This window comes from Lactuca saligna, chromosome 5 (assembly GCF_052625555.1).
Source record: "Lactuca saligna cultivar CGN05327 chromosome 5, ASM5262555v1, whole genome shotgun sequence".
NCBI lineage: Eukaryota > Viridiplantae > Streptophyta > Magnoliopsida > Asterales > Asteraceae > Lactuca > Lactuca saligna.
This window is the reverse complement of record NC_136421.1, coordinates 69,156,817-69,228,905: the sequence shown is the minus strand read 5'-3', so window position 1 is coordinate 69,228,905 and position 72,089 is coordinate 69,156,817. Positions and strand designations below refer to the sequence as shown.

Genomic DNA, 72,089 nt, shown 5'->3' with positions numbered 1-72,089 from the left:
TTCGAAAGAAATTCAGAACGGAAACTACATAAGAATACTTATGAATTATTAGGAATAATCACTCTCAAATGAGATTTCGTGATCCGGTTTACTGATGTTATTCGCGACGGAAGAAGGCAATAAGCCTAACACATAGTGCGGGTAGTGTAACCACTAACCCACTAAGTTGTAATAATTTATTAGTTAATAAGGTGATGCATTAGGATCGAAAACATTTATCATGTTTCGTTACCTGCTTCTCTCTGTTTTCTGCTTCTGATATGGGCTGTAATGATTTTGGCTCCCTCTGGGTATCTATATGGGGTTCTTCTCCTTTGCAGGTATATTGAATTTTCGTGTTGTCTCACTTATGATTACTTCATAATGGAGAATTTGAATCTTGGAAGTTTAGGCGAACTTCTTACCGATGTCCTTAAAAGTTATAGGCACATGGTGATTTCTATAGTTTCATTACTGTTCACTGATTGCTGAAGAGGATACAACTTTCTAAAGGGGTTTATATGAGAATGGGAATGTCTAAAGAATCTTAAGAGGTTAATAAAACATTTTTACTATGCGATGCTTACCGGGTCCTTCTAGAATTACATAGTGTATACAAATTATATATAGCTCAGATCTAATAGACATTTGATGTCACACCCCAAACCAAGGATGGCGGAAACGTCCGGGGGTGGAGGACTTCATGTAGAACATCACAACAACGAGTATAATAGTGTTCAAAGTAAATACAACCATCACAAATATAATTGAAAAAGTTACATCAAAGTACGTGTTTACATGATTCACATCAATTACATTATGATACAAAATGAACTGTTTGACGATTTATCGTCCCATCCTCAAAATGTTGTTGATTTCCTGTTTTCATTGAATTCCTGAGAATGCAAGTAGTTTTGAAAAAGTGTCAACACAAAGGTTGGTGAGTTCATAAGAGATTTCGTTAGAAAAGTAAACCATTTTCCTTGTAAAAGCGTTAGAATATGTATCCAGAAAATCCGATATTTTCTTTAAAATCTGTGTAATGTAGTCTTATGACCGAAGACCAAAATGTATAAGTAACCTTTCTTACTAATAGAAAATGTTATGTGTTTAAATGAACATGGACGCGTTTGAATTAAATGAAATTTCCATATGTTCTTATGTTTGTTAATACTTTATGTATATGTAGTCCTAAATCCGAGGACCGAGAAATAACAAGTATTGGCCATACTTAAAGGTATAAATGTGGTTTCAAATGATGTGTAGTCATAATTACCAAAACCGAAAGGGTACAGTAATATCTGTACTCATTGAGATAAAAAGTGATTTTAAATCGACATAAAACCCATTTAGGTTTTATAAATAAAATCCCGTAAACTTTATGGATTGTTATATCCCTATGTGAGTCGCTATAATCATACTATGACTATGTGAACCTGCCACGACGTTTCTCAGGCGTTGCGAAACTGAAATGACATTTGTCACCCGTAGACCTGCAGGTCCCACTGTAGCTAGCAGTAAGGTGTGGGGTGTCAAACCCAATATAGATATATATACAAGTATCACATTCTCCCTCCAGGAGATTCTGATTATAACTACCAGGAATTATATCCCGCACTCGGACGTACGGGAAGAGAATGTCTCACAATTTAGGTTAACAAGTTTACGTGTAATGTGTGTGAATGTAAATATTTTCTGTATGGATATACCCTTTTTGTACGCGTGTGTTATGTGATGTATCATAAACTATACCTATTATAGTTTATCTAAAACATTTGTAATATGTAAGAACTCTTTTATGGAAATGCATTAATGTTATGACTCCTTTAAACTATGCTTTTTATAGTTTAATATACGTGTTCTAAATGAATGAATAATCTTATCATGAATGACTTAGTTTCAGTTTATGATGATAAACTAACAAGGAAACACATTCAATAATTAGAACTTATGATTATACACTTTGCTCAACATAATACAAAGTGTTATGATATTTATATGTTGTTAACTAACTTTAACCTTTCTGCACTGTTTTGGAAAAATCATAGAAAAATCATATGACGTCGAAAATTAGATCCGTAAATTCTGAGAGTTCCGAAAATGAGTCTAGTTTACTCATAATTTTTATCATGATTTTTGGAAGCCTTTAACTTGTATTAATATACTCATATTCACATAATGGTCCGGATTTGTGTTTGAAAAGACAGGCTGTTTTGTAAAAATCACCATAAATTGTAGAAAAATCGTGTGGAGATGTGCAAGTAGTCATTTTAAATATAAGAAATGGAACTACTTGCACCTAAAACAGGTTTGAAAAATAAAATGTTTAAGTTGTCCAAAACAGTCTGTGAATAGAGTTGAACTTTTCTGATGAAGGCTGTTAGAAAAGTTTAGTTATATTCTTGGTGTTTTAACTTGTATTCCCCCCTTAAAAACTTGATAAAACATTAAAATGTAGGGGTATGAACTCACCTTAAGTGATTTTAAGTAGATGATTTTTGAAGAATGGAAGTGTTTAACTCAAGAACACTTGGAGATGCCTTGAAGATTTTCGAGAATCTAACATCATAGTTATGGAGTTTGTGTAAGCAATCAATGATTTGAGTAGAATGAAGTGTAATAATCACAAGGAGGATGAATTATACTTACCAAGAGTGGAAGAACACTTGATAATCAGCCTTGGAGACTTGAAATGGAGAGAAGAAGTTTGAGAGAAAAGTGGTGCTTGATTCTTGGTGAAATGAGAGCAAATGAGAGAAGTGAGGAGAGAGGATAAATATTCAGCTCTCAAAAACGTGGGAATGGGTGGAATTGAGTGTAAGGGACATTGATGTGACCTAGGTAAGATGGGGAGGTGTGGCTGGTCATAGATTGGGTGTGGGAGTGGTTGCTTGTGTCATAAGGTAAAGCAAAGTCAACACTCCACCTCTTTGTACTTTACCCACTTGCTTTTATTATTTAAATAAAGATTTTTATGAAAATATGATTAAATTGTGAATATTTAGGGTTTATTATGTTAAAATATGATTTTGGGTGAAAATCCCGCGTTAAAATAATTAAAAACGGGCCTTAAACGCAAAACTACGTGAAAACCGGGAAGAAAAGCATTCCCAGCGAGACCTCTCGGTCCTAGGCCGAGGTTCGGTCCTTGCTGATGCTGAGCCGAAAACGAAGGGAGGCGAGGAAGCGAAGGATGGCGAGGAAGCGAAATAGCCCAAATGAACAGTACCTTCGGGTTCAGTGCCAGGAGCCTTCGGGTCGGGTGTATGTGCGAGGTTCGGGCCTGCAAGGACCTTTCGGGTTCGGTTCTTCCTGGGCGAGGTTCGGCCCTGAGAGGACCTTCGGGTTCGGGTCTCCTAGATTCGGTCCTCTTGGATTCGGTTCTTAGCAGGTTCGGTCCCTATAGGGACCTTCGGTTCTAAGAGGTTTCGCCTCTTATAAGAGGGTTTCGGGTCCTTAAGCCTATTTTACTCGTTTTTACCCCGTTTTAAGCCGTTTTTGACCCGGTTAAGGGTCGGAATGACCCAAATGACTTCAAAAAGTTACGGAAACTTTTGAGAGAGATTTGGGAGAGATTTCACATACTTGGAGAGATTTCTCATACAAAGAGATATTTGGCAGAGATTTCACATACTTGGAGAGATTTCTCACACAAAGAGATATTTGGGAGATATTTCACATACTTGGAGAGATTTGACATTCTTAGAGAGATTTGGGAGAGATTTGACATTCTTAGAGAGATTTGGGAGAGATTCTTGATAAGAAGAGATAGAGTGAAAACGATTGAGAGAGGTTTCATGTGTGGCATTTGCGAGTGCCCGGCTTCGCAATGCAAGGTTCGTAACCCTGTTAAGCCTTGTTTAAGGATCTTACACACTCCTGATGAGTATGCAACATTGTTTTATCGATTTGGCTCGTCTCGTACCACAGTTTTAGGTTAAGGAGATCTAGATGTTCGCACTTTTTGATTTATGATCTCTCATTAGAATAGAGAGTTGTGTAGAAATTTCATAATGTAAATTCTAGTACCCACGGGCAAATTGAGTCAAACGGTTTGACTTGTTGACTTTGACTTGACCGAAAATTGACGGTTGTCACATTCGAATATGTGATACTACTATATATCCACATCCAAACAAGGAAAAGGAAGTAAAGAGAAACCACACATTCTGAGTGTATAAGATCTTTATTATATATAATCTGAGGAGCATACACCCTGCAATTATAGACTTACCAATAAGGGTCTTTTTAGTTTATCACGCAAGATTATTTGTGGTACCTAAAATACTTCTATATTATTTTAATTACATGTTTGGTTTTAGAATTTCTTGACATGTTTTTAGGTTTGTTGTCATTATATAGTATCATAAAATAATCCTATAGTATTTTAAATTTTATGTTTGGTTCTAGCATTCCTTTATGTATATGGTTGGTAAGTTTCCGACTTGTTGCTACACCATCATCACTCCCGAACACAAGTTGCTCGTATCTCGAATAAATATAGTTGATCAGCTATATTAATTTCAGATACGATTACATAACTGCCCAGGTTTGACGGTAATGTCTAACATCCAAAAACTTTTATCTTGTTCTTCTTGTGATACTTGTTCTAGTGTGTGTGTGTGTGTGTGTATATATATATATATATATATATATTCTGGGTGTGCTTATACTTTTATAAAATGTTGTTATATTTTTAAGTATAACTCTGGGTTAGAGTGTTTTTATCTCAATGTATTTATAGTTGTATATCTTTTATGATTTGATATACTAATTTCAATATAAACAATGCTCTGATACCAATCTCTCACACCCTTAAACGGAATTGGCGGAAACATTCGAGGGCATAGGACGTCATGTCAAGTATCACAACACATGCAATATAGTAAGAAAAGTACAACAACAATTTTGCATTAATAATGTATAAGTTTTTACACGAGTTCAAACATTAAGTATTCAACATCAAAAGTAAATAAAGAAAGAGACAAAGGATGCAGTTCGGTACTAGGCTGTCTTCGCAAAAGCTCCTAGAGTGTACCTCTCTACTAGATTCCTGAGAATACAAGTTATTTTGAAAGAGAGTATCAACATTTTAATGCTGGTGAGTTCATAAGTATTTAGGTATGGTTGTTTAGTTTTAACAAAATGATTGTGTTTACTCTAGAAAGTCCTATACTTCCTGCTTTACAAATGAAAGTAGTTTTACTCCATAAAACCATTTCTATTAAGTGTTATTGTGGTTATAACCTATTTAAACATAACTTTAACCTTTCATAAAATTATAGGGTGAACGATCCCCATTTAGTTTTAAAAGTAGTTTTAATTCTCCATAAAACTGTTCCTTTTGTTTTGTAGTTTTAAATCCCCATAAAACCGTTCCTTTTGTTTGTAGTTTTAAATCCCGATAAAACCGTTCATTTTGTTTGTGGAAAATGAATAATGCAGTAGTATTTATTAAGCTTGCACTACCGATGCTATCACGCTCCTGATATTAAGGTTATTAATTTGGGTTACCACTTGATGAATTTATAAACCATAAATCTACACTACTAGTGAAATGACAACCCTGTAATTAAGATTATTAATTAGGGTTAAATGTGATAAGGTTGTAACCATGTTGATTGACGGATGTAAACACGACGACCTTCTGGCATCGAAAATAGTGAGGTGACATTTTGTCACCCCTGGGCATGCCGGTTCGGACTGTAGCTAACAGTCGGGATGTGGGATGGTCTGTCCCATATAGATCTATACACACAATACTCACTCTCCCTCCAGGAGACTCTGGTTACAAAACGTGATACAACAATTGAATTGATGTATCATGAGATAGAAATTCACATTTTTGGTTTATTTGTTTTAAGTAAAGATTGAATGTTATCCTTTTCTTAATAAAGTGGTTTTAAACCTGGTGAACTTATCTAGTAAAATGGGTATTTCATTTGTGCCTTAAATTATAACTGCCATAATTTATATGTTTTATCTAATTAGCATGATAACTCATGAAAGTGTGCACTGAAGATTCGAGGACTAGCCGAGAACCGAGAATGAAGGTGTATCCGAGGACTAGCCGAGAACTCACAAATCTTAACTGAAGTCTTAAGCTTGCCACCGAGAACTCCAAATCTTTGACCGAAGAATCTCAAAAATTGCCAAAAACTTGAAATTTGTAGATTTTCAAAGCCAAACTCGATCAAAGTCTCTAAAATAGTGAAGAACACGAAGAACAATGGCAATAATTTCGTCAAAAAGAATTCAAAAACACCAAGAAAAACTCCAAGAAACAGTTAATATTTGGTCAATTCGATTGATACCAAACCTTAGCTCTGTTACCAATTGTAAAACCCGATCTTAAGTATCAATCGAAATCACTATAATTGGTGCGAAATCTCAATCAAGTAATTAATGCAAAACAATTATTATGAATTAAGAACATAGTTATCGAATCTTCAGTGCACACTATATTCAAGAATAGTCTAGTACACAAGATTCTTAACAGCTCTCGATTCTCTCTTTCTCTCTGAACACGATCATAACTCCTTAGAATGACCAACCAAAAATTGCACGGCTGAAATAACACTATATATACCTAGACCTAATTACAAAGGCCTAGCCCAAAAACCCAACATAAATCCCTTATGCCCACCGAAAGCACATGGTGATTTCGGTCCAAACACCACCGAGAACATGGCGTATTCGGTCCAAGACCAAGAACGCTAAAAGTCATTAAAAGTAAAGTATACACCATAAATTATGTCCTAACACTACTACCGCTTACATACTTTATTTGGGCTCTAGCATAATTTCATAGAAATTGGCTCACCAAAAATCTATTTCTCAATCCTCCACTGAAATAAAATACAAGGTTTTAACAAATGCAACAACAGAAGTTTCTTGGGTTCAAAACTTGCTCACTGATCTTGGTGTCAAACAGTCTGGACCACCTACACTTTTTTGTGATAACACAGGAGCTACTTATCTATGTGCCAATCTAGTTTATCATTCTTAGATGAAACATGTAGCCTTGGATTACCATTTTATATGAGAAAAAGTTATTGATGGTTCCTTGAATGTTCTTCACATAAACTCTACTGATAAGACGTGCTCACCAAACACCTCAATCACAATCTATTTCTTTGAGTACATTCAAAGAGTGGAGTCTCTGATGGATCCTCCATCTTGTGGGGATGTATTACGAATCAAGGCTAATAGAAATCCAAGATTTAATGAACTATCTAAATTGATATGTATAGATCCTATATTATTGTCTAATCAAATATAGTTTTAAATAATTACCTAATGTAGCTTTTACATAGACTCGTATCCATGTGTACAACTTGGCTATATGTAGCCTCTTTGTAATTTGTTTATATGTAATTAAATCAACACAATTTATAGAAATCTTTATACCCTTTTGGATTGCATTATGAATACCCCACCATCACTCTAATTGAGTGATTGCCTCCTGTCCACCTCCTATTCAACGCTCCCTACACCAAAGCCTCCGTCTGCCGCCAACAATTGCTTCCGTTTCACCTACATTGACCTCCGAAAACAGTCAATCTTTCCCACAATTATCAATTACAAGTTTGTGTCATTACTTGAATATTTATGTCGTGTGTACTATAGGTCATAATCGTGTGAATTACTCTAGTTCTTCAAGTAAAGGATAATTACTGGTAAATCCTCATGACAAATAGAAAAATTTTATTATCAAATTGGGATATAGTCCACATCGAATTTAAATGGGAGAATATGTGGTTTGATTTCAGAACTCAAAATGAATCTAGTTTTACGTACATATCTTCTTAGCATATAAATTTTGAACTTAAAAACGTGGTTTCTTGATAAATTTTGAATAGGCGTCAAACAGGTTAAACATTCCAGGATTAATAACATCACGAAGGATGAGGAGAAGACTCCATCATGGAGATGTCGGTTGAAAAAAAAACATGAGCATTTAATAGATGTAGATTTGGATGATCTAAATGAACCTTTACTAAGGAATAACGATGACAACAAGGCTTTACAATAAATTACAGTCATAATCACAGTTACAGTCATATGTGATTACATGATTTCATCTTCCCAATTTCCTTTTCATCACAATATAGAATATAATATTTATCATGGGTATCTAATCTTCGTGTTTTAGGTACAAAAGTATGAAGATATTTTGTATGATGAAAAAAGAAAAGCAAACCTCCACTGGGCATTTCTATTCTCTAATATAATTTGAGAATAGGCACAATGGTTAGGTATGACTTATCCCTCTTGGTTTATTTTTTTTGTAATGTTAAGTTTTAATTGCTGAGAAAATTCCATTTTGTTTCTTGTAAAAAGAGTTCTACTTGGATCCGGATCATTCATTGCACAGATTTTGACTTTGCCTTCAACAACTGGAAGTGGACCAACAAGGACGTTTCTTCCGCCATTACTTACTCCATTTCAGGTATGAACTTTGGCATAAGATAAAATACACAGCTCTAAATATGAAATATATTATATCATAAAACAAGGAAAATACTGACTTCATTTGTTACTTTTCTCTTTGGGTACAAGACTCAGAAGTCTGCAGAAAAGATTGAAAGTCGCTATTGCAGAAAAAAGTAACAATCACCTCCTTTGACAACCTGCAACTTTTCAATGGATCGAAAAACCTCACCACCAGTTTGCTTAGGCTGCACCCCCATGACTTTCTCCTCAATCCACCATGCTGTTTTTCGAGTATTTTCCAAGTATAAGATGATTTAGTTTACGAATATGGTCAAGGAAAATAAAAATATTAAAAACAAAGATTAGATTATATGCACTAACGTATAAATCAAATAGTTTTTCAGAATTAGTTCCGAAAAGTTATCACAGAAAAATGTTAACAGAAACGACATATAAGCTACTCTATGAAACCAAGCTTAAAACTATAACATGGGTTCTTCTTGTATGTATAGTAGTTTAATTTTCCTTTAAAATAATTATATATTTTTGGCTAAAAATGAATTGTTGTCATATCGTATCAATTTCAAAATTCAATTCAAAGCAAGATGAGAATAGAAAAAGGAAGAAAGTACCTATTATATATTTATATCATCCCTGAGTCTCTGATTAAATCATCCCTTAGGAGATGTGCGTGCATGTGTTATTCATAAATCCACATATATAGTCTTCCCACTGAAACGTTTGTATCATGTAATTAAAGCCGCTTGACTGAAGAAGCCCTCTTGACCCATAAATACGCAGACCTTTCAACAAAAAAAACATGCTATGCGGAAGATGACTTATGCTTGTACCTGTTGTATTCAACATTTCTAAGCAATCTAAATATCCAAGTTCGTCAGGCAATTTCTCAAGTTGAATACAATAGTAAAGATCTAGTCGTTTTAGACATTTCATCTTGCAGATGCTGTAGGGAATATCTCGTAATGACTTGCAAAAACTGAGGTTGAGATTCTCTAAACATTCTAATTGGCCAAGATCCTCGGGTAACTTTTCAAGAAACCAACAACATGTAAGTTTGAGAGATTGTAGACGCTTTCAACATACAAATGCTATGAGGAAGAACTTTAATCTCTGTAAATGAAAAATCTAGTTCCTCAAGATATTCTAGATGGTCAAGGTCCTTCGGGGCCTCTGGAATCCTGCCATTAATTCCTAAGCTTTCTTAAAAGTTGTAATCCACAAATGCTTCTTGAGAACGTATCAAGGTTTGTGCAGCCACAAAAACCTATAGAAAGAAGTTTCTCGAGGTTTCTAGTCAATAATGGTTGCTCTTCTTTATAATGACATGCAAACCGAAACTTTAGAAAATTATTGTCATGGTGAAATGGGCATAACACATTTATGGCATGCACACTCAGATGTAACTCAGGTAAAGAAACAACCTTAAGTGATTCAACCTCACTATATGAAGCATCACTCTCTATTTTATACTTAAAAGACCTAAAACTCAAACAACCAACTAAGTTAAAGTAAACAAGCTTTTCTAGACATCTACTGGGAATGTGAAATTCTCTCAAATCATAACACTTTCCAAGATCTAAATACTCGATATTCGGAGTAAGGCGGATGTCAAGGGTCCTCAACTTTGAATTATTAAGTTTGAGGGATCTGAGATTTAGACATCTATTTGGAATGCGGAGTTTTATCAAGTCCGAACAATTTGTAAGAGTCAACGTCTCGAGATTTGGAGTGAGCCCAAGATCAATGGTCCTCAACTTTGAATGACTGAGGTCAAGGAATCTGAGCTTGTTAAGAACCTATAATCAGGATAAACTAAGTCAACTTATGTATAGCATTTACTTTTAAATGAGTGACATAAAAGAATCAACCAATTAACCATAACTCTACCTTTCTTTCTCCCCCTTCCCAAAGTTGTATAATTCTGCTGTCACTAATCTCAAGTGGAACAAGATTAAATGCTTGAAATGTTTTGGGTAAAGACCTAAAAGGGTAATGATTCCAACACAAATACCGCAAAGCATTTGGAAATTTATTATATTTCCAACTCCAACGAGAACAATTGGTTTTATTTGCATCAATAAATGGCACATACACGTCAAGAAATCTAAGCTCCTCCATCTTTCTAAGACCTTTCATCACAATTTCCGGACTAATTTTCCCCATGTTGAACTTTATATATCTTGTTGCTTGAGTACCCTGTAATCCAAAAAGAACCATGAACCATGTGTGGCTGTTTATAAAAAATTGTTGGCACCAACTTAGAAATAAACATGATCCTTACCAAGTCATTAGTCAATATATCTTTAATTTCCTCATCATTCCACAAATGACTATGCTTGTTAGGCTTATCTGGGTGGGAATGACGAATAATATGCCTGCCTAGTTCTTCAATATGGTCATGCACGCCGAGATACTTGTCATGGTTAATGGTTATATGAGATATTGGCTCAAGAACTCTTGAACGAATTCCAACATGAAATCCACACCTTTCATTGATAGTTATGAGAGATTTTTGCTCAAGAACTCTTAAACCAATTCTTGCATTAAATCCACAACTTTCAAGCACTTTGATTGCAAGGGGTTTCGACCATCCTTTCATGATGCATGCAACATTTAGGAATATTTCCTTGTAATCATTTTCTAGACTGATATAGCTTGTTTCTAATTTTCCAAGAGTTTCCATTAATGGAATAGTTTTTAGTCTTTCTAGGACATCTATCCATTCAAGTTCACTTTTATCACAGAGGAACGAACCCAAAACTTTGATAGTTAAGGGAAGGCGAGCAGCATAGTGCACAACTCGTTGTGATAGCTCTTTGTACCATAGATTTGGAATCACTCTCCCAAATGCATACATATTGAAGAGGCAAATTGCTTCGTTATCCAAGAACAACCGAATGTTATATATATATATATATATATATATATATATATATATATATATATATATATATATATATATATATATATATATATATATATATATATAATAACCACAAATTACATATCACGAAATTCATGAAATCAGTGTACAAAAAAAATATTTTTATATATTAGCGTAGATGGCTAAATACAAATAAAATTAAAATAGAAGTATTGACTTTTAGGTAAATGTGCGATATAAACTAAAAAAAATATAAAAAACAACTTTGGAGGAATGAATATTCTTAAAAATACAATATGTGGGTTCGGCGGATTTTAAGATTTGGGGTTACTTTGATAGAACATTTATATATATATATATATATATATATATATATATATATATATATATATATATATATATATATATATATATATATATATATATATACGGAAATGATCAAATGAGAACACCTAAAAGGTTGAGAACGCGAGAACAACTATATTCATTTGTGATGTCATGTATTCATTTGTGGAGAAATGATAATTTTTTACGCACAATCAACATTAATATATTTTTTCTCTTCAATTGAAATTAAAGGCGTAAAAATTTATCATTTCTCTAAAATGAATATATGGAATCGCAAATGAATATACTTTGTTCTCGCGTTCTCAACCTTTTTGGTATTCTCATTTGATCCTACTCCTATATATATATATATATATATATATATATATATATATATATATATATATATATATATATATATATATATATATATATATATATATACTAACTTATAAAAGAAATCCTACTATTTCTATAAATAAATCCAATAAAATAATAATATTTTTTTAAGATGTTCAACTCTCTAAGCGTAAAATACAACTAATCATAAATAAAATAATATTAAATTTTAATCTGATTACCTTTGAAATCTTATCTCTTCCAAATATTTGACCCTATCTCTTTAATCCCCGGTTTGAGTTAATGCTTATTCCTAAAATCTTGGCAAATATCTATCCATTGGCACACCATTCTCTCTAATGTTTGTTGTTCCTAAAATTTAACCCCAACCTCAACCCACCTACGATCAAAAATTAGTAACATGAATCTCTCTGTTAATGGCCACCAAATTTAGTCATCCTCTTCACGATCATCGTCAAATTTAGCAATGAAAGGTGGGTTTTCAGCGCCCGGTGATTACATATACTTCACGTCCCAAGTCCCTTTCCACAAGATCCCAGTAAGTTTTTCTGGTCATAGATTTCGTCGATCTTTCACTTGATTATACATCTATTGACTTACCCAATTCGATACATCACTGGTTTAGTTGGTATCGATTGTTACTTTCATTATGTCTAAACCCTATTTACAGTTTCGATTCAGCATCAATCGTTCGATGTTTACTCTCAATGAACCTAAAATTATTGAAATTCACATTAAACTAGAGCTATACTTCAACTTTTGAGATTAAATTGGCTAATTTGTAGCTTCCGATTGGTGTATTACTTACAAGCATAAAGCATTAATCTTTATAGCAAGTTCTATAAACAAAAAAAATGTTGATATTAGATTTTACATCCAAATTGATATAAGAATAACATATATGAACATTAATTTTGACATATATTTTACAGATTTGCACAAAATAATGGAGATATTATTAATCCTGGAACTACTGGAACAACAGATGTTTACTACCAAAAAATCATGGCACTCTCCATGAAGGTAACAACAACTTTAACATTGTTAAAGGCAAAAACCAAGTTGAAGGATTCTTTTTCATAACAAAGTTTTCAGAAATCTTTTTTTTTTTTGTTTCTTTTTCAAGGTAATCAAGTGATTTTTGTTGATATTCCTCGTGTTTGGAACAATCAAGAATGGGTTCAAGCATTTGAGAAGTTTTTAGATGTTATTGATCTCCACCATGTAAGATTATCTAATTCCATTTTTGATGTTATTGTTATTTATTTATCTAATGAATCTTTTTTTAACAGACATCTTTATGGAACATCACTTGGTGGATTTTTAGCATTACTTTTTGCTCAACATAGGCCAAAAAGAGTAGTCTTTGATCCTTTCAAATGCATTTTTTGGATACAAAATATTTCTTAGCTGCAATGCCTTGGGCCTGTGTCTACGTATCATAAAAAAGGACACTTTCTATATACAATTATACACAAAAGTCTTCTTTTTGGACTGAATGAATTGTGAGTAAATGACTATTTTACCCTTATGTAACATTGTTAGTTAGACCCTTTCTTTCCTGTTGAAACAGTATGTCCTAATAGGAACCCCAAATGGTCCACATGAACCATTTATTGTTGATTCTATGGACTTTGTTGTTGCACAGGTGAGTTTTATAAACACACATACTGAATTATTTCCTAATAATTTGAAAAAGAAAATCAATAGTTTAAAGTAATTATGTCGTAATAAATATGTTAAAAATATAAAACCTGCAGGTTGAGACCCTGGGGGATTTGGCTTCCAGATTGACTTTAATAAGTGATGTCGCATTAGTGGGACCTCTTCTTCTTTCAGATTCTCTAATCACTATAATGGATGTAAGCTTCCATAACTCATAATCATATTAAAAACAGCAACCTAAACCTATCCCACCTAAGGAAATGTTAGATTTACACTTGTTGACTTAACACTTTGCTGTTGGTATTAATGAAATCGGAAACCAATTTTTACTTTAGAGTTATATTACTAATAACCATGAATTATGTTTCATGTCATTGGTAGAGAGCTGAAGGAATGTTTATCCATATCTGTAAAACGTATGTTCTTGTGAATCATTTATTTAATTTTTTTATTAATTTGGTTAATATATAATATTGTTTTGCAGGTAGAAGTGAAGATGCTACTGATATCATCATAGACTCATAGTACTACTTCTAACATAGCTTTCTATTGGAAGGGTATGGATCTTGCTATGTTGGCGAAAGGGGAGCTTAAGAAAGGGGTGTTGATTCAGGTTTCTTGGGATATTTATCTATTTTAGGCTGATGGGTATGGGCTGGAAAACGGCATTGAGGAGGCTAAGTTGGCCAGCCTCAACTCCATACTCCATGGAGACTATTGGATCACTGCCCCCTCTAATGTCAGGCCGAATTACATTGGAATGATGACGCAAGCAAGGCAAGGCATATCTAAAGTTTGTCTTTTATTAAAACGTGTTGTTATTTATTATCTTTTTTATTATTTTTCCAATAATACCTTTTGTTAGATACATATTATTTGATTCATTACTTTATTTAGTTATTACTTGTTAGTTTTGTTGTTTTTTTCTTCATATTTGTATTTCTCCAATTATTATTTTATGAAAGTCAATATCGTGCATGGAATAATGTATTAAAATATAGGCTTAGATATAAAAAGAAAAATATAAAATATTACATTATGAATAAAATTTTTGTGATGGATGCTAGAGAAAAGAAAGGTATAAGCAAGTCACTTTGTATGGATGTGTCCTGATTTCTAAAATGAAGGACTATAAACGTACACTACACACCAAAATATTTATTTTCTTTTGTATTGCGAGGGTTACATTGATTTGTTGCCGTAAAACCGATCGATAACAATATGCATATGTTTTGTGTTACTTGAAATCTAACATGTTTCTATATAGAACTTATTGCCGAATGAGAAACTACTTTTCGTCGCCGTATTGCGCGGGTCTACGGCTAGTATATATATATATATATATATATATATATATATATATATATATATATATATATATATATATATATATATACTATCTTATAAAAGAAATCTCACTATTTGTAAAAATAGATTGAATATAATAATATTATTTTTTTAAGATGTTCAAATCATTAAGCTAATAGTACATGTAGTCATCAATAAAATAATATTAAATTTTAACCTGTATTTTGAATCCTTATATTTCTCAACAAATTCTATCTCATTACCTGAATTTCAGATAATTCAAAATTTGAAACAATCTGAAAATACATGTTGATTCAAATATCCCTCCTGCAGATGGCTCTTTCTTAACATGTTTTTATTTTAATCCTTACTTGTAATTCATTTCACCATTTTTAACTTTTTGTATTTTTATCTTATAAATATATTTGGTGAAAGCTTTATTATATCAGGTTTGTTCCTAAAAAGGTTTTTACTATGTTTCATTAATGTATTGGCTTTGCAGGTTCAAAGAACACAACCAAGAGGGCCAGTTAGAGCATTGTATTATCTTTAGTTTGTATATTTTGGCATCTTACTTTTGCAATAAAGAACGGTTAAACACAAGATTTGACATGATTAAGGTAGTTTGTATATTTTTCATCTTGTTTAGTCTAAAAATGAAACTTTTTTCATCATTGGTCTTTATAATATCAAGTTTCATCACATGGACTTCATGATTACGGTGATTATTGTCCTTATTATAAGGTTCTAGATAGATTTTGTTCAATATTTTAAGGTTTCGAGAACCTAAATCAATATGAATCCTTGAATTACATACCATCGTTCAAACTGTTTTAATTTGTGACCAAACTTGGTTTAAAATCACAATAAACAAGTTGACACCTGAGTATTTTGGTCTTCTCAAAGGCCTATTTATCGATTTTTGAATCACAACACCTGATATTCTAAAGGTTTATTTTTATAAACTATTATTTATATATTTTAGCATTTTACTTAGTAGGATATTAAATTAATAAAGGAATTAAAGAAAACGAGAAAAAAAAAAAAAGATGACGATAAACAGTACAAGTGGTTTAGATATGTATAAATGGAAGTAATAACCATTTACGGGTGTTTGGCAAAAAAAGTTTATTGCTTGTTAGTTTATTAGTTTATAAGTTAATAAGTAAGTGTAGGGTAACTTATGAAAAAATGATGTATTAGAGTTTCCCCACTAAAATAAGATATTTTAATCCAAACATTTTTTTACTTTATAGTGATGTGGAACCTAACATATATATATATATATATATATATATATATATATATATATATATATATATATATATATATATATATATATATATATATATATATATATATATATATATATATATATATATATATATATATATTAAACTTCTAATTTATACATTCAACTATTTAATATTTTATCTAGGAATTCACATAATATCTAAATTTCATTTTGTATATTTACATAATCAAGTTTATATTTTATAATTACGCAACCATTTTTATGTTGTATAGTATCTCAATTTTATTATACGAATTTTCATATAATAGTTCAATTTTAATTTGTTTTAAAGTTTTAATATTAGAGATATCAATTGAGCTGTCTGACGAACAAAAATTGAATGTTTCAAATATTTTTCATTTATTAAAATTATAAATTAAAATTATGTTTTATTTTGTAGGATCTTAAGATCCCGGTCTTACAAACCTAAAAACTATCTTACGTAGGATCTTGATTTTAACAACCTTGTGTTTGCTGTTCTAAAAAACTTAATTTTTTTATTAAATTATTTTTATATACTTATTTAAAACCCGCCGGTCTTATATAATCATGTATTTACGAAGACAAACAAAACAATAAAACATAATTTTTGTTTGAACAAAATGTTAAAAAGTATTAAAAAAAGGTATTTGAAAAAAGTATCTCATGAAAAACATTAAAAAAACTATATTTGAATTATACATAAACTAACCTTAAACAATTATATGATAATTCGGAACGGGTTTCACGTATGCAAAATGGAATCTAGAATCCGTAAGCGAACAATATTAAATATAAAATATAAATTCTAAAACTAATAAAACAAATATAACATAATTTAAAATTAAATAATGTATTACAAATAAAACTAATACAAATCGTTAAACATTAAAAAAAAAATACAAATCAGTAAACATTAAAAAAAATCAAACAAATCGTTAAAAAATTAAAAGAAAAAAATTTAAATCCATCGTTCAAAAAAAATTCTAAATCCGACCAAAAAAACAAATAAAAAATTTTAATAAACTAATAATAAATAACAAGACTTAAAAATATTATAAAATCTACACTAAAAAACAAAACATATTTATTACAAAGTTAATAAGAATGAAAAGACATAAATATTGATAGATAAAAAATGAAAATGTTATGTTTTTTTTTTAAACGGCAAATCTAACATACTCCTAAACTACTCCTTAAATCCACCTATGTTCACGACGAGACTTGAACTCTCAACCTTATGTGAAGATTATAATTAAATAAGGAAACAAAAAGCATAATTAGGCGTAATAATTAGGGGATAGTTTTAGATTATGAAGGAGGTACAAATAGTTGGAGCCATTAAAAACTATTTATTTCACCAAATAAGTTATAAGTCAAAAAGTCATCATTCTTTTCAAATAAATTTTGCCAAACACTCTCTAAATATCATTTAGTATTTAAATATAATAATTATAATACATGTAATAATAAAAGGATATCAATTTTATTAATGCAACTTTTTTTTTATATATTTTAAAATTACAAAATTAAAGCCAAATTATTTCCTTTTTTATTTTTTAAATTATTTGTCAATTTTTAAAAAATAAACGAGCTCTTAATTTAAATAAGCAAATATTTTTCTTACTTTTCTTATAAATTCAAACTTTATAAATGTTTAGACCTTAATATATATATATATATATATATATATATATATATATATATATATATATATATATATATATATATATATATATATATATATATATATATATTAAGGTCTAAACATTTATAAAGTTTGAATTTATAAGAAAAGTAAGAAAAATATTTGCTTATTTAAATTAAATTTTATTAATGCAACTTTTTTTTATATATTTTAAAATTACAAAAATTAAAGCCAAATTATTTCCTTTTTTATTTTTTAAATTATTTGTCAATTTTTAAAAAATAAACGAGCTCTTAATTTAAATAAGCAAATATTTTTCTTACTTTTCTTATAAATTCAAACTTTATAAATGTTTAGACCTTTATATATATATATATATATATATATATATATATATATATATATATATATATATATATATATATATATATATATATATATATATATATCAGGGCTGGTACGTTGATTTTAGGGGCCCGGTGTGAAACTAAAAAATGGGTGCCTAAATATATATTTATTTTTTACTTATACCAAAAATTCATTAACTATTTCATAATTGTTATAATATGAAGCAAAAGAAAAAAACGATCATACAACAGATAATCTTAGACAACTACATGAATCGCGAGACTCTCCTAATATTCTTGGAAGCAAAATTGTTCACCAACTCTTCATAATCAATAGTCCCCAATATAAAGTTCTCAATAGCTATTATCGCCAATCCATTAAGTCTTTCTTGTGACATTATGGACCTTAGGTAGGACTTCAACAACTTTAGCTTTGAAAAAATTCTTTCTGTAGAAGCGACCGTTACGGGAATAGTCAACAAGATTTTGTAGGCAATAATTGCATTAGGAAAACAATCGACTTTTTTCATATACTTTAAAACATCAATAGGGCTCGTAATTTCACTCTGTAAGAACATGTCAAGCGGCTTTAACTCCATATAAAGTTCATGAGAATCGATATCTGATTGTTCACCAGACTTAAGTGCGGCTTCGAGACGGCTACAACATGACTTTAGATCTTTGTCATCAAATTCCTTCATATTTTTGGAAACAAAAAACCAAAAATAAATTCCTCTTTGTATTGTTGAAATCTTGTTTTAAGAGAAGCACTCGTTTGATCAACAATATATAAAAAGTAATTAACTTTAAAATTCTCCTCGGTTGAAAATACAACATCTTGATCACTTGAATTCTCATCAAATTGTTATTTTCTACTAACCGACCGCTTTTGAGAGAATACCGGATCAATATTCATTTCAACGGAAAGTTCCTTTGCATCATCAATCGCCTTGGAGAACCAACATCTTGATCACTTGAATTCTCATCAAATTGTTTTTTTCTACTAACCGACCGCTTTTGAGAGAATACCAGATCAATATTCATTTCAACGGAAAGTTCCTTTGCATCATCAATCGCCTTGGAGAACCATGTTTCTCTAAACTCCTTGAAGTACTCAATTAGCATATTCACTACATTAATAGCAACATCGAGAAGCATATCTTTTTATTGTAATTGTTTGCTAACTAAGTTCACCGTGTACAATATTTGATACCAAATGACTATGGATACCAAAAACTCAAATCCACCAAGCTCATTATTTGCTAGCGATTTAGCTTCACTTTGGATCTTAGCATCGTTCTCTTTTTCCGCAACTTCAAGTAAAGCTTCTTAAATCCGGAAGTTGTTGTCTAATAGTCTTCACACTATCAACACGACTTTCCCACAGAGTGTGTCACACCCCAAAATCGGAACGGCGGAAATGTTCTAGGGTGGATGATGTCATGTCAAGTATCACAACATATGCAGTATAGTAATCAAAGAACAACAACCATTGCATTAATAGTAATAGTTTTACATATGTTACATTTCATAGCAACATCAAAGTAATACAAGGAATAATATAGATGCAGCTTGGTTCTAGGCTTACTTCGCAAAAGCTCCCGGGGTGTACCTGTCTATCGCTAACCTGAGAATACAAGTTATTTTGAAAGCGAGTATCAGCATTTTTATAATGCTGGTGAGTTCATAAGTATTTAGTGTCATTTGTATAAATACACATTTTTATTCAAAATAACTTTATGTAAGATAGTAGTTTAGAATCTACGGTGTATTAGCGTCCTTTCCAGAAAATCCTATATTTTCTGTAAAAAAAACAGTCTTCTACCAAGACCCGACAGACTTATGTTTTAAGGAGTAATTTTCCCCAGAAATACTATCATTATTAGAATACAGTATTGACTTTAAAGGAATAATGAGAAAATCACAAGTAAAAATACCAGGGGAAAAATAATATATACCTCAGCAGTAATACTACTGACTAAAACAAAAGATAACATAGACTCTAGGAAAGTATCGTATGAATAATATGCCTGGCTCAGTCTAACACAAGGAAACACAGACTCCAGGCAGTATCGAATGAACGATACAGCTAGCAAAGTCTAAAACAAGAAAATACAGACTCCAGAAAATATCGAATGAACGACACAGCTAGCAAAGTCTAAAACAAGAAAATACAGACTCCAGATAGTATCGAATGAACGACACAGCTAGAAAAGTCTAAAACAAGGAACTACAGTGATAATTCCTGTTACCTTAAGGCCATGAATTATAAGGTAAACATGGAGATACTCGTAACCATACTGATTGACAATAGAGTACTTGACGCCCTGCAAGCGTCGGAATGAATGTGATTTTTGTCACCCCTTGGCTTGGTCGGCTGGGGACTGTAGCTAGCAGTCAGGGTGTGGGAGTGTCGGTCCCGTATAGATCTATACACACAATGCTCGCTCTTCCTCCAGGAGACTCTGGTTACCAACTTGCAACGGGGAAATTCGTGTCCAGAGGATGCATCTCGTAATTTCGAATTCTATTATAAGTATTGGAATAATGATATAGACTCACAAATGAACTGACTCCTTTGGAATTCTCCATACTAGAAAGAGTAAATAGAATCTTATAACTATTCCTATAATAGTTACTAATGTTTCTGGTCTATGAATGATGACTGGAAGGATGCCCTTGCTACCCAAGGGAAATGAACTGGTCGATGGAAACCTTTATGTCTATACATGTATACATGATATATAACTAATGTTTAAACGACCTTCGGGCGGAAACCGATACCCACCAGACCACATCCCAACGAGGAAAAGGAAATAGGGAGAACTAGCCTTCCTAAGTCTTTTAAACATTATTTATATAACTATACAAATATAGCCATGCATTTAACGAAATAAAAGCATAGAAGAAAACTTTGATGAAAACTTTGGAAAACCTTTACACATAAGAAATTTACGACTTGATGTTAGTTTGTAAAACAAGTTTTGAAAATATTTGGAATCCATTGAAAAACCTTTCGTAAACAGCTTTGAAAATGATTTTTATAAAACAGTTTAAGTGAAGAAAACCTTTGGAAAACCTTTAACAAGAAATTACGACTTGATGTCTCTTTAGTAACCAAGCTTGAAAACCTTTGGAAAACCTTTGAAAAACCTTCGGAAAACCTTTCGAATACTTATGATAATCTAAAAGAGAAATTCATAATTTAACAAGAGTTGAAAGCGAGATTGGAACATCTTAAGCTGAATAAAACAGTTAACATGCAAAAATCTATTTTGTTATACAGTTATTAATCACATGTGATTTATTTAATAACTGTATAGATCAACTTGTATCCCCCCCCCCTATAAAAGCAGTTAAAATCATTTAAAATGTTAATTCAGGGGTATGAACTCACCTGATGCGGGTGGATCGGATGGAGGTGTCGGTTGGGTGCTCGGTGTCAAGTGAAGACTTAAACACACTTAATGACCTAGTAACATATGAAGGCATACGTTTACATACAATTAGAGATTATAATACTAATTAAACACATATAAGCATCCTAACGTGGGGATGACACTTTGGACAAGTGCTAGGAGGCTATTGGGTTGCAATAAGGGAGTGTATGGCCTAGTTAGGGAGTTTACTCTTCAAAAGTAAACTATTTATGGAGATTTCGGCCCTAAGACCATATCCCCATGAGTTTACGACCGTAAACTCATGGGTGGTGTGTTTTTGGATGCTAAAAGGGTCTTACAACACTTGTGGAAATGGGCTATGCTCCAAATGAAGTATTTAAGGGAGTTCACGGTTGTAAACATAGATTTTACGGCTGTAAACTTTCACTTGGTCCTTCCACTCATGATTTAAGGTCTTAAATGAAAGAGTATAAGGTTCTATGCATTTTTCCAAGACAAAGGGGGAAGTTAGGGCATCATTTGGCCTTCTTAAGGGAGTTTACAGCCCATGGACCAATCCTTCGGGGGGGGGGGGGGGGGGGTACGGCCGTAAACTCCTAAGTCCATAGTTTCCTTGATGTTTAATGCCCCTACTTCATTGGTGGTTGATTCTAGACATTTACCCAAGCCTTAGGAGGTGTTTAAAGGCAAATTTAACACCTTAAATGGTGTTCACGGCCCAAGAAGAGGGTTTTACGGTCCAAGAGTGTTCTTAGGCCATAAACTCATGTTTTCTCTTCAAAAGACAAGGTTTTGGTGTTCTAAGCTCATAGATGCAAGTCCACAAGTCAAATCTAAGACCTAGGAGTGATTTAGAAGGTTTTTGGGGCTTCAAAACCCCACTTATGGGTGTTTGTGGTCCAAGAGTGTTCTTGGGTCGTAAACACATGATTTTGAGGCTTTTGGATGATTTAAACATGAATTTGCATGTATATCAAGCTAAACAACAAGCTGCGATAGATTACCTACGATTATGGAGCTCGAAATGGGCGTTTTTGGATCGAAGGCAACTTATAGGGAGAGAGAGTAGAGAAATGGTGGAAAGGTTTCAAATGGAGTCCACTCACCCTTATATAGGGTTTGAGTTTGTGGCTCGGTGGAAATCTACCCGATACTGACGTTAAACGGGGCTTTTGGTCGCACCCGATTAAATGGTCGTAATTTGACTTGGTTGTAACTAAAATTTTTCAAGGGAATATTGAGGGTGTTTCTAATTTGTTCCAACTCTTATGAGGTCGTAATAAAAGTCCCAATTTAATTAACCTAATCCAAAAAGGTTAACGGACAATTTAATAAAGTTAGTTTTATTAACGGAAGAAGAGGTTAAAATGACAGGATAAATTTCAGGTTGTCACATCATCCCCCCGTTAGAGGGAATTTCGTCCCGAAATTTGGGTTTAGGCAAGGAAGTGGCATGAACAATCGGGTAGGGAGATGAGGCTACTTCCTATTTGGTTTGTATTCGCGCTCCCAAGTGAACTCTGGCCTTTGTTTGGCGTTCCAACATCTTTCACTTAACGGGATGTGGATTTCGTTTCGTTCGGTAAGCGATTCCTATAGGTTCGCCTACGAAGTTAGGGTTCCCAATGATTTCTATCAAGATGAGTGGGATACAGAGAGTGACGTCGGACAAACACTTTCCAAAACTAAGAAGTGGATTGATTTGGGTGAAACTTATGGAATTTCCGAAAGTAGTCGTGGTCTGACGAGGGTTGGACCAATTTTTGTAAAGAATCTCGGATGGTCCTAAGCTCTCGGAAAGGTAAAGCTTTTCATTACTTAGAATATAGAGTACTCCTATGGCGAGATCATCACTGGCGCGATCGTCATTCTGAAGTTCCAAACGTTCTCTCATACTGGGAGTGTAGTCCTTCAGGTTGGTTCTTAGAAGGCTCGGGTTATCCCCGGATTCGTGTTTCCTGCTGATTGGCCCTCGGAGGTTTTTTTGGATCATTGGATATATCGGCTACACTCTGGCATCTATTGGTTACGGAACATCTATCTTGCTTTAGTGCAAAGATGGAGCTTCACTCTAACTCTTGAGGTGCTTCTAATGAAAACCCTCGTGGTCGATGAGATAGGGTTTTACCAGACGAGTGTTTAGAAAGCTTTTGTCACACCCCCAAACCAAGGATGGCGGAAACGTCCGGTGGTGGAGGACTTCATGTACAGTATCACAACAACGAATATAATAGTGCTCAAAGTAAATACAACCACCATATATATAATTGAAAAAGTTACACCAAAGTATATGTTTACATGTTTCAAAAACAATTACATTATGATGACAAAAATAAATTGTTGACGGTTTAACGTCCCATCCTCAAAGCGATGAAGTTTTCCTGTTTCACTGATTTCCTGAGAATACAAGTAGTTTTGAAAAGTGTCAACAATTAAGTTGGTGAGTTCATAAGAGTTTTGTTTGAAGTAGAAACCATTTTCCTTGTAAAATCGATATAGTTTGGTTTGCAGAAAATCCAATATTTTCTTAGTTAAGTGTGAATAGAAATATTCCTTTATGATGCATTAATGAACCCTAGAATGACCCGTAGAGTTCCTCTATAATCGTCCAACGTATATAAGTTATATAAGATTTAAATTAGATAAAATGTTGAATATAGTGGGTCTGCCCTAGGTCCACAACCCAACGAGGAACAGGAGATGAGGCGGGCACCACCAATTCTAGGCCAATCAAGACTAAATTCTTATAGGACTCAAACATATACGCTCATCGATTATAGTTGAAGTCTAACAATTCTAGATGAAGTATAGTTTTAATATCATAATAACTATCTTAAGTGAACCTGGTACTTTGTATCGGTACCCCCTTTTTGTATAGAGACCCGACACTTTGTATTTGTACCCCTTTTTTGTATAGATACCCGGCACTTTGTATTTGTACCCCTTTTTGTATAGAGACCCGATACTTTGTATTTGTACCCCTTTTTGTATAGAGACCCGGCACTTTGTATTTGTACCCCTTTTTGTATATAAACTCGGCACTTTGTATTTGTACCCCTTTTTGTATAAGTATGTTATGTAAATGATCATAAACTATACCTATTATAGTTTATTAAAATGTTTGAAATGTATATGTACCCTAACTATACCTATTATAGTTTAGCATATTTCTTTGTGGTGTTTAAGAATCCCACTCTATGGAAGTCAAATGCATAGTACAATATAGCTATGCTTAATTTGTTTGTCTTGTACTAATGATTATGATGGAGGATTCTTATAAATTCAGCAAGTAATTTCCTATTATTTAAATATATCATAACAAGAAATACATGTAATATATGAAGTTATCAAAGTTTTAACACTTTGCTCAACATGTTACAAAGTGTTTTGATAGTTAGAAGTTGTTAATTAATTCTTAGTCTTTCAGCACTGTTTTAGAAAAATCACAGAAAAATCATACGAAGTCAAAAACTAGATCCGTAAATTCTGAGAGTTCTCAAAATGTGTCTAGTTTACTCATAATTTTTATCAAGATTTTTAATGACCTCAAATTTGGGTGAAACAGTCCATAATCACAGACTGGTTCGGATTGATATTTGAAATGATAGGCAGTTTTGTAAAATTCACCATAAATTGTAGAAAAATCGTATGGAGATGTGCAAGTAGTAATTTTAAAGCTAAGAACTTGAACTATTTGCACCTTGTACAGTTTTGAAAAATAAAATGTTTAAGTTGTCCAATAAAGTCCGTGAATGGAGTGGAACTTTTCTTATGAAGGCTGTTAGAAAATTTTAGTTATGTTCTTGGTGTTTTAACTTGTATTCCCCCCCTGAAAACTTGAGAAAACATGAAAATGTAGGGTTATGAACTCACCTTGAGTGATTTCAGTAGATAAGTGTTGAAGAAGAGAAGTGTTCAACCCAAGAACACTTGAAGAATCACTTGAAGATTCGAAGCTCTAACGCTAATATGATGGAGTTTGTGTAAGATATTCATGATTTGAGTAGAATGAAATGAAATAATCATAAGGAGGATGAATTATACCTACTAAGAGTGGAAGAACACTTGAAAATCATCCTTGAATCTCGAAATTGGAGTGGGAAAAGTTTGAGAGAAAAGTGGTGTTTAATACTTAGTGAAATGAGGGCAAATGAGAGAAATGAGGAGAGAGGATGTTTGTTCCAGCTCTAAAAACGTGGGAATGAGTGTAAATTGAGTGTAAGGGACATTGAAGTGACCTAGGTAAGGTGGGGAAGTGTGGTTAGTCAAAGAGTGGGTGTGGGGTGGTTGCTTGTGACATTGGATAAGGCAAAGTCAACACTCCACCTTTAATAATTCACCATTTGATTTTTATTATTTAAATAATGATTTTCATCAAAATATGTTTAAATTATGAATATTTAGAGTTTATTATGTTAAAATATAATTTCTGGAGAAAATCCCGCTTTAAAATCACGAAAAACGGGCTTAAAATGTTAAAAATATCAAAAATGGGCTAAAAGTGACAAATTTCCGAATTCTGGCCGAGGTTCGGCCTTCTGATACTGAAACCGAGAGGAGGGAGGGTAGAAACCGAGAGGGAAGAAGAGGGAGGGTAGGAACCAAGAGGGGAGAAAGGAGAGAGAGGGAACCGAGAGAGGAGAAGAGAGACCGAGAGAAGAGAAGAGACAGAGAGGCGGAGTAGAGACCGAGAGGAGGGAAGAGACAGAGACCGAGAGGCGGGTAGAGACAGAGAGTGAAGAAGCGACAGAGAGGAGAGGAAGCGATAGAGAGGTGGAAGGCGAACAGAGAGTGAGAAGCGACAGAGACCGAGGCTCGGTCTCAGCTACAGTGATTCGGTCCTCCGTTTTCGGCCAACAGAGGCTCGGTTCGTCCAGGAGAGAAGGCGACAGAGACCGAAAGCAGAGAAGAGAACAGAGAGGAGAGAAAGAAGCAGAGACCGAGAGGAGCAGAGACCGAGGCTCGGTCTCGCATGCCTCAGCCAACAGAGGCTCGGTTCTGGTCCTAAGAGGCCTCTCTTCTTGGTTTCGGTTCCTAAAGCCTATTTTTCTCGTTTTCTCCCCGTTTTAAGCCGTTTTTGACCCGGTTAAGGGCCGGAATGACCCGAATGATTCTAAAAAGTTACGGGAACTATTTGAGTGAGATTTGGGAGAGATTTCTCATACTTGGAGAGATTTGGGAGAGATTTGACATTCTTGGAAAGATTTCTCATACAAAGAGATATTTGAGAGAGGTTTCACATACTTGGAGAGATTTAGGAGAGATTTGACATTCTTGGAGAGATTTCTCATACAGAGAGATATTTGAGAGAGATTTGGGAGAGATTTCTCATACTTGGAGAGATTTGGGAGAGATTTGACATTCTTGGAGAGATTTCTCATACAAAGAGATATTTGAGAGAGGTTTCACATACTTGGAGAGATTTGGGAGAGATTTGACATTCTTGGAGAGATTTCTCATACAAAGAGATATTTGAGAGAGGTTTCACATACTTGGAGAGATTTGGGAGAGATTTGACATAGAGAGAGATAGAGTGAAAACGGTTGAGAGAGGTTCCATGTGAGACAATTGTGAGTGTCCGGCATCGCAATGCATGGTTTGTAAACCCTGTTAAGCCTTGTTTAAGGATCTTACACACTCCCGATGAGTATGCAACATTGTTTTATCGGTTTGGGCCGCCACGTACCACAGTTTTTAGGTTAAAGAGATCTAGTTGTACGTACTTTTCGATTTATGATTTCTTATCAGAATAGCGAGTTGTTTAGTAAATACTTAACGTAAGTCCTAGTACACAAGGGTTAGTTGAGCTGACCGGTTTGACTTGTTGACTTTATTTGACTTTGAATTGACCAGAATTTGACGGTTGTCACATCATCCCCCCATTAAAGGGAATTTCATCCCGAAATTTGAATTTAGGCACGGAGTAAGCATGAATAATCGAGCCAAAAAGTGGGGATACTTCCTAATCAATTGATTCTCACGCTCTCAAGTGAATCCAGGTCCTTGGCTAGTATTCTAGCCGTATGAAAAAAAAATCGACGTTACTTGGTAATAAAGCACTAGATTTGATCATAAAGGCATTACAGACAAAACACCACTGTGCAACTTTTAATAGAGTTACAGTACTATAGATTTACTGCAAGACTATTGCTGCGAACTAGGTATACTACAAAAGATAAGTGCAAGCAACACGAGGGCACCTTTATGGACGGGGTTTTGCAAAAGATAAGACTCTAGTTGCACTAGTTTTAAGCAGTTTATAAGTCTGTTACAATGAATGCTTTAGATGTTTTTAACGAGGCCTTGAGTAGTTTCTCCTGCGGTAGTGATCCTTAGTATCCTCCCGTCTGCACCAGAGTTCTTTATGATTGGATAGTCCTTTCTAAGGTATCCAATCTCGCCGCATTGATGACATATCTGGCTTGCACTAGCATTGGTGGTGGAAGTGAGGTGTTTAGTTAGAGTTACATGGACACGGGTGCCCTCCTCATTCATCCACTTCGAAACTTTCCTTTTATGGGGTCCGGTTTTACCATCAACCTTATGTGCAGGGTTTGTCCCGATGCCAGGGATTTGAGGAATTGGTCGTGCCATTGCTGAAGGGGCAGGAGTTGCCACTTGTTGCTGTTGCATGGCAAGTCTTTGGGATCGTTGACGCTCCTTTTGAGCTCGGCGATTTCGTTTCCTCTTCTCGGTTTTACGACTTTGTATGTCCGAGATTGTTGTCCTTTGTTGGCTTCCTATATCGATACAACAATCGAAATTTTCAATTCCCTTGTCAGTCGTGATTGCATCGTCAGTGTTGAGGTTTGTAAGGACAGCTGTCACAGCAACTGTTACCGCGGCTTGAAATGTTGCGGCGTCGATATGAAGGTTAGGGGCTTCATTGTTCGGCTGACTATTTCCAGATGATGACATGATTCTGTAATACGAAAGACAAGGATTTTGTGAGTGACTAAGGTTGGCTCTGTATTATTTTGGTTCTGACTAAGAGATAAGTTATTATACATGAAAACTTAGCTTATACACATTATGATATAACCAAGACTGGGCGGATAGTAAAATGTGTGATTCTCCTTTAGTTTCACATCCCAACGAGGAAAAGAAACTAGGTTAGAAATCTCACATTCTATTGTCTACCAAGTCTTCGTTATATATAACTGGGGAATGTATATGTGAGGAAATCATAACAAATAACATTCTTACTAATCCTTCTTGATGAACTAGAATTCCTAGTAAGGGCTATCATTGAACCTAGATGTATTTCGATTGTCCACCTATAGCGTAGAAGTATGCTCTCGAAGGTTTGACCTACACCCCTATGATGCAGTCCTATTATGGAGTAGAAGTAAGTTCAGAGAATGATCTAATGACGTTTGTCGTTCAAACCGGGTTCCATTGGTTGGTGAATAACATGATTCAACCTTTGAAAGAAATTGGGAACGATCCCGGAGCTAAATTACTCTAGTCCAACAACTTGACTAAAGTGGGCTTCAGATAGACTCATCAGGACAGATAGACTCATCAGGAAGTATTTGAACAAAGAGTGTCACGGAATTCATCTGACTGAGAACGTCATTTATGTTTAAGATGTAGCAAATTGGGGAAAATTGACCTTGGAGAGGGTCTTACATCACATCCGGAGCAGGAGAGTTCTGGCCGCCTAAAGGCCTAACTAAAAGTACTTACAGTACAAGATGGTTTCATAGAGAATGCCACATAGGACATAGATAGGAAAAAGAAAAAATTCCTTGTTAATAGGGAAAGAAAGTAAGGCATCTACTACTAGCGGCGATCATCCCTTTGGTGAACCCTCAGTTCAGCTAGTTGCCACTCCATATCAGGCAGGTGCCTTTTGTATACCCTCTGGTGTACTCAGAGTTCTATAACTTCAGTTCGTGTTTCAGCCTGTGCTCGCAGCAAGGTTTCATGGTCTCTCTCAGACAATTCACGAGTGTGCTCAAGGCGATTGGTGCGGATCATATGTATTCTTGCATTTGCATCAACCTCTGCGATACTATGGAGAGTTGTTCTACCCTGAATCTCGTTTCGGGAAACTCTACGGACCAGGATTGGAAAAATTCTATCTGCTGAGCTTCCTTCGTTTATGTTGTAGAAACTTCGTTCTCTATTAAACGACATATGTTGGTCTTTTTCTTCGCTCCAGGTTTCCAAGCACTCTACCCAAGGAGACGTCGGGCCTTGAAAAGTCGGTCGAGGGTTGGGATTCGGAACAAGAGTCATCGGGGTTAAGTTCTCCACTTCAGGGTCGGAGTCAAAACCATCAGCATAACCTTCAGCTTGGTGACCATCTACAGGGGTTGGGTAATCATTCTCTGGCTCCTCTCCAAGCCATTTGGTATTGTCGTGGTTAGGGTAGTACGGGTTGTCGTGTGGATGGAATCCAGCCATGATATCTTCGCGAGAAATGGGGATATAAGAAATAACTAAGCAAACATACTAATTAGCTAATTATATGATGATCTTTATCAGGTACTTCAACATATTGTTTAGTGCATACTAGTTATATGTATTCGGGACAGGATAGACCTTCGAATAAACGACCCTAACTCTAAATCCCCAATCCAACGAGAACAGGAAGTAGAGCAAAGATCCACAGATTCTAAGTCTATGACGTCCTGGATACATAAAATTTTAATGTATCCACTAAGCAACTATTGACCTATTGATAAAGATCTATTTAGTTCTCACATATGTAATTATAATAATGCCAAAATACCCCTATGGCATTTCATTGTGGTAGTGTTGGTAAGTTTTTAGACTTGTTGCCACATCACAACCATTCTTGGGCATATGCTAATCACTCCTCGGACCAGCATAGTTGATCAGGCTATGCCACTACCAAGACTGACCATACATCCCCAGGCTTACCTGTGATATCCAACAATCATTACTTTTGTTTTGTCCTAAAATGATGCTGACCTTAGTATGTATGCATGCATGTATACTTTTAACAAAAGCTATTTATTCCTAAAGGTATAGTTGTTTTGAAAACTTTAAATCAGAGACCTTAGTCCCAATGCATTTATAGTTTGTATATCTTATGTGGTTCGATATACTTAGCTCACTATAAACAATGCTCTGATACCAATCTGTCACACCCCCAAACCAAGGATGGCGGAAACGTCCTGGGGTGGAGGACTTCATGTACAGTATCACAACAACGAATATAATAGTGCTCAAAGTAAATACAACCACCATATATATAATTGAAAAAGTTACACCAAAGTATATGTTTACATGTTTCAAAAACAATTACATTATGATGACAAAAATAAATTGTTGACGGTTTAACGTCCCATCCTCAAAGCGATGAAGTTTTCCTGTTTCACTGATTTCCTGAGAATACAAGTAGTTTTGAAAAGTGTCAACAATTAAGTTGGTGAGTTCATACCCCTACATTTTCATGTTTTCTCAAGTTTTCAGGGGGGGAATACAAGTTAAAACACCAAGAACATAACTAAATTTTTCTAACAACCTTCATCAGAAAAGTTCCACTCCATTCACTGACTGTTGTGGACAACTTAAACATTTTATTTTTCAAAACTGTACAAGGTGCAAATAGTTCAAGTTCTTAGCTTTAAAATGACTACTTGCACATCTCCATACGATTTTTCTACAATTTATGGTGAATTTTACAAAACTACCTATCATTTCAAATATCAATCCGGACCAGTCTGTGATTATGGACTGTTTCACCCAAATTTGAGGTCATTAAAAATCTTGATAAAAATTATGAGTAAACTAGACACATTTTTCGAACTCTAAGAATTTACGGATCTAGTTTTCGACTTCGTATGATTTTTCTGTGATTTTTCTAAAACAGTGCTGAAAGACTAAGAATTAATTAACAACTTCTAACTATCAAAACACTTTGTAACATGTTGAGCAAAGTGTTAAAACTTTGATAACTTCATATATTACATGTATTTCTTGTTATGATATATTTAAATAATAGGAAATTACTTGCTAAATTTATAAGAATCCTCCATCATAATCATTAGTACAAGACAAACAAATTAAGCATAGCTATATTGTACTATGCATTTGACTTCCATAGAGTGGGATTCTTAAACACCACAAAGAAATATGCTAAACTATAATAGGTATAGTTAGGGTACATATACATTTCAAACATTTTAATAAACTATAATAGGTATAGTTTATGATCATTTACATAACATACTTATACAAAAAGGGGTACAAATACAAAGTGCCGGGTTTATATACAAAAAGGGGTACAAATACAAAGTGCCGGGTCTCTATACAAAAAGGGGTACAAATACAAAGTGTCGGGTCTCTATACAAAAAGGGGTACAAATACAAAGTGTCGGGTCTCTATACAAAAAAGGGGTACAAATACAAAGTGTCGGGTCTCTATACAAAAAGGGGGTACCGATACAAAGTACCAGGTTCACTTAAGATAGTTATTATGATATTAAAACTATACTTCATCTAGAATTGTTAGACTTCAACTATAATCGGTGAGCGTATATGTTTGAGTCCTATAAGAATTTAGTCTTGATTGGCCTAGAATTGGTGGTGCCCGCCTCATCTCCTGTTCCTCGTTGGGTTGTGGACCTAGGGCAGACCCACTATATTCAACGTTTTATCTAATTTAAATCTTATATAACTTATATATATGTTGGACGATTATAGAGGAACTCTACGGGTCATTCTAGGGTTCATTAATGCATCATAAAGGAATATTTCTATTCACACTTAACTAAGAAAATATTGGATTTTCTGCAAACCAAACTATATCGATTTTACAAGGAAAACGGTTTCTACTTCAAACAAAACTCTTATGAACTCACCAACTTAATTGTTGATACTTTTCAAAACTACTCGTATTCTCAGGAAATCAGTGAAACAGGAAAACTTCATCGCTTTGAGGATGAGACGTTAAACCGTCAACAATTTATTTTTGTCATCATAATGTAATTGTTTTTGAAACATGTAAACATATACTTTGGTGTAACTTTTTCAATTATATATATGGTGGTTGTATTTACTTTGAGCACTATTATATTCGTTGTTGTGATACTATACATGAAGTCCTCCACCCCCGGACGTTTCCGCCATCCTTGGTTTGGGGGTGTGACAGTTTTTAACCTTTTCATCATCATCTATTTGATGCTTTCATGATGTGATTCCTAATCGGAAAGAACCATGCTCTTACTTGCCTTGCTGTTTCATGAATAGCAATCTATGGCACACACCATAGATTAGACAGCCTGAGAATGTTTTACTCTGATAATGAACATGTGTTTTGGAAATTAATACTCTGTTTATGTTTTGAATTGGTGACTTTGCTTAAAGTAATGTTTTATTGAAAGAAATTTTTTGTCACAAATTTTGGGACGTTACATTTTAAATGAACATCATTATTGAAATTAGAAAATGATCGCATAAGTAAAAATACAATTAATCAATAATAATAATAATAATTCTTAAAAATAATACTAAATAGATAATTATATTTAGTTCTATTAGTAAGGAATGTGGGTTAATGTTAATAAATATTATTGTTCAAAATAATAGAGACTATATATATATATATATATATATATATATATATATATATATATATATATATATATGTGTGTGTGTGTGTGTGTGTGTGTGTGTGTGTGTGTGTATATATATATATGTATAAAAATAGTATCTCAAAGTTAATGTCAATAACATAACCATTTTTAACATATATTTTTTAATATTTTAACAATATATTTTTAATCTTCGCTGTGCAACACGCGAGAATTCATCTAGTATTAACCTAAATGTAAATTTGCATACATTCAATCTAGTTACAATTAAAAAAAACATATAAATATTCTTCATAACTCTAGTGGTTTCATTAGGCATAACAGGTAATAAAGTGAATACCTCCTTAGAATCATGATAACTTCAGTGTTGTTATGTGTTTTCCTATTTATTGAAAAGTGGTTATATTTTATTGGTGTGATGGATTGGAAACACGAAAAGGAATGTAATGGTCTATTATAACTATTATGTGGATTTGTTTTTTTGTTTTAATGTTGATTGATTAAAGTGAAAAATAATAATACTTTTTTTTATCCCCAACTATTTATGATTTTCCTATGAGCAAGGGACACAAACATCATTTTGTACAAATGTGTTGGCTATTTAACACATTTGGTCCATATTGACCTAAATGTCTATTTGCATATGTTCAATTTACTTCCAATTCAATATATATATATATATATATATATATATATATATATATATATATATATTGAAAGTAAACATGTTTTATTAAAAAAATGCCTAAATAAGTAAAAAATGTAAAAAACTTTGTAAAAAATGTCTTGATAAAAAAATATCTGAAAGTACACATGTTTTATTAGAAAAAAAACTATAAAAAGCCATGCTTTTATTGGGATGGTTTTTCAGAACAAATATGCTTTTATTAAAAAAAATAGAAAGTGCAATGTTATAATTGGTAACTTTTTCAAAGTAAAGTACCTAGATATATAAAAAATGTAAAGATTTTTTTTAAATGTCTTCATAAAAAAATATCTAAAAGTAAGCATGTTTTATTAGAAAAAAAAAAACTAAAAAAAATAAATGCTTTAATTGGGATGCTTTTTCAAAAGAAATGTGTTTTTATTAAGAAAACAAAAAGCAAAATCCCTAAATAAGTAAAAAATGTAAAGATTTTTGTAAAAATATCTTGATAAAAACAATCAGAAAGTAAACATGTTTTATTAGAAAAAAAACTAAAAAATGCAAATGCTTTAATTGGTATGAGCTTTAAAAAATAAAATTTTATTTATAAAACAGAAAGTACATTGATGTAATTTGTAAAATTTTCAAAGTAAAATGCAATGCTTTAATTGGGATGATTTCTAAAAAGAAAATATGTTTTTATTAAGAAAACAGAAAGTGAGGACACCTTAAAAATTGAAAAAGAAATACAAATCATTAAAGAAATTTATAATTTTCATATTTTGTATTTTGGGCATTGCTGCAGAACCGACTTTGTTTTACTATTTATTTAAAAGTGGTTTTATTTTTTTTGGTGTGATGGAATGGAAATAGGAAAAGGAATGAAATGGTCTGTTATCACTATTATTGTTGATTTTTTTGTTTTAATGTTGATTGATTAAAGTGAAAAATACTAATACTTTTTTCTGTCCCCAACTATTTATGATTTTTCTATGAGCAATGGGCAAAAACATCATTTTTACAAATGTGTTGACTATTTAACACATCTGGTCCATATTGACCTAAATGTCTATTTGCATATGTTCAATTTGCAGAACCAACTTTGTTTTACTGTTTTTTGTAAAAAAAAAAAAATGAAAATTTCATTTTATAGCAACTTTCAAATAAAGTAACTCTCCTCGGAAGATACCAAATACAAATTTCCCTCCTATAATATGGTGAACCTGTTGAACATCGTATGTTTTGATTACAGTTGTGGGACACTCCTGGTATCTTCGGATTACTCATGTTATCTTTAATACTTTTGTAAACTAATATATTTGTAAAATAATAATTTTTAGTCATTATGATTTCTCTCTACCTTATTTGAGAGTTTCACATTTGCTACATGATTGACCTAAATGCGTTTTGTCATTTATGCAATTGAAATTGTGTTTTCTTATGTTCATTACCACATTCTTGCATAGATTAATGGAAAGCAGGAAGATTAGCATGATAAGTGAGTTGGCTCTGTCACAAGATGACTATACCATTAAGATCCGTGCCACCCGTCTGTGGAAACAAACTTCATGGAATCAACAAATCCATATGATTGACATGATATTGATGGATGAAATGGTATGTTATAACTTACGTATGTTAAATTACAATTTTATGTATGTGTATTATAACTTACATATTTGATATATCATTACATTTATTCTATGCTTATTAATTAATATTTGATTTTTTATCGTAAGGGCTCAAAAATTGATTGTAATGTGGACAAATCGTTTCTATCACTTCAAGGAAAATCTTTTGAAGAATATGGTGATTACTACATTCATAAACTCACATTAGGGTTAAATAAAGGTGTTATAAAGTTTGTTGACGGTCCACACAAACTCTATTTCCAGTATACCATGAAGGTAACTAAATGCATAGATTTTTGCGGGCCACAAAATTCTTTTGATTTTGCAAACTTTCAACAACTTCATGATAATGCAATCAACCCAAAAATTTCATTTGGTTAGTGCATTTCCTTTCAACCCATTCCTAATGGATTAAAATATTTAAATTTTATTTTTCACACCACAAAAAAAAAACATACTTACATTTTTCCTTTTATATAATATAAATGTTATTGGAAACGTTTTCTCATGTTTTCCATTGGAACCTGCAAAGGACAAACAGGAAAAGAAAATCACATTCAAAATGGAGGATTTAGAGTGGGTTTTATTTTTTTATACCTATAATTACTCTTCTTATCTTATATTTATTTAGTAATTTTCATCATTTTTTTACAGAGGATGTGAAGTTTTTGTTACTCTATGGGGAAGGTATGCTGACAAAATTAATGCATATGTCTGTAAGCATACCGATCATTTTGTATTGCTTATTCAATGTGCTAAGTTGAAGCTTGTCCGAGGTACTTACTTAGTAAATTATTAATTTGTAATATTTATATTAATAACATATCTATGATATGAATTTGTTAACATGCGGAAAATTATTAAATTTCGTTTTGAAATCGTCCTTATGTCAATAACACCTACTTGGCCACAAAACTTTATATTGAAGATGACATTGAGGAGATAACAACTTTCAAAAAAAAGGTTATGTGAAATTTCTACATGATTTCTCATTATGTTTTAATGTTTCAATAATATAGAGTTATACTATCTAACATTAATTAACTTAATTAGTTTACAAGCAAAAAAAAAAGCTCTTTGACTTCCTCGGTTTCATGTACCTCGGGATCATCCATCATGTATTCACTACATGATGACTTTCTTCAAAAAAAAACTCTTTTCACCAAATGTCTGTTATTCACGAATTGGACGAGGTATATGAATTATCCTTTTTTTATTTAGTTAATTCAATACTTAAATATTTACTACACCTAAATACACCTAATATCATAAGGAGGTTGTGCGGTAATTCTTGACACAATAAAGATGTTTGAAAATAAACAAAACTGGTATTATAATGCTTGCATACATTGCAAGTCAAAGGTTCAAATAGTTAAGGTTCCAGATGAAACGGTCAATGGCTTGGACCAATTAAAAGAGAAAGAGATTATGGTTTGTACGAATCAAAAGTGCAAGGACAAACTTATTACTGTTGAACCAAGGTGTGTAATAAATATTAACTTAGTATATTACTCTTCAATATTATTATATTTAATTTACATTTTTTTAATTTTTTATGTGTTTTTTTAGTTTTATGATCAAAGTTTGAGTTCAAGGTTTAGTTGGGCTATGTTTGGCGTACTAGCTAAAAAGCTAGCTGTTAAATAAAAAACTAGTTGATAGTTGAAAAGTTAGCTGATAAAAAATAACATTTGGTAAAAGTAGCTAAAAAGCTAGCTGAAATATATAAAATTACATAAAAGGACATGTAAGGGTATGTGTTTCTACAATTAATTAAGGGGTGTATTTGGAAAATTTAAAAAAAAAAAAAAAAAAAAAAAAAAAAAAAAAAAAAAAACTCCTAAAAAGTTAGTCTAAGTAGCTTTTCAAAAAACTAGTTTATAAGCTAGCTTATAAGCTACTTTTTGGTTTACCAAACACGACAATATAAAAAAGCTCAAAAAATAAGCTAGCTTATCAGCTAGTTGTGGCGCGTCAAACACAGCCTTGGTATTGTTAGTCTTACGATCTTTGATCAAAAAGTCAGAAATATTCTGAAATTATCTGCTGCTGATTTATTATCAAAATATCAAAGGGTATACGTTTCTTATATGCAATACCATCTTGCTAAATACAATTTAATTTTCACACATTGATTTAATTGTTATTATCAATTAATATTTTTTTTTTTTTTTTTTTTGTAGTTCGGCAATACAAGTGAGTTTCTTATTGAGTTGAATGCCATTATCGATTGATCTACAAAAAAATTGGCTTTCAAGATTGTTGTCATAACATTTAATTTTTCAAGATTGAGAAAATCCTAGAAAAACCATATGTGTTATACCCAATGCTTAATAAAACCCTCTATTATTTTTTTGTATCATTTAACCCTTGTTATTTTCCAAACCGTGTGATGTTTCTAGTTTATCCGGTATCCGGTATCCGGTAACCCCAGATTACCTGTGATAGATGCTATCATACTCCCATTACTCCATTTTGATTAATTTAATATGTAGACTGTAACTGTTCATCGTCATCTTCGTCTAGACCTGCAACTAACCAAAACAAAAGAAAGAAAAATAAACAAGTTATTTCTGCTGCCTTCTTCGTTTCAATCCAACCTAAGACCTTCACCTGCTGCTTCGTCTTCACAGCCAAGACCCAAGACCTGTTCCATCTTTACTGATCGAGCTTGCCATCACCATTAAAACCGTACCCACCTCACCATCGGTTCACCACCATCGAACCCACATATTGCTGCCATCGAAGCCACCATCTCTACCACCTTCTGCCATCTAAAACAAACCACCACCACCTTCATCGAGAATCAAGAAAAGGGGAACAAGAAAAATTCAAACTGTGTTTTTTCTTTGAGGCTGTCGATAAACACACATTTTTAGCGAGGGAAGTAGATACAAAACCTTGAAGGAAAAAACTCAAAAAAATTCAAGATTTTTTTTGTTCGGTTCAGGTTCTCGATGGGACGATGAACAGTGTCCTTATATCTTGATTCTTCTTCTTTCAATCTCGATGGTGGATGCTGGAAATTGAAAACGGAGCAGCAAATGGCTTAACGTCTCCATAATGATGGTTTTTGGAACAAAAATATTGAACACCCAGTACTATTCACCATCTTCTTCTTAAAACCTCATCACAACCACCTTACACCTTATATTACATCAAACCCTTCACCTGTTATCACCCTAGAACACGTAAACCACTTCCATCAAACCACCTTAAAACCTCCTGCATGAAGAAAATGTAACAACCAGTACTATTCATCGTCTTCCTCACCACCTTATACCTCCATTTTACCCACCGTATATCAACCTCGTTTACTGCCTCTAAACAAACGTGAACTAACCACCCTTTACCACCTTTTGTTTCATAGTAAACCACCAGTCAACACTTATATCACCATCACCGTAACCTTCATCGGACCTCCAAACACCCACCATAAACGACACTTTCCTGTTATAGCTACCTCATACACAACCATAGTATACAGTGACTCCAAGGTTACAGGTAGCTTTGGGCTAACCGGTCAAAAAGCATGAAAATAATCGAAGTTAGAAAGCATAATGGTTAATTCATACAAAAAAATTATACAGGTTTTTTTTTTTAAGCATTGGAGTATAATACATGGGGATGGAAGTAGGAGTAGAAGACGAGCCATCCACCGATTAAGGCGTCCATAATGAAGACGAGGAGATAAAGTCAAGATTACTCATACACTGTTGCAATCGCAATGGGGAACACACATGTTACTGTAATCCCAAGACACAAACTAATTAATTGCCAAATGTAATCTTTCAACTTTTTCTTTTAGTGATATTGTACTCGGACTTATTGTTCATTAATCTTCAATCTTTACTTTCTCGGAGTCTACTAGATACTAATTGCTCCATTGTAGTCGCTAATCTTAATACTCACCAGATCCCAAACTGACGATGCTAGCAACTTCGCAGATGATAGAGACAAATCGGAAATACTAAGGTACCCATCAGTCATTATACAATCAATCTATGATTTTGTATATTGTACTCTGTATTTCTTTCTTTCTCACTTTCATACAAAATTACATAGTTAAATACTGGTTGATCATTGATATGCACACAAGGTGTTTGCATAAATGCTCTAGTGACATTGTCTTGTGATTTCTGTTTTTTGTAATTTTGCTTTCTGTGATTTGGTATTGTACATTTGAATACTCTAGACAAAATATGGTTATAAACTTGATGTTAATAGATGATTTTATCTCTATACTCTTGATTTGATTTTGTCTTGTGATACATTATGTTGTTCTGTTGTAGCTTGTAGGTTAACTATTAACTTGGTTTAACCCTTTATTCCTTTTGAAAATATATAATTCACTGTTGATATTTTGTGTTTAACATCATATATTTTTCTGCACAGTATCATGAGGAGAAGTATTATCAGCATCCTTAATTTATTACCTTTCTACATTGGTGCATTATTTGATGACAACATTATGAAAGACTAACCCAAGAGTGTCCTAACTCTCTTTAATGTATCAGATTTTCTCTTTGAAGTCTCATTCGTTGGTAAAAAAAATTTAAATGCATACATCATTTTATAAGTTCTCAAGAAAAAAAAAGATGGTAAATAGCCTTATTCGTGATTTGGTATGACCTCTTTTTTAGTTTAGTGAAATTTGAGCTAAATGCAAGAAATAGCAATGTACTTTCATTGATTTCGTTTATTATAACATCCTACTTATATTGACTTTTTACATTATAGCATTATACTACGAAAAAAATATACCGAATTATTGATTCCTATTACAGCATTCTACTTTTAAAAAAAAATTATAGCAATGTTATCTGATTGCAAAGCAATTTCCATTGCTAGTATGAAAAAAATGAAAATACAATGTTATAATTGGGTAAAAGTTTCCAAAATGTAATGCCTTAGTAAGTAAATCTGAAAGTACTATGCTGTAATAGAGAGAATTGAAGCTCTAATGCTATAATATGCAAATAGATGAAAGTACATAAGTATCACCATTTTGGGTAGGACAAAAAATTACAACTTTTGATTCATTCACATTAGTTCCACCCATTCAAATACTCCAACTACTCAAAATTGACTCAATAATCAGCACATCCACAGAAGACAAAGAAATGCATTGATAATTTCATATACTCAAAGTGTAAACCTTTTAAACTGATATTTATATGACAGATGATTCTTTCTATAAGAAAAAGATTGTACCTTAAATCTATTTTTCTTATTAAGGCATTGTACTTTTAAATCTACCCATTTCTAGCTTTGTACTTACAAATTTTAAAAGACATTTGTACTTTTAAAACGCTACCTAATTATATCACTGAACATTGCTTTGTAATTGGATGATCTTCCTCAACATGATATTTATTTGTATCAGATTTTTGAGGCATTGGTGTAGATAAAGGAGAGTTCTGCTGTTCAAATAAGCAACATTCCTTGTGTAAGTATTCTATTCAGAGAACCAATCGAATCACTATACCAAATGTAAGATTATTTTGTTGGCTATAAATCTAAGATTAAATCATGTGGTCGTTGTACATGGAAGTTCTAGAAAACAGGTATTTTCTGGGAATTTTGTTATGAAAATTCCAAAACACCACTGTAGGGAAAAAGTATTTTTTCTGTTATATTCAATAAAAGATGATTTACTTTAGGTACGAAGAAAAAATCATAATACATGGTTAAAGGAACTCAAGATACTAAGGACAAGAATCAATTACATTGAATGATGTAAGCCAAACAAATAGTTTTGCAAAAGTTGTTTGCCAAATCACCTTGTGTGTTGATTGCTCTTCCCTACAAAAAATGGTTCAAACATTAGGATACATTTTAGGGTTACTTATATATTGGGTTTTTTTTTTTTTTTTTTTGGATTAAACCTCAACCTTTTTTTTTCTGAAAAACACCTTGCATTTTTTTATTTCCTTCAAAAAGATTCTTGGCTTTTTATTTTATTTTTCAAAAAAAAAACCCTCACATTTGACAAGTTTTTTGAAAAAAAAAAAAAAACTGCTGTTATAAGTTTCTAATACAAGGTCTTTAATCTGGAAAAAACACAATTATGATATTAACACTAGATTCTAACACAAATACAACTTTAATTAAATTGCTAATGATGGAAAAGGGAATAAAATTTTTGTGCGCAATATTTTTCACAAGATCCACATGTGTGGTTATAATAAGTTTAACATCCGATTCTTAAATTCTGAGACTGTAAAATGTATGATAAAAAGAATTGTCACCTTTATGATATGCCAAACCATCGCCAATTCTGAGTTCTAACTCAACATCTGAAAAATTAATTAATTTTGGCTTTTTTTCCAGGCCTTCTGAGCCTCTCAAAATCATCTTTTGAGACCCGTACATAGCAGTATGGACCGGATAAATCGAGTCGCACTTTTCCCCTAGTAATACAAAGACCTTTCCACAATAAGATGCTCTGCGGAAGATGACTTATGCACGTGCCTCTTAAATCTAAATATTTTAACCATTCTAAAGTTCCAAGTTCCTCAGGCAATTTCTTAAGTTGAGGAGAATAACAGAGCCAGAGATACGTTAGACATTTCATCTGACAGATGCTGTCAGGAATATCTTGTAAAAACTTACAATAGCTGAGGTCAAGATAATCTAGATATTCTAATTGGCCAAGATCCTCAGGTAACTTCTTTAGCAACACACAAGAAAGATCAAGAGATTCAAGATCCTTCAACATACAAATGCTATCAGGAATACCTTTAATGTTTGTAGATGACAAATCTAGCTTCTTTAAACATTCTAATCGGCCAAGATCCTCTGGTAGTTTTTCGAGAAACGAACAATAACTAAGTTTGAGAGATTCCAGTTGTTTCAACATACAAATGCTCTCAGGAACATCTTTAATCATTGCAGATGTAACAGTTAGCTTCTTTAAACATTTTAACCGACCAAGATCCTCGGGTAACTTCTCAAGAAGCACACACGATTTAAGTTTGAGAGATTTCAGATTTTTCAACATACAAATACTATCAGGAAGATGTTTAATATGTGTATGTGACAAATCTAATTGCTCTAGATATTCTAGCTGACCAAGGTCCCTAGGGGCCTCGGGAATACCACCGTGGAGTTTAAGTTTTTTTAAGCGTTGTAACCCACAAATGCTTCTTGAAAACGTATCAAGGTTTGTGCAAACACACATACCTACAGAAATAAGCTTCTCAAGGTTTCTAGTCAGTAAGGGCTGATCTTCTCTATAAAAACATTTAAACTGAAACTTTGGCAAATTACTGTCGGGGTGAACGGGGCATAATACAAGTATGGGCCCCAGACTCAGATGTAACTCAGCTAAAGGACCAACCTCAAGTGATTCAACCTCACTACAAGAAGCATCCATATTTATTTCAAACTTAAAAGATTTAAACCTCAAGCAACCACTTAAGTCTAAGTAGACAAGCTTTTTTAGACATTCATCGGCCATGTGAAGTTCTACCAGATTGTAACACTCTTTAAGATCTAAATACTCAAGACACGGAGTCAACCCAATGTCAAGGTTCCTCAATTTTAAATTATTGAGTTTGAGGGATCTAAGATTTGAACATCTATTGGACAAGCGAAGTTCTATCAATTCCGAACAATGTTCAAGATCTAACCGCTCAATATTGGGAGCCGACCCAAGGTCAAGGGTTCTCAACATTGAAAAACCGAGGTCGACAGTTATGAGCTTTAAACATCCACCAATCATGTGCACTTCTACCAAATTACGACATGCTTTAAGATTCAACATCTCGATATTTGGAGTAAGCCCAAGATCAAGGGTCCTCAACATTGAATAACTGAGGTCAAGGAATCTCAGTTTGTTAAGAAGCTAATGCAAAAAAAAAAAAAAAAAAAAAAAAAAAAAAAAAAAAAAAAAAAGGTCAATATTAACAAAGCAATGGATATATAGCATTCAAAATGCGTGAACACAAAAAAAAAAAAAAAAATCAATAAAGTATAATTGTACCTTTCTTTCTCCCCCTTCCCAAAGTTGTACAATTCTGCTCTCAGTCATGTAAAGTGCAACAAGATTATCTGCTTGAAATGTTTTAGGTAAAGACCTAAAAGGGTAATGGTTCCAACACAAATACCTCAAAAATTTCAAATTCGAACAAAAACAGTCAATTTTACTTGCATCAATAGAGCCCACAGACACGTGAAGAAATCTAAGTTCCTTCATCTTCCTAAGACCTTTCATCACAATTTCTGGACTGATTTCCGTCGTGTACAACTGTATATATCTTGTCGCTTCAGTACCCTATAATTCAAAAAAGAATACACCATGAAACTTTTGTCGTAACAGATAAAAATGGATTTGCTCCAACTTAGTTATAGATAAACTTGATCCTTACCAAGTCATTAGCCAATATATCTACAATTTCTTTGTTAATCCACAATCGACTATGTTTGTTAGGGTTATCCGGGTGTGAACAACGAATAATGTTCCTGCCCATTTCTTCAATATGGTCATGCATGCTTAGATACTCTTCACCCCGAACATTATCAACAGTTATGAGGGATTTTTGCTCAAGAACTCTTAAACCATTTCTAGCATGAAATCCACAGCTTTCAAGTGCTTTGATTGTGCTTGCTTTCGACCATCCTTTTAGTATGCTTGCAACATTTAGGAATATTTCCTTGTAATCCTCTTCTAGATCGTCATAGCTTATTTCCAATTTTTTCAGAGTTTCCATCAATGGAATTATTTTTAGTCGTTCTAGGGCATCTGTCCATTCAAGCTCATTTTTACCACGAAGAAACGAACCCAAAACTTTAAGCGTCAAGGGAAGACCAGCAGCATAATGCACAACTTGCTGACTCAACTCTTCATACCCTAGATTTTGTATCACTCTCCCAAATGCATACCTACTGAAGAGGCAAATTGCTTCCTCATCCAATAACAACCGGACGTTATGAATCGACTTCACTCCATGTGCAACAAGTACTTGCTCATCTCTTGTTGTAATGATAATTCTGCTTCCTGGCTTAAACCAATTTGTTTCACCGGCTAATGCCTCAAGCTGCTCTATATGATCCACATCATCTAGAACAAGAAGAACCTTTTTACCAGGCATCCTCCTCTTCATCATGTTTTTTCCGTCATAAACACTACTAACAGAGATGCCCTGATCATTTAAGACATCGGAAAGGATTTGGTTTTGCAACGACTTTAAACCGGACAAAGAAGCTTTGGAAACTTCTCTAACATTTTCAACGAAGCTTTTACCTTCGAATTGAAAGGATATTTTGATCAAAAACAGCCCTGGCTAAAGTTGTCTTCCCACCACCTCCAATTCCCTTGATTCCGATCATGCGTACATCATTAGAACAAGTTCCCAAAGATGACAAAACATCATTCATCCGGGTCTCCATGCCTACTAACTTTTCATCAATGTTGAAATTGATGGCTCGTAACTCTAGTGAAAGCTCTTCAACAATTTTTTGGATGAATTTAGCTTCGTGCCTGTAAATTAAAGAAGATTCAGTTAGCGTACTCAAAATTTCCACATTGGCAATTACTTTCATGAACTTAGCTTCGTCCCTATAGTTTCATGTTTAACATTCCGACAAGATGAGTCAGAATTTGAGAATACAACATGAGACGCCATGCCCAAGCCTTTTACATCCAGGGTAAACTCAATGAAAGAATACTGCAAAGTGCAAACGTAATGAAAGAATACTACATAGATTGATGAAAGAAAAAAAAATGTGTAACAAGCATTCATATGTGAAAATAAACTAACAAATAAGTTGAAACTTTATACATCTGACTGCAAAAATAGCAATATACTTTCTAATTTTTTTCTTTATTATAGGATTGTACTATCATTTTTTCTTATTACAACATTGTACTTTAATATTACTCTTTAATAAGGCATTGCATTATAAGAAATTTACCCTTTCTAGCAATGAGCTACCGCTACCTGTCATCCCATTATTTCTTTCCAAAGACATGATATGGGTAAAATTATATTGACTTCAAAAAGACAAAAACCTAGTTTCAAGTTTCAAAAAGTCTAATTAATAAATAAGGGCAGCATTATTTTTTAAATTCTTTTCTTGTCATAATATAAAAAGTAAAAACAAAAAATATATTGCTGATATCTTCCATTTTTTTGGCATAGGGATTAATATTATGAATTATGCTTTTCTCAAATTAAGAAAATATTGATTTTGGAAACAAATTATGAATCGACAGAATTACTTGGTTGGTCCTTGTTGTTTGACAAAACAGGCATGCTGAGGACAACCATGATAACCCTACTTGTTTGGGTCTAGTGGTTTTATTTCTTTCTTGGTTAGTCCCTATGGTTTCATTTTGTTTCGTAACTGGTCTAAAATTACGATTTTACCCTTGTTTGATTTTTTTAGTAATTTTTATTTAATTTTTCAGTTTCAAATTACTGTCCCCACCCTTTTGATTGGCCTTTCTCCCTTCTCTAGTCTATCTAATTGTGTAAAGCCTAAAAGACAACCATTTCTCTCTTGAAAACACCTATCCACCTCTCCCTTCTCTCACTGTCGACCAATGGGCGCCGAATCTATTGAGTCTGGATCTAACTCAGGCTTTATGGACCAGGTCGGTTCAAATTGAAAGTAAAAAAAAAAAAAAAAAAAAATGATGAAGGAATTACCCATCAACTGTCTTCTTCAACTCCCACCCAGCCAAATCTGCTGCGTCTTTCAGAGCCTCCCTCCATTTCCCAGCAGCCTCTTCGTTTTCATGCTTAGCAAAGGCTTTTTCAACTGCCCCGCTTTGTTTGCGGACTTCGGAGGGTCCCAAATCATAGAAAACAGGGTAAGCAGTATGCTCGTTGGTCTTGTGACACTCCATGATCTTCACAAGCTCATCCAAGCACCAAGAAGAAGAGGCATAGTTCTTTGAGAAAACAATGATGTATAGTTTTGAGTCTTCAATGGATCTGATGAGCTCATCACAGATCCTTTTACCCTTCTTGATTCTCTCATCATCTTTGTATGTATGAATGTTTTTCTGATGAAGAGCATAATAAAGATGATCAACGAAATTTGCACGGGTGTCTTCACCTCTAAAACTCAAAAACACATCATACTTAAAACTCTTGTAAATGGATGAAGTAGAAGAAGACGCCATTGATGATGCACTTGAAGGATCCTATAAATTCAAGTCTTTGATGAAGAAAATCTAAACAAACGATTGCAAAGAAACTCAGAAGAGATGAAGTGAATAACTATCAGAACGATGGTTCGATACTTGGAATGTGAAAGTCAACCCCAAGAAAACCAACCACACCCACAACTTGTATTTTTTGCTTATTTAAAACTTGTCTTTTTGTGAGAGTGGTTATAAAGCTTTGAGCGATTACATAAATGATCCTTCTGGTTGTACAAAAATAACATTCCCAGTTCGCCTTTTTTCTTTTTCACCATATGTCCTGTAATCGTGAAACTAAGTTTGTCACCTTCATAAATCATACCCCTTTTTAATTTTCTTGATCTCTGAAAGAGTCTGCTGGCAGCTGAAAATGAGAAAAAAATGACATGAATGTCCTTTCAAAATGCACATATCAACGAGCCCTGATTCAATTCTGATGGAATGATGACCACTAAAATGAGCTGGATGTAATATATCCTTCAGGTCATAAATCCACTCAGAGTTATGTTACAGTACCTCGTCAGAGCAACTTAGTGATAATATAATATATTATTGAGTTCATGGAAGAATCCTAATTAGATTTGAAAGATTGATGGTGGAGGTGAATAGAGATAACACGAATATTGTATCAAACGGATTTCGATTTTCAAAAATAAATCCAAATAGTTGAAACTAAATTCAAATCCAATCCGATCAAACCAAATTACAATTCGGTTGGATTGGTTTTTTTACAATTCGGTTTTTAAAAAGCAAAACATATTAAATAATGTATAACTTAAATATTAGTTAATACTTTAAAAGTAACTAAATGAAACTTATTAGCTATGAATTATAATTTATAAACAATTATTAAGAAAAATTAGTTATAGTTTAATATTTAATTGACAAAAAACTTTTGATAAGAAATACATATTAAAGTACTATTTTGGTAGAAAGTTTCTAACACTAAAAAAACAATTGAGTAAATTTATAAATGATTAAAGATATATATTACAAATAAATAATAAGTTGTTATTTGGTTTTTTTGGTACCATTCGGTTTTTATTTTATAAACCAAAACCAATCCGAACTCCAAAAATAATAATTCGGTTTAACTTAAAATCAATCCAAAAATCCGAATATCCGAACCAAATTGTCTAATTGTACAATTCGGTTTTAACCAAATAGTGAATAGCCCTACACGTACAACTTCGGCCTTTAACTTGATATGTTGAGTGTAGTGGTAAGCATGGTACGGTTTTTGAGCCAAACTATCAACCACAAACCGTAAGGTGCGGTCTCTATATGGAAAAACCGATAGGTGTGGTTTTTGTTTGGGTGTAGTTTTCCAGTTTTAAATGCGTATTCAGTTCCATTCGGTGTGATTTCGGTTTTTAACCGATAAAATATGTTGGTGCGCTTTTGAAAATAAAATGGTGCGTTTTTAATGTTCACACTCGATTTCGTAGTTGATTTTCCCTTATTTGCATAATTTTGTGGATTTTCATTTATTTGTAGATTTTTGTTGCAAATAATCATCATTTTGGTCCATCTCTCTCTCTCTCTCTCTCTCTCTCTATATATATATATATATATATATATATATATATATATATAGGTAAAGGTTCAAATGAGAACCAAAAAAGATTAAGAACTCTAAGAACCAATCTATTTTAACATATATTAAGTGTATTTTTTTTGTTAATTCCAAAAAGGCACATTATACTTCTTTGGTGATAGATCTACAATCTCTGATGACAAATCTATGATACTTTTCTCTAGATCTACGAGTTATGCCTTTATATCTAGAGCTCCGATGAGATCTGAGACCGCCATAACACATGCTACCTAGCCACTCCAGTGAAAAATCACCAGCTTGGCTCCATCTCTTTCTCTCTAATTTTCGATGAAAACCACAACATATATGCATCAGGTACGTCGATTTTTTTTGTTTTGATTTTTATTCCTTCTGTTAAGCTGTGAATTTAGTGTTATAATCTCTCTTTTGGTGTGTACTTTTGTTAAATTAGTTTTAACTGTTATTAATTTGTGAAATCATGCTATTTAATTATAAATCTAAGTTTGTTTTCTTATTTGTTATAATATTTGCATAAACTCTTAAGTTGTGAATCCACTGTTATTACGTAGTGAATCTTGGTCTATTTTCTTATAATTTATTTATAATATTTGCATAATGATAGTGTTTTCTAAAATAAATTAAGTTTAGAATATGTGTTATTATGTTAGTGTTATAAAATAAATTTATTTAGGTTTTTAAGCGTGAATTGTAATGTTTTAATGTTTCAGTTATTCTTTAGTTATGTTAAGGTAAGTTTTAATTGTTATTAATAAGAAAATATAAGTTTTAAGCTGTGAATGCATGAACTTTTATAAGTTTTAAGCTGTGAATGCATGATTTCAATAAGTTTTAAACTACAAATGCGTGCTTTTATAAGTTTTAAGCTGTAAATGCATGATTTTTTATACAAATATGATTTTGTAAATGAAAGACATTAGTTTTAAGCTTTAAATGCATGGTTTTTTTTATAAGTTTTAAGTAGTGAATGTATGCTTTTTTTTTATACAGATCTGACTGCGTCATTGAAAAATATGAATTTTAAAATGTGAATGTTGTGAATACATGATTTTTTTTTTGATGTTTTATACTTTCTTATATTACTATTTTCTCAAATAATGTTAACTTAGGTTTTTTAAAATGATGAATTGTAATGTTTTAATGTTTATTTATTATTTAGTTATGTTAATGTTAGTTTTAACTGTTATTAATAAGAAAATAGATGTTTAAAATTGTGAATACATGATTTTTTTATAAATTTTAAGTTGTGAATACATTATTTTTATACATGTATGGTTGTTTCAATAAAATACAAAGGTTTTAAGTTGTGAATGCATGCGCTTTTTACAAGTATTAAGCTGGAAACGCATGATTTTTTATGCATAAATGTTTGCTTCAATGAAAAACATAAGTTTTAAGTTATGAATGCATGATTTATTACGATTTTATATATTATGAATAAAGTATCTACAAATTAAACTATAAATATCTATGTAAATAAACTTTTGAAAGAAGCACTACTTTATAGATCTAAACGTATAAATGTAAGTTTTAAGTTAAGAATATGGCTTTGTAATGTTTGTGCATTAAACTGTGAATTTATTAAATTAAGTTGTGAATTTTGTGTAGTGAACAAAATGATTATATTAAGATGTGAATTGATTGTACTAAAATGTGAATTTTTAATGAATTTTGTGTTAAAATATGAATGATTTATGTATGAATTTTTGTATTTATTTTTTTGTGAATATAATTATTTTTTGTGTTGTATAAATATGTAAGAATGTATTCGTTTATATAATTGTTGCATTAAACTCTAAATTAGTGAATTAATGTGTTTATTAAACAATGAATATAGTATTTAATCTAACAATGTATGATTTTATATAGATTTGGTTTGAAATGAATGATGGTTACCACATTGACATACATGGATGGTGTTAACATGTGTTAGTTGGTGGTGGTGGTAGAGTTTGAGTTTGACTTTCCTAAATTAGTGATATTATGATTGTATTAAATTGTGAATTTTGTGTACTAAACTATGGATTGACTGTATTAAATTTATTTATTTTGTATTGTTTTTATGTTAAAATATGAATCGATGTATGAATGAAAATATTAGACTGCAAAAATTACAATTTTGCTTTTTTTTTTTTCGTACCAAAAATACAATTTTTTTTTTTTTTTGGATTTTAACATTTTGAATAACTACTGTGTACATATTTACTTATAAAATGAGGTTCTTACGGTTCTTAATCTTTTGTGGTTCTCATTTGAACCACTCCATATATATATATATATATATATATATATATATATATATATATATATATATATATATATATATATATATATATGGGGATAGGATATATACATTACAGCCTTATAAAGCTTGCGTACAAAACCCTATAAACGACATTGTTTGCTACTTTACAATTAAAACCCCAATTTTAGGGAAAAAAACAAAACACACACCGTGTTTGGGTGTGTGCGGTCATAAAAATCAGAAGTGACGAGGGAGGAGCTGAGACGAGGAGATGGGAGCGGATCGAAGTAGGAAACACAATTTGAGGTTATTTGGTTGAAAGAAATTGAGATGCAGAGGGCATATCGAGCGTACATGGGTTGTCAATCCCACTGTGTTGTGTAGTCAGGGGAACACAACTAAGAGGAGGGTAGTCACCGATGGCGGCATCACTGATCACAAGAGAGGGAAACGACGACGGAAGCGATGCCGCCCAGCTGGAAATCGCCGGAAAAGGTGCGGGTTTTGGGTTCTCAAACTTCCTTCCTAACTTAAAAGCTTCCTTTTTCTGATTTGTAGTTTCGATCCACCAGGTCAGTAACGACGACATGACCTGGATTGAAGAAATTGTAACAATTTTGGCGAAAGAGGACTACAGATGGTTGGGGAATGATTCAATAGTGAAGCTTTCTGATTTTTCCCCCTGATTCTTGTTCTATTTGCATCGATCTGGTATCAGTTGAAGTCTGTAATCAACAATTGAAATTTCAATGGCCACTTACCTTCATCGATTGAAGTCATCAATTATAAGTTGGGACAATTGATACAAAATTTTCTATCTGTGTGTCAATTCTCCCATTGGAAAACATGGGCGCTTTCTCTATTTCAGTTAAGGAAAGTGAGAATTCTTTCAATTTATCATTATCAGCATTCTTGTTACAGGTAATCTTTCAGCCTCTTCATTTCCTTTTACCCTTTTTTATGATGCTAATACATTTTGGCATTGTGTAAGATTGGGTAGGATAGAGAAATACAATAATTATATCACAATTATGGTGGAATTGGGAAGTGGATGAAACATTGTATCAAGGATGGAAACAACTTATTAAGGATCGTAATGCCAAACGTATTAAAGTCATGATATATTGCAATCCTTGTGTAGCTCCGGTAAGTAATCATTTTCTTTATCAAAAAACACTTGTAACGGTATTCATGTCTTTTGAAGATTTTAATTGATATATATATTAGATGGATAGAAATCCAGATGCAAGGAGAAAGTTATTTTAAGAGGCAAGGAAGTTGGACATTTTAGTAAAAGACAAGTCTGACGTTTTACCATGATTATTGTATTTTAAGGAATTATCATACAAAGATTTTTATTGCTAACATTTAGCTATTTTGTTGGTCTTAATGAATGGGTTCCATGTGGATATAAGTTTCTCTAATAATTTACATATGAAGGTTACAATTTTCTCAAAACCTCATTGATTTTTTTGCAAGTCATTGTTATGGTAGATAATCTACGGTTCGGTTCAAGAGGAAGGGTAAAAAGGGAAAACAATCCTTACCAATGACCAATAGGGGAAACAAAGGTAATTTGGGGACTACTATGAAACTCAAGGCAGGAAGGGTAAAAAAGGAAAACAGTCATCGTTGGGTTTAATGTTCATCACTCTTGTTTGGTAGATTTATAAGTTTATTGTCATTAGTTGTAATTAGTTGTAACGATTTGGTAACTTTATATATGGTGCTGTTATATTTTTGGCATTTTTTGTTCCGGTTTGTAATATGTACATTCCCGACAATTAGTTGGGTTTTTTTTATTATTATAATAACATTCTTATTTCAAATCTCAAAAAGAATATGTTGATTAGTAGAAGCAATCTACTGTTGCATTATACCTATTAACAACATTATACTTGAATCAATTTTCTTTTTAACAAAATAATACCTTCAACAATAGGATTGTACTTTCATTTTGTACACATAATAGCATCGTACTTTCAGTTTTTACACATAATATCTGCGTACTTTCATTTTTTACACATAATACCCCCGTACTTCCCTTTTTTACACGTAATAACATCGTACTTTCAGTTTTTATACATAATACCCCCTACTTTCATTTTTTACATATAATTGCATCGTAATTTCATTTTTTACACGTAATACCCCCATACTTTTGTTTTCTACACATAATAGCATCGTACTTTCATTTTTTACACATAATACCCCCGTACTTCTGTTTTTTACAAATAATACCCCCATACTTTCGTTTTCTACACATAATAGAACCGTACTTTCATTTTTTACACATAATACCCCCGTATTTCCATTTTTTTACACATAATAGCATCGTACTTTCATTTTTAGACATAATAACATCATACTTTCATTTTTTACACCTAATGCCCCCGTGCTTTCTTTTTTTACACATAATAGTAGTAACTATTCAACATTTTCATTCCAGAACAGCAACGTACATGATTTATGTCCAAAACTGGAAAAAAGACAAGTACTTAAAACTAAAAAAAAGGACGCTTAACCTAAGCTAGAAACATGAGTAGAATTACCCAAAATCATAGCAACTACATATCCCATCAATGTTTCTCTTGCAATGATTCATCTACCTGATACATGAAAATATAAATAGATTATTATATAAATATAAGAACTGAAAAATCATGACAAAGTAAGTTACTACTATACGCACCTTTCTTTTAGAACAACTAGTAGCATAATGACCTAATCCTTGACTATAAGAGCATGTTCGTTTTTTTGGCACTTCTAAAGAAGACTTGATTCTACTAGCAATTTTTGGACGCCCTTTCGTGTTGGTTGGAGCAAGAGGATCCCAGACAAATAATTGAGGCATTATATCGACTTGTGAAATTCTCACACAAGAACCTTGAGATACGTTCTCAACTGGTAGAGGTTTTTTCTGTATTGCTTGATCTTGTAAGAGCTTTATCAATATGTTATTGACATTTTCTATTTCTGAAGGGGAGTCTTTTGCTTGTTCAATTACTTTATTAAAATTTGAACGAACACACCATAAAGTATAAGCACTAACCCCATTTCCGTTATTCATTTCTTCGAGTCCGATACTACGCTTACCCACCTTGTACCTTGCATTAAGGGTCCATCCTAGGTAAAATGTAGTGACTCGGAAGTGTGTTAACATGCCTTTTCTTCATCACATATAAGATATATTTACATAAAATCCCACAAGTCTCATACTTAGCACAAGAACATGTGACATGGATCTTATTTGACAAATAAAAGGTAACAATCCGCCAATATTTTTTGTCAATGTCCAATTATCCAACTCGATACTTGATTTCTTCTATACTTTTGCTTATACTCTCATGCGTTAAATTGCTAGTAGCTTCCATCCATTCTTTTTTGAAAATCTCAAATACCTTTCTAGTATAACACTCACCTGCTTTTGCTTCAATTGGATGTTTTGAGGAAAGAACTGGCCTCGAGTTCATAGTCTTGAAATCTTCATCTTCTTCAGCGGCCCTTCGTGAAGCAATTGCTTTGTCATATTGCACTAAAAAGTCATTCAACATGGTACTCGAGTTAACAAAATCATCAAAAAATGAATTAATACTCTCACTTCGTCCACTTGTTGACATACCGGCCAAGAAAATATCCTTTAAGAAGGCTTTAGCCCAATGTACTCGTTGGTTATACATATCAGTTATCCAACAGTTGCTTTCAAGTTTATACTTATCACGTATAACTTCCCACCTAGTTTCAAATTCTTCAATTGTGTCACTCATTACCCATTCTTTATATGATTCTTGAAAATCACTATAACGAGCAATATATGGTCGAAGGTGCTCTAATTCATGTTTTTTTTATATGCCATGCACAAAAGCGATGTCGAGCGTTTGGAAACACTTTTTTTATTGCATTACCCATAGCTTTGTCTTGATCAGTAATAATAGCCTTTGGGTACTTGCTAAACATACATTTAAGGAAATGCTCAAACAACCATACAAAAGTTTCTTCCTTTTCGTTTTCTAGTAACGCTCCACCAAAAAGTACAGACTGTCCATGATGGTTCACCCCAGTAAATGGAGCAAAAGGCATCTTGAATTTATTTGTCATATAAGTTACATCAAAGACAACAACATCTCCAAATTTAGTAAAATCGTCTCTTGATCTTCCATCAGCCCAAAAAATATGTCTAGGACAACCATCACTGCACAAATCCACAACATAATACTGATCATTATCCACTAATGCTTTATCTTGTAAATGTTTTATTAGTCCATAAAACTCCCTTCTTTTGTTGTGTTTTCGTTGCTCAGATAATACATCAACACATTGTTTTGAAGTAACATCAACTTCATTTGAGGTTTTCATTGCATTAATAGCCTTTTTAATTTGAGAAGGTTTCAACCCTCCTTGATTAAGTTCCACCATGAGAGATTTACATTCCATTGTACGGTGGAACTTCGCATGAGACCGATGCTTCATCACTTTTGTTGGTGTCATGCTCAATTTGTGATTGTGTGTGTCATCAAACAAGTCCACAAACCATTTCCCATCTTTCTTTTTTGAAATTCGAAACATTGCTTTGCATCCGATTCTAACTTCTCTACGACGTTTTTTATCGTTTCCAATTGATGTATTACCATCCTCCCGTTTAAAACCTTATTTGTCGCATACAAGTGTCTTTCGATAAGGTTCATTTGTTCCCTTATTTTTGCATGTGGTATGAATACGTATACTAAATCCATGTACAAATGCATAATCATTATAAAAGTTATATGCATCATCAGTTGTATCGAAAACCTTTCCTAAAATACTTTCATTATTCAGTCCATCTTCCTCACATTCAACATTTGCATCTTTTATTTCTTCAGTTTCATATGTTGCTTCTAACAAATCATTTGCATCAACATCTTCAGTTGTATGTGCTTTGATATTCCTATCTGCTTCGGTTTCAGACATCATTCACTATACATTACATCCAACAATAATCAAGAATTAGAAAATATCATTTACCAACTAATATATTTACAAAATGATAGTTTGCTTATTAGAAAAAATAAATAACCATCAACAATGACAAAATCAATAATCAATATAAAATAAAATAGCATAGTGAATAGAACAAAATAGAGGCCAAGTTCGGTAATTTATTGGCAATTTCAATTAAAAATTGATAGCACAGTAAGTGGGAAACAACATGAACGGATGCAAGCAAAGTTCATAATTCCTTTTTCATCATTCACCAACATTTAGAAAAAATAATTCAAGATGTATCAAGAAATTTTACAAATTTTTTTTACCTTTTTTTAGAAATCAGTAAGCAGCAGGTAACGAGTTGAATATGGTGTAGAAAATTTGAGCAACAACAAATGAGAATGAACAACCAGTCAACAAAAATCGAGAACCATACAAAAATCGCTTTACAAATTCTACTAGCAGCAAAATTCGGTAATCAATGGGCAATTTCAATTACAAATTGATAGTGCAGTGAGTGGGAAACAACATGAACATATGCCAATTTCTACCCTTTGTATGTTGTGCGATTTCAAACATGCCAATTCCAATTGCAAATACGATGATTTTTTTTTCAATTAACCTACATGATCAATTTCTGGAAGTAAGAAATCCTCCAATACCAAAAATAGAGGAAACAATCAATTTTAGAATATTACGATGATGGAAAAGAAAAACAATCGTGTGTTGTAATTAGCCTAAAACGACACAGTTTAATTGGTTATGTATATAAACTTAGGTACGGTTATAAACTTATAATGTATATTCCCTTTTCCCCTTTTCCCTATATAGAAAAAGTGAATATACATAACATTAATTCTTGAAACTAGGTAGTTTTGTTTAAGAGTAAATTACACGAATGGTCCCTATGGTTTGGGGTAATTTGCACGTTTGGTTCCTAACTTATTGTTTTAACTCGGCAGGTCTCTACTGTTTGCTTTTATTACGTGTTTGGTCCCTACTGTTTGTTTTTGTTACGCGCTTGGTCCCTATCTTACCTAAAAATACTATTATTTAAATAGGAAAAAATGGTGGGGTAGGTAAGTTAAGGTGAAGGGGGTGGGGTTGGGAATGTGTTTATCTAAATACATTAAAAAATCAAGGGCAAAATAGTCTTTTTTTTTATCTAAAACAGGGACCTAACGCGTAACAAAAACAAACAGTAGGGACCTTCCGAATTAAAAAAATAAGTTGGGGACCAAACATGCAAATTACCCTAAACCATAGGAACCATTTGTGTAATTTACTCTTTGTTTAATGATTATATTATTTCCTTAATTCTTTCCTTATTTTTCTTATTTATTTACATCAATTCCTTCCCATGATTTTCAACTTCTTATCGACGTTTTGAAGAAAGAAAAATAAGTTCAAACATATCGAAGATGCTCTGACTCAACAGAATTCGTCAAAAAGCCATCGACTTGGTGGCTCACCGTGTTCTACCCAATCAATCTTACCTCTTCTTGGTTACGATTACGAATCAGAAGATTTTTTAAAAAGATGTTTGCTAATGAAAGCCTGGTTTAACTTTTCTAGTAACTAGTAATATCCAAAATAATCCTTGCTTGCAGGAATTTAAGTTGACCAAATTTGCAAAACAAAAAAAGCTATCAGGTTTGTTTAAGAAAAAAATATTCACATCAGGTTACTTTGGGAAAAGAAATTACGATTGTATAAAATCCTTCGCTTTTGATAGTATTCAGACTTAGATTGTGGACTAAAACACAACCTTTAGCGAAGGTTTTCTGATATTAGGTTGTTTTTAGAAAACCTTGTGCAAAATCTTATTTATTTGCAAATGTATTAAAAGAAGCCCACCAGGTGTTCGAAAAAATGTCATCTCATATATTCTAACAGTTTTTTTCATTTTTGATATGAATCAAGTTGTGTATTTTCCTCTCTATTCGAAATTCCCCAACCTCACTCTCTCACCATCTCATCTATTTTAGCAGTTTTTTTCATATATTTTAACAGGTTTTTTTTTTTTTTTTTTTTTTTTTTGACACTCTTTTTTCATTGTTTCATAGTCTCTTTGGAAAATAAAATGTTATGATATGTGCAGCTCAAGACATTGGAGACCGGCCTTGTTATCTGCTTTCATCAACATAAAAGGTTAATAATACATAGGTCTAATTGCATATGCATTCTAGTTACTCTCATGTTTTATGTCTTTCACATCAATTTTTGTTGGTCATTATGTAAAATGTTTTTAGTTAGTGTTTCACTAGCATGCCTCTTAAGAAAATAAACTTTAATGATCATGGTAAGAGAATATATGTTTGTTTCACAATTTCTGCCATTTGATTGTTGATTTATTTGCTGTATGAAATGGCGCGTTTTGGCTTATTGAATATGTTGTTTATGCGACGCAAGATTTATGGGTGTTTGTTGTTTGTCAGATTTACCAAGGATACTAGAGGATTAATTATTACTTCAATATTTATGGGTGTTTGTTGTTTGTCAGATTAATTATTACTCCATATTTGGGACAAGGTCAAAATCGTCGAACAAAGTAAAAAACCATCAAAATTACGTGTAGGCTAACCTAAAACAAACCAGAAAATTAAAGATTCCAATTTAACATCTATTAAAACATCATCTTGTTTGTAGCATAACCAACAACTTACATTTACAAGCAGAATTAACAACCAACTGTTCATTTTATAGCCTGTACTTGACTTATTTTATAGCCAATTTTTCTGATAAAGTGACACATACACAAAGATTTGAATTCATATACAAATTACATGACTATATAAAGCATAGACCTATACAAATTTCATGTAAAAGCTTGTAAGTATATATTAATAATTAAATGCGTATAAACTTGATCTTGTATAATATGCCAAGCTAATGACAACTGTAATAAAGTTTGATCTTTTATCAGACCTTCCCAATCCTCTAGGTTCAATATTTGATGAAGCTTCATTTAAATTTACCAAAATCTCCATTTTCACTTCTTCAGAGATTCCCATGAAATCCCTTCCATTCTTTGTATTTATGATTTATAATCTCCTATCCCCAAGCTACATCAAAAGAATACAAATAAAATTTTTAAAAAAAGTAATTGACAAGATGATAACCCATGCAATCAAAGAATTCTTAATAATTGGATCAATTTTTATTACTTACTTTGATTTTGGGACCCTCATTCTCAATCTCGTCTCTTGAAAAAGACATAATTACCCATATAAGGTCTCTAAATGCATACCTAATAAGGCATAAAATCATCTTTGCTAAATAATATGTGTGTTTTTTTAATCAAAATCAATGTCAATGCTTTACAGCTGGTCCCCCATGAAAAGAAGCAGTAGCAAGGTCACCGTACAAGATTGACATGTGATTAGGAATTGGTCAATTCGAATGCAATAGTTAAGCAATAATCTAGACATTTTGTGATTCTATCTAGAAATTTTGATGAAGCAAAAGGTATTGTTGAGAGTTTCTATATTACATTATATTACATGAAATTAAGTTCATAGAAAGTATTGAACATCAAAACATACTTTAATATGCATAATATGTTAGCAATTAGGTTTATATTAAGTGTTGAACATCAAAACATACCTTAATATGCATAATAAATTAGCAATTTTGATAGAATTCTTCTTTGTAGTAGTTTTGTTTCCAATTATTATAGACTATTTTTAAAATTTTGATGATAAGAATGATGAATAAGTTTCTGATCATAATTAATGATAACTATGATCTATTATACTCCCAAGGTTCTGTTTGTGTCTGTTGTGTAGGCATTATGTCGAACACCTGGTGGGTAGGCTACATACATTACAATTGCAAGTCAAACTGAAACCCCAAAATGTGAATTAAAAGCAAGCGACCTAGAATACCCAAAAATTTGAATCAAAATTAGATATCAATCCGAAAAACTTAAAAATGGGGAAACTTTAGTAAGATATGTAAGAAAAAAATCTTTGATTGTTGCTGGGATTTAGATATTAATCCGAGAAACATAAAAATGAAGGAAATTTGTTGAAGACGATTAAATTGATGAACCCAGATGGTGAACTTGAGAAATAAAATGAAGAAACATGTTCTACACGTTGGTCGTTCTCTCCCTTAGTTCTGTCGTTGGTTAATGGTCGGCATGAACATTGAATCTCATAAAACTCAAACCAAAGAACTATGTGTAATCAGTTTGTTTTGGATGAATATTATCGGGACTGATTAGGTTTTTATGCAATTAAGGTAGATATCAAGAAGGAGAATGAGAAAATCCAATTTTGATCGAGGGATGGGGGACGATCGTAAGCATGGAGATCAGAGAGGAAAAAAAGTCAAATGGTTGTATATCTTCAACATGTAATATGCATTAATTACTTTCTTAAAATAACTAAAATGATTGGTCCATAATCAATTATACATGCACAGAATAGATATTAAAAACAAAATAACCTAACCCTATATATATATATATATATATATATATATATATATATATATATATATATATATACACACACACACACACAAACATCCTTTAAAAACGTCAGGTTGCGTCAGAAATTCGAACCGGCGGCACTTCCGTGTAGAAAGAGTTTGAAAGTGGCCGAAAAAGGGATGGGTGGCTTCACTTTTTCTGACAGAAAACTTCGCCCAAAAAAAGGCTCCAGTCGTTGAAAAATCATTGGCGTTAAGCTGACTTCAACTTCCACACGATCGCATCCAGGTTTCCCTCTCATGTTCTTCATTTCAAAGTCATTCAAACCTTTGTTTAATTGAAATCAAATAGCAAGTGAGTATATCTCCTTTTACTTCCTTTTGAACAGATAGACCCCCAACAATAATGGTTTCAAGTGCTCAAAATGATCCAAAAAATAAACAATTCTAGGTCTCTGTTTCGTGATTGATTTTGGTTGTCCACCCTCATTTCCAATTTCTAAACATTGGCCGATCAGTTCACCTCACAAAATCATAAGTTATGTACTCAAAATGGATTCATCGACTCCAATTTATACACAACCAATGGCACAACGGATTTCCCTTTTCATCATATGGGAGTTGTAGATTAAGACTATTGAATCTTCCGTTAATTTCTTATCCAATTAGTATTTAATTGAATCCGCAGTGCTCCGATCCAAATAATAATGTATCGGTGCCAACCAGCCAATCAACCAACCAATACAAATTTTACCCTAATAAACAAAACTTTGTGGATTTAGGTAACGTGCTTTGACTTTACTTAAAATTGTGTTGATACGAAAGGCTCCAATTCCACTCAAAATACAAATTTTCTCAAGTTTAGTCATTCAAGGCTCCATTTCCACTCAAAATACTCCAACTGAAATAATAATACCTACCAGACAAGTTTCATTGAAAAATGCAACTTATGTTGATTTAGGCAACATACTTTGGCTGTATCTCAAAAGTGCCACAAGTTGTGTTGGGGAATTACGAATTTGGGTTATAGGAAATCTGGATCACAAACAGGAATCGTGCGATACACTTTCCTTGTTTGATATTTCGACCCTAATTGCCTTGGGTAGCACGAAATCCAAACTAGGATAATTCCTAAAGAAACAATTCTGATTTTAGGCACAAAACACAGAATCAATTTTGAGAGAGAATAAAGAAGAAAGCGTTCTTTCAGTTTTTCTGTGTTTCAACGAAGTTATACATTTCCCGGACTTATCCACACAACGGATAAAACGAGAACAGTTTTCAACTTTGAAAAAATACAAATTAATCCTTGAATTTGCATCTTTAAAGAATGACAAATTAATCCTCGTACTGTTCTAACAACGTTCAGTAAATACAAGTGTGCACTCTCACACCTCCTAATTTGTATTATAACTAAAACACTGTTCTTGAAACCCTTGTTAAATCTATTACACTAAAATATATTTGATGATTAAATCACCAACAAGTTGAACTGCTGGAATATCCATATCCATTCTTTTAAATTCAATTCCATATGATCACAATACTCAAACTAAGAGTATAAGATACAAGCGTGCAATAAGATGATTTTTCACCAAAAATGTATATCTTCCTTTGTCCTTTTCATTTAATCTTTACATACTTTTACCTTCTTATAAAAATTTTTGTATTAGTTTAGGAAGGTATAGCTTCCCTCCCTTCATCTTTTGGAATTTTTTCTTCTATTATATATTAGTTAGGGTTCTTCTATACATTTGAGCCTTTACAATATCAATTACGCAATACTCAAAAGAACATTTATCATGAGTTTAGAAAACTAACTTTTTTGGGAATATTATATTACAAAAAAGTAACGCAAACCTTGTCAAACCAAGTCTCTTTAATTTATCAGATGTTCTCTTTAAAGTTCCATTCATTGAGTAATATTGTACATGAACAGGATTCAAATTTACAATAAGTTATTACCACTTGACCGAAACATATCCTGGCAACATTGGAGATACCATGGTGTAGGACTCTATGTTTAATATGAAAACAAGTTCGGTTCATTGCATTGCAGTGCCAAAATGCACAGCCTAAGCACACAAAAATAAACAAGAAAGCCAAATTGTGAAAAATTAAGATACTCTTTGGTGAACAATTAGCATCCTAATTGCTGACCCCTGCAACTTTTCAACGGATAAAACACACTCACCATCGGTGGTTTTGCCCAGAGTGCGCCTCCAAGACTTTCTCCCCGACCCACCGTAGTGTGTTTTCTGATATAGTCCAAAAAAAAAAGATGATTTGGTTTAAGAATGAAGAAAAAGCATTGAATGATGTAAACCAAATACTTTTTTCAGAAGCATTTCCACAAATCACCAGATGCCTTGAAATGGTTCAAGGTTCAAATAGTATGATCAAAAGTAACAAAAATACTTTAAAAGCCGTAATGGAAAAGGGTATACAACTTTTGTGTATTAAGTTAGGTCCCTGTATGTATAGTACTTAAAAAATTTCTTACAATGTAATTATTAATTTTTGGTTGAAAAACTAATTATATCGTATCAATTTCAAAATTTAAAACAAAGTAAGATGATCAGTACTAGAAAACAGAGAAATTAAGTACCTGCTATAATAGTTGTTTGTGAATAGGCTTTTCTCCCGAGTCTACAGAGGCTCTCCAAATCATCCCTAGAGCACTGTGTTATTCACATATCCACATAGCACACATCATCATTCAAATCTATGGTTTGTATCATGGATCTAAAACCTAATGACTGCAGAAGCTCTCTCGACCCACAAATACGCAGTCCACTCGACAAGATAATGATCCGAGAAATATGACTTATGCATGCACAATGGCAGAGATTGAGATATTTTAAGCATTTCATCTTACAAATGCTAACCGGGATATCTTGTAAAAGCTTGCAAAAGCTGAGATTGAGGATCTCTAGACGTTCTAATCGGTTAAGATCCTCAGGTAACTTCTCAAGCAACGAACAATCATCAAGTTTGAGAGATTCAAGATGTTTCAACATACAAATGCTATCAGGAAGATATTTAATCTTTGCAGATGTCAAACACAGATTCCTTAAACATTCTAATCGGCCAAGATCTTCAGGTAACTTCTCAAGCAACCGACAATCATAAAGTTGAAGAGATTCAAGATGTTTCAACATACAAATGCTATCAGGAAGATCTTTAATCTTTTCAGATGACAAAGTTAGCTTCTTTAAACCTTCTAATCGGCCAAGATCCTCGGGTAATTTCTCAAGAAACTGACAAGAAAGTTCGAGGGATTGCAGATGTTTCAACATAAAGATGCAATCAGGAATATCTTTAATCTTTTCAGATGACAAAGTTAGCTTCTCCAGACATTCCAACCGATCAAGATCCTCAGGTAATTTCTCAAGAACCCGACAAGAAAGTTCGAGGGTTTCCAGATGTTTCAGCATACAAATGCTATCAGGAAGATCTTTGATCTTTTCAGAAGACAAAGTTAGCTTCTTTAAACATTCTAATCGGCCAAGATCCTCAGGTAATTTCTCAAGCAATGAACATGACTCAACTTCGAGAGAGATTTAAGATGTTTCAACATACAAATGTTATCAGGAAGATGTCTAATATTATTTGTACAAGAAATATGTAGCGTCGCTAGACATTGTAGCTGATCAAGATCCTTGGGGACCTCTGGAATACTGCCTTGGAGTTTAAGCTCTCTTAAACCTTCTAACCCACAAATGCTTCTTGAAAACGTATCAAAGTCTGTACAAGCACACATACCAAAAGAAATAAGCTTCTCAATGTTTCTAGTCAATAAGGGTTGATCTTCTTTATAAGAACATCTAAACTGAAACTTTGGCAAATGGCTGTTGGGGTGTAATGGACATACATCTAGGGTCTCTGCAATCAAATGTAACTCAGCTAAAGGACCAACCTCACTACAAGAAGCTTTACTCTGTATGTCAAACTTAAATGAGATAAACCTCAAACAACCGCTTAAGTCTAAGAAGACAATCTTTTTTAGCGATTCATTGTCCATGTGAAGTTCTACAAGATTGGAACAATTTTTAAGATCTAACGTATTGAGATTTGGAGTCAGCCTCAGATCAAGGTTACTGATCTTTGAACACCTGATGTTAAGCAATCTGAGCTTTTGACATATATCACCCATGTGAAGTTCTTCTAGATCAGAACACATTTCAAGATCTAAATACTCAAGATTCGGAGTCAGCCCAATGTCAAGGATCCTAATCTTCGAATATCCAAGTTTGATGGATCTCAGATTTGGAGATCTATCAGCCATGTGAAGTTCTACCAAAGACGAACATCTTGTAAGATCTAACTGCCATAGATTGAGAGCTGACCCGAGGTCAAGGGTCATCAACCCTGACCAACTGAGGTCAACAGTTTCAAGCTTTATACATCCAGCAAGCATGTGAAGTTCTACAAGATTGGAACAATGATTAAGATCTAACGTCTTGAGATTTGGAGTCAGACTAAGGTCAAGGTTCCTGATCTTTGAATGTCTAATGTTAACGAATGTGAGCTTCTGACATTCATCGCCCATGTGAAGTTCTTCTAGATCAGAACACATTTCAAGATCTAAATACTCAAGATTCGGAGTCAGCCCAATGTCAAGGGTCCTAACCTTCGAATATCCAAGTTTGATGGATCTCAGATTTGGAGATCTATCAGCCATGTGAAGTTCTACCAAAGACGAACATCTTGTAAGATCTAAGAGCATGAGATTGAGAGCTGACCCAAGGTCAAGGCTCCTCAACTCTGACCAACTGAGGTCAATGCTTATAAGCTTTTTACATCCAGCAAGCATGTGAAGTTCTACAAGATTGTAACAATTCTTAAGATCTAACGTTTTGAGATTTGGAGTTAGCTTCAAGTCAAGGTTCTTGAACTTTGAACGACTGATGTTAAGGAATGTGAGCTTTTGACATTCATCGCCCATGTGAAGTTCTTTTAGATCAGAACACTTTTCAAGATCTAGATACTCGAGATTTGGAGTCAGCCCAATGTCAAGGGTCCTCAACTTCGAATATCCAGCTTTGATGGATCTCAGATTTGGAGATCTATCGGGCATGTGAAGTTCTACCAAATTTGAACATTTTGTAAGATTTAACAGCTCGAGATTGAGAGCCAACCCAAGGTCAAGGGTCCTCAACGTTGACCCACGGAGGTCAACGGTTGTGAGCTTTATACTTCCAGAAAGCATGTGAAGTTCTACCAATTCATGACATCCTATAAGATTCAATGTCTCTATATTTGGAGTAAGCCCAAGATCAAGGGTCCTGAGCTTTGACCAACTAAGGTCAAGGATTCTGAGCTTGTTAAAAACCTATATATAATATAAGAAAAAAAAGGTATGGTGAATATTGTTGTAATAACAAAGCAATGGATGCATTGCATTCAAATGAGCAATGTAAAAGAAATAATCAACCATAATTCTACCTTTCTTTCTCCCCCTTCCCAAAGTTGTATGATTTTACAGGAATTCATCTCAAGTGCAACAAGATTATTTGCTTTAAATGTTTTGGGTAAAGACCTGAAGGGGTAATAGTTCCATTGCAGATATCGTAAAGCATCTGGGAATTTACTAAATTTCGAATTCGGATGAGAACATTCGCTTTTACTTTCACCACGCACGTAAAGAAATCTAAGTTCCTTCATTTTTCTAAGACCTTTCATTAGAATTTCCGGATTGAGGTCACGTGTGTCAAATTTTATATATCTTGTCTCTTCGGTACCCTGTAATAAAAAAGAAGTCATCATGAAAGTTGTGTCGTAGTTAATGAAAATGTGTTAGCTTTAACTTAGAAATAAACTTGATCCTTACCAAGTCATTAGTCAATACATCTTCAATTTCCTTGGTAATCCACAATCGACTATGTTTGTTAGGCTTATCCGGGTGCAACCGACGAACAATATTCCTGCCCATCTCTTCAATATGATCATGCATGCCCAAGCACTCTTCATCATCAGAAGAATCTTCATAAATGGTTATGAGAGATTTTTGCTCAAGAACTCTTAAACCAGTTCTAGCATGATATCCACAACTTTCAAGCACTTTGATTGCAAAGTCTTTCGACCATCCTTTAAATATACATGCAACATCTAGGAATATTTCTTTGTAATCCTCCTCTAGACTGATATAGCTTATTTCTAACTTTTTCAGAGTTTCCATTAACGGGATTGTTTTAAGTCTTTTCAGAGCATCTACCCATTCAAGCTCATTTTTACCACAAAGAAATGAACCCAAAACTTTGATCGTTAAGGGAAGACCAGCTGCATAATGCACAACTTGTTGTGAGAGTGCTTCGTACCCTATATCTGGAATCACTCTCCCAAATGCATACCTACTGAAGAGGCAAATTGCTTCCTCATCTAAAAACAACCGGACGTTATGAATCGACTTCACTCGATGTGCTACAAGCACTTGCTCATCTCTTGTTGTAATGATAATTCTACTTCCCGGCTTAAACCAATTCATCTCACCAGCCAACGCCTCAAGCTGTTCTATATGATCCACATCATCCAGAACAAGAAGAACCTTTTTACCATGAATCCATCTCTTCATCATGCTTTTCCCTTCGTAAACACTACTTACAGTGATGCCTTGATCCTTTATGATATCGGAAAGAATTTGATTTTGCAACGACTTCAAACCGAACAAAGAAGCATTTGAAACTTCCCTAACATTCTCAACGAAGCTTTTACCTTCGAATTGAAAGGATATTTGATCAAAAACAGCCCTGGCTAAAGTTGTCTTCCCACCACCTCCCATTCCCTTGATCCCGATCATGCGAACATCATTTAAACTTGTTCCTAGAGATGATAAAACATCATAGATCCGGGTCTCCATGCCTACTAATGTTTCATCAATGCTGAAATTGACGGATCGTAACTCTAGTGAAATTTCTCCAACAACTTTCTGGATGAATTTAGCTTCATGCCTGTATTTTAAAGAAGATTTAATTAGCTTATTTAAAAATCCCACATGAAGAATTTTACTTTCAAATCCAACATACATATTTACATGAAGTAATAACATAGTTGTATAATTAATCATATTTCATGTTCAAACTTTCAACAAGACTCCAAGCTTGAATTAGAATTTGACAATACAACATGAGATGCCATGTCCAAGCCTTTTACATCCAGGGTAAACTCAAATTAGAAGAAAAAAAAAAGCAAAGTGAAAGAAAATTGCAAATATATGATGACAGAATTATAAACACCTGCATACGAGAAAGTAAACTAATAAATAAGTCAACGACTCAACAATGTTTTTTTTTATAAGGGTTGAACTAAAGCAAAACCCTCAAGCACCTCTATTCTTAAATTAAGAAAGTTACTAAAATCAGAAACCGATTTGGAATAGTAATGATTAGCAACTATTTAGTCGTTTTGAGCCGGATTTTTAAGAAATTGGACATCGATGGTGCTGCTTGTGTAATGTTTATATTATATTCGACCTTGATCGATTCAAAATGTCGCCAAACTTGATATAAAAACCAGAAATAAAGAATAATACAAATAAATTGATGAAGTGATTACCTATCGGCAGTATTCTTCAACTCCCATCCGGCCAGATCCGCTGCTTCTTTTAGAGCACCCCTCCACTTCTCTGCAGCCTCTTCATTTTCATGATCGGCAAAGGCTTTTTCAACTGCCCCACTTTGTCTGCGGACTTCCGATGGTTCGACATCATAGAAGATGGGGTAGGCAGTATGCTCGGTGGTCTTGTGACACTCCATTATCTTCACAAGCTCATCTAAGCACCAAGAGGAAGAGGCATAATTTTTGGAGAAAACAATGATATAGAATTTTGAATCTTCAATGGATCTGATGAGTTCATCACAGATCCTTTTGCCCTTTTTGATTCTGTCATCATCCTTGTAAGTGTGAATGTTTTTCTGCTGAAGAGCATAATAAAGATGATCAACGAAATTTGTACGAGTGTCTTCGCCTCTAAAGCTCAAAAACACATCATACTTAAAACTCTTGTAAATGGATGAAGTAGAAGAAGACGCCATTGATAATACGCTCTAAGTCTTTGTTGAAAAACACTTTAACATAACGATTCCAAAAAAAGGAGGAGATGAAGTGAATAACCCTCGGCACGATGGTTCAATAATGGGAATGTGAAAGTCAACCCCAAAAAATACAAATAAAACCAACCAAACCTACCGCTTGTATTTTATTTATTTTTTGCTTATTTAAAAATCGGACCTTTTAAAAATGGTTATATAATTTACAGCGATTACATAAATGATCCTTGTGGGTCCAACAATTACATTTCCATTACATTTTTTTTTCCCTTTTTCACCATTTGGTCATAAAATGATTGTATACTAAAGGATGTTTGGGATTGTTTTTAAAACCACTTATAAATTTTTATATAAGTGTTATTCGGTTTTTTAGACTATTAGGTTTTTAATTTATAAAACAATCAAAAATCCAAAATAATAATCCGGTTTTGCTAAAAATCAATCAAAATTTTTGAATATCTGAACCAAATAGTCCGATCCAAATTGTCCAATTGGACAATTCGGTTTTATCGAACTAATGAACAACCTTGGTATTGATCTATGTTGGAAGAGCTATAAATGATCAATAATGACATGAATGTTCTTTCGAAATGTGCAAATCAAAGAGCCCTTATTCGATTTGTCTCGTTTAAATACATCAACTTGAACTAACCGAAACATGTTTCGACATCCATTTGCTTCTTACTAACACATGTGGATATAAAGTAAAATAAAATTATTATCGAAGAACCCTGATTGGAGTACCTCGTCATCAAAGAACCCTGATTCGATTCAGAAGATTGATTTGGGAGGTGGCATAAAGATACTGATGAATAATGTATCCACCGGGGAGGTGGGAGTTCATTAGGTCTAAAAGGGCATACCAGTTATTTTGGTGTTTGGAAATGGAGTTGAACCATCCAGAGAGTGGAGAAGTCAGAGTGGTGCCTACTCATTTCTTTTATTTAAACTATAAAACCGTTCAGAGAGTGGTAGAAATAATAGAAAGGTAAAAACTCAAAACTTGTTTGATATGGGCTATGGAGTATGGACCTATGGACCGAATAAGACAATGTATAATTACTAAATTATGTGGTTATCCTAGATTGAACAAAAGATCGGATTTGAACTAATTTCAAAAGGTTTGAAACCGAACGGTCTAAAACAAGATTAGCCTAATATTTTTCAGGATCAGTCCAACAAAATGGATCGTTCTGATACTGATACCGGTCTTGAAAAAGACTAGATTGTTCCGTCCAAGACCCTAATCGAGAATGGTCTCAAAAAAGACCGAAAGCCAATGTTTATAAACATATTATTTGTGTTAATTACAAAATTTGAAATTACATATTACCCAAATTTTCTTTTTCTTTTATTAAATTTTAGTGTATCATTTTTAGTAAATCTAAATGTATCATTTTAGTGTTACTCATACATTTGTTAACGAAAAAACTAGAAACTATAACACCCTGTTTTGAGATGTTTCATAATTCAGGGACGTGACCCGAAGATGAAGTATCATAAGGCTTTGGGCTTTGGGGATAAAGAGGTTTTGACTCATTTAGAAGTGGGTAATGTAGATTATGTGATCCAAAAGTTTGGTTTGTGCTTTAGAGTCAAATGGTAAAATGGGAAAAGTGGTGTTTGAGACTTCTTTTATGAATTAGGGATTTTATTTCAATGTGTTTTAAGTCAAAAGTAATTAGATAGGATTGTAGAGCTCCTCGATACCTTTTCATGGATATAAAGATCGTCGAAAACGGAGTTGGAACGAAGAAGTTGTAACCGTTAAAAGTTAGGAGGGTTTTGGGCTTAGTCTAGTACGTTGGGTATACAGGAAGTATGATAGGGGTATTGGGTATCCCTGATACGTTGGGTGTACAAGGAGTATGTTGGGCGTACGTGATCAGAACCCGAACCCTATTTTCATGGTTTGAGCCCTATTTAAGCTTCTTAACTTCCCCAAACCCATTACATTCTCAGCCTCCACATCTCCAACACCCTTCCTTGAAACCCTAAGCCTAGTTTGAGCCTTGGAGCAAAAAAAGGTGTTCTTGAGTGATTTGCAGTGTTCTTATAACATCCATAAAATTCTTAAAAATTTAAACCTTTTTCAAGCATCCAAAAACCATTACTTATTACAAAATGTTTTCAAAATAGTTTCATATCAGAGTATCCCAAAAATCAAAATCATAAAATGTGAGGAGGTGCACGTTCAAGCCTTCACCTTCCCACAATCATCCAAAGTACATGAAACAAAATCCAAACTGTAAGCCCGAAGCTTAGCGAGTTCCCCTAAAATACCAACGTGATACAAACCAGAACAATATCATAACAAACAACATGCATATAGAGTCTATAGTATGACTGGACCGTGTGACAACCCGATATTTCAACTCTTTGTAATGGCCTGCTAGGTCAAGTATTGTAACCATTTTTGAGTTAATCAAAATAAACGTTGGTAATAAAATGTCCAAAAAGTTTCTATTTAACTACCTACTATGTTTTATAACATTAAGCCGGGATCGTACGTAAAAGAGAATGCCCAAACCCGACTTCATATATTGAAGTTAAGATTTTTCCAAATTCGGCTTAGCAACAGTCAACTGAAAACTCGAATCAGAGATTGATCGACTTTTGGCCGGAATGACCTAAACGAGAATCGAAGGTCTCGACAATGGTTGTTCAGCGGTAAAAAGTCTGGCAAAAACCAACGTCAGATAAAGAAGTTATGAATTTTTAAAGAAATTCCTTAATCACGTATATAATAAAAATGAATTTGGAATTTGCCGACGGATTCTAAACGAAAGTTGTAGATCGTACTCTCACCTTCGCGGGGATATAAAGAACGTCAGAAACGGAGTTCGTATGAAGGAGATATGAATTTTTGAAGTTTAATAAATAATTTATATATAATTTTTATTAAAAACTTCGGTATTATCCGAAGTCTGACTCACGCACGTACGTCTCGCGTACACGAGTACGCCCAGCGTACTCGAGGCCACGGCCTCGGATCGTCCACGTTGCCCCTATGCGAGCTTACCCCCGTCCCATCCGAAGTGCGAGGCAGTCGAGGACTCGGTCATGCGTGACGTACGCGTACGCCCCGCGTACGGAGGCGGTTCCAGCCTCCTATAAATAGGATGCGAGGGTTCCCGGAAAATTTGCTCATTCTCTCTCACTTTTCTTGCGTTTTACCTCGTTTTCCGTGCCCGCACCACCCCGAAGCCCTGGTCATTTTGTGCAAGTCCCGAAGGTCGATTTTACTCCCGAGATTCCCGAGAATCCCGAGGAAAATCCGTTTCCCGAGATGAAACTCTGCCCGGTTTTCCATCTCGTTACCTTCAAACTTTCAAGTGAGTTCATACCCCTTAATTAACCCTTTTAATATTCTAAACACTTTTATATGCTTTCTAAGGGGGGAAATACAAGTAAAACACACGACTAATATCGGGTGTTATATATAAAGATTATTATACACTTTTATTAAGTGGAATCATGTGTGATTTACAAACTTTATAGGGAACTCCCGTATACAAAATATATTACAATAGATGCTATCTTTAAAAACTATAAATGGTTGTAATGCATGTATAAACTAAACATTTTCTTAGATTTAAAGTATGTTGTGTCTATCTTAGACGCTACGAAAATCTATGATTTCATAACAAATGATTCTTTTCTAGATATTCTAAAAACAAACGAGGCACACTTTTAGAAAGCTATAATAGGTATATTTTTATGAGGACATTGCTAACTTTTACATACTAGAAACACGATTTTCGAGAAATCACTTTCATGTACGATAACAAACGAACATTTCAACACGTAAATCTGTTTTTATACTACGGTTCTGTGAGACATTTACTTCACGTACGTTCGAGTACACATTTCAAGTCCTGTATTATATACCAGAATCCCTTAGAGGGGGAGCATGGTGTTTGTGTATAGATCTATACGGGCTTGACAACCCGTGCCCTGACTGTTAGCTACAGTCCACCGTTTGGGGTGACAAACATCATAACATTCCAACGCCTGAAGAACGTTGTGTATAGGCAATCCGAGTCAATAGTATGGTTATAAAGCTCACAGGAGGTATTAAAAGTACATTGATTTACGAGATTTTCAAACATATTGGTTACTTTTACACTTACAAACATTTTGGAAACAAACTTTGGTCTGGAAGGAAGA

At 33.1% G+C, this 72,089-nt stretch overlaps 1 protein-coding gene and 3 pseudogenes across 3 annotated transcripts; 1 reads left to right on the top strand and 3 right to left on the bottom strand.

The window, feature by feature from the left end:
• Positions 1-12,473: 12,473 nt before the first annotated feature.
• Positions 12,474-14,189, top strand: LOC145045403 (uncharacterized). The gene is made up of 6 exons (XM_078993737.1): positions 12,474-12,480; positions 13,134-13,203; positions 13,300-13,366; positions 13,581-13,655; positions 13,768-13,869; positions 14,157-14,189. Exons 1-6 carry the CDS (start codon positions 12,474-12,476, stop codon positions 14,187-14,189), a joined length of 354 nt encoding a protein of 117 aa, XP_078849863.1.
• A 26,973-nt stretch (positions 14,190-41,162) lies between these two features.
• LOC145048997 (TMV resistance protein N-like) lies at positions 41,163-46,790 on the bottom strand (annotated as a pseudogene). Its single transcript, XR_013683129.1, has 5 exons — positions 46,152-46,790; positions 43,869-44,980; positions 43,484-43,774; positions 41,748-43,345; positions 41,163-41,301 (listed from the first exon to the last, which is right to left on the bottom strand). The product of XR_013683129.1 is annotated as a TMV resistance protein N-like (transcript).
• A 6,261-nt stretch (positions 46,791-53,051) lies between these two features.
• Positions 53,052-55,422, bottom strand: LOC145045402 (protein FAR1-RELATED SEQUENCE 5-like; annotated as a pseudogene).
• Positions 55,423-62,479: 7,057 nt separating this feature from the next.
• Positions 62,480-67,990, bottom strand: LOC144997084 (uncharacterized; annotated as a pseudogene). The gene is made up of 4 exons (XR_013659703.1): positions 67,426-67,990; positions 65,705-66,821; positions 65,320-65,616; positions 62,480-65,206 (listed from the first exon to the last, which is right to left on the bottom strand). The product of XR_013659703.1 is annotated as an uncharacterized LOC144997084 (transcript).
• Positions 67,991-72,089: the final 4,099 nt, after the last annotated feature.

Bases quoted from the DNA above. Each gene is read 5' to 3' on its own strand.
- LOC145045403 (XM_078993737.1), top strand. The intron at 13,204-13,299 runs GTTTTTAGATGT...TTTTTTTAACAG, and splicing joins TGGGTTCAAGCATTTGAGAA to ACATCTTTATGGAACATCAC. The intron at 13,367-13,580 runs GTAGTCTTTGAT...CTGTTGAAACAG, and splicing joins CTCAACATAGGCCAAAAAGA to TATGTCCTAATAGGAACCCC.